Raw genomic sequence first — 71,211 nt, 5'->3', positions numbered from 1 at the left:
TGTGAACATGTAGCTGGTTGGTAGTTGTAGAGGTGGTCTTGCAATCACCTGTCCATCCATAATCTACAATGTACCTACTTATCCTGTGCAAACGAGCAGAGAGGTGCAGTCTATATAGCAGGTGACAGTGGGTGAGAGTAGTGTCTGGGTAAGTCTTAACTTAATCTGCATGTGTTCAGACTGTGGGAGGAAACTAGAGCACTCAGAGGAAGCCACTGCAGACACAGGTGGTGCAAAGCAAGAGAACTAACAACCCTAACCAGTTCTGGATTTCAACCCCAGACCTTCTTGCTGTGAGTGCTAATCCCTTAACCACTGGGCCTCAAGTGTTTCCTCAAATATTGTCCAAATATGTGCACCGCTCTGTCCTGGGTGTCGCCTGTGACGTGTGAGCAGTTTCAGGTTCCTGGGGATCGGCATCACAAAGAACATGTTGATAAAAACTTATCTCGCTCATCATTATTATGGGTTTGTGGGACTTTGTGCTGTTTGTTTATCACCATAGAAACTTTTGTTTGGGGCCCTGAGGTCATTTGCATAACCTCGCAGTGTTCTTGACTTCGTTTGCATCTACAAACGCCTCCAGCATTGTGGCATCTGAGCTTCAGTGAGAAAAGTCACAATCAACAATAGAAATATTTTAATTATCTGATATTTAGTGTAACTTCAGATGTTCTGCTAACTGTACATAAAATCATAGATAAACGTGATTCTTAATTAAGTTTTTTGTACCTTTAGCTGAGGGGCAACAAATGTTAAATGTTGCAGACTGGCTGCAGTAACGTATCTGAACTGGCTCTACTGAAGTGACCTCACAGACATGCAGCACCACCAGCAGACTGACATTTCGTTTTTTGTTGAAATATTAGTGATATATATTAGTGAGTCTGGTGATTGTCTGGTTGCCAGATGAGGAAGCTTAATGACACTGGTGACTTTTGATGATGATAAGGTTCACGTTTACGGTTTTGAGAGAAGTATCTCAAAAACGATTGGATGGTTTGCCATGACATTTGCTGCAAACATTCAGAAAAAAAAATTGGACTAATTTTGGTGGTCTGGTCCCCTGACTTTTCAGCTACCCCTGACTTTTGCTATGTTTCATTTTTTGCAGTTTTTATTCTTATTCAGTTCATTTCATTGCCTTTACTTCCTCTTTGCTCATGTATGGTCTTTTTTTCATTTTATTTGCTTTTATTTTTTCCTTTTGTAAAGTATTTTGTAACATTGTTAAGAAACGTAATATATACATAAAGTTTTTGATATTATTGTTGTTATTATTATTATGATTATTATCATCATCATCTAGTGCCACCAAAAGTCAGTAATGTAGCTGAGTAACTAATTAGCAAATGTTAGCATGCTAGCATCGTCAACTAAGCTGGTGTGCATGGTATAAACATCGTACCTGCATATAAGCGTTGCCATTGTAAGCATGTTAGCATGCTAATGAAATAGGCTCAAAGCACAGGTTCACAGTCCTGCTGGCATGGCTGCAGCCTCAGACTGATGTCTTATTCTCAGCATAGTCACAGTGAAGTTGCCTCTGACCCAAGATTTTGGGAAAAGCATGACTTCCTAAAGAGGAAACACCTGTGGATCCTGTGACTTCATGAGCAGCAGCTTTTCTTCAGTACTGGGGAAACAATGGCTGCACCAACATAGATTTCAAAGATAAGGCGGTTGGTGGTGAAAACGTGTGTTTTTAGAGAAGTCTTTGTTTCAACTTTAAACGCTCCTGTCATGTTTTTTCTGCATGAGCGTTTGCCACATCATAAACACAGCCTCTAAAATAACCATGAAGTGGCAAATCAACACCTAACCAAACAGTTATATCTCAAGTGTACACACACACAGCTGAATGAATGATATCTCCTCTCTGAGAGTGAATGAAGGGGTCTGTGTCAGCGCTTTCACGTGTGCGTGTGTGTGTGTGTGTGTGTGTGTGTGTGTGTGCACAAACTTCTCTTGCCTTGACGAGACACGTGTTTGGATCCATGGGTGGCCCCTGGATGATGAGCGGGTCCTGGGACTCTTTGAGGGAGAAGCTCTGCTCAGTGAGAGACCTGGCCGGCCTGAACTCCTCTCTCCACCACCACAGAGCCATTCCCACCAGCAGCACACTGAGAAACACTGGGAAACACACACACACACACACATCAAACTGAATCACCAGAGCCTCTGCAGACATGACGAAGAAGTTGACGTCAACTTTGTTCCACCTCTTCACCTCCTCTGAGCGGGCAAACAAACAGGTGGCTGTGTGACTGAATAAAGCTGCAAAACCAAAAGCAAAGCACATAAATATATATATATAATAACAATAATATACTTTATTTTTAGAGCGCTTCTCTAGATACTCCCTTTACATGATGAACAAGGTAAGCAAAGAGTATATATGCGTAGCTCAAAACCAAAGAAGTGTTGATATGCTAAAAAAGTGGTGTGGGCAGGCTTGTGAAAATATTAACATTTCATTTCTTATTTAGCAAACTGTTAAATTTAGCAATATAGAAAGCAATTCTTCATAGTGCCTCTCTTCTTTTTAGCCTTCAGGAGTCTGTACAAGCATGAACATGCCTGAATTCTTTAGAAATCCACATCTGGAACCAATTGCTGTAAAGCTCTGTAGCAGTGTGAGCACACAGTGACAGATGCTGCCTGGTGCGTGTTTATGACTCAGCGGGGAGTGACCATGACGACCTCAGTGACATCACATTATATCATCAATCTTGCAGTGGGCAGTTTAAGGCTTGAATTGGGAAGCAGCTCTAACTGCAAATGAAGGGAGTTTGAGGGACAACTTAAATCAGAATTGATCTTTTATAGTCAATATTTGATCAGGAGTCAGTTATACAGCAGAATTGTGTCAGTAACAAACTCAACTGCCAAAGCGTGCTTACATTTCTCTTTGACCATGTAACTTTTGTGCCAGACTTGTGTTGTATTTTTTATTGGTGCTGTGTTCTGGTGCCAACACTGAAGACAGATAAGCACAGGTTATCCGTGGTTTTTCAGTCATGTGGTGAGGATTTGGTTTGCATATTTTTTTAAAAGAGGAGCTCCTTACTGATGAGAGAGAGGATTCCAGCAAACGTGGGATCAGACAGACTTGATGCAGGTACTGTGCGAGAAATGGTCGGAATTTCTTGTGATTTATTTTGTCCCGTTTCTGGAGGAGTGCAGCTGAACTCTGGACTCTCAGACAGCAGGCCAACAACGCACTCGTGCCGGCACACCGTCCTGGTATGTCCGCACACAGGTGGCCCTAAGAACCAGGAAAATGTACAATCATTTGAAAGGAATCACTGATTGTGAGGTGAAATTACTGTGAGTCAAACGACATGGCATGACATAAAACAGAACATGATCATTCTCTAATCCTTTATGACATAAACTCAATTGTACAAAGACAATATATTTAAAGGTTTCACCTCATCAGCTTCATTGACTTTCTGTGTGTGTAAAAATAATTTGAGGATGGAGCGAGGTTCACCACTTTGAGAACACATGATTGTATAAAGGAGATTGCTACATGGGCTCAGGAACACTTTGTAAGGCTGTTATCGGTAAACACAGTTCTGTTAGTTATGTTTTACACACCAGCCAAACTTTCTGGAATCAGGGTTGTGCAAAAGGAAAACTTTTCTTTTTCATTAGCAAAATCACAATAAGACCTGAGACATACGGTACATGTTTGATCTCTCTGGCTGGTCGTACCGTTTGGCTGAAGAACAGGCTGAACGATGACCACGCCACCCGCAGAGGTGGCGTTTGACAGCAGTACCTGGAGGTTCATGCCGTTGTGTTTGTTGGCTCGGCAGATGGAGCGCGTCACTTCTTCGCTCCAATATACAAAACCCTGAGGCAGAAAATACAGTCTTAGCAGAACTGTTTCATTACTTTTATTATCAGCTGAATATGAGTAAATTGTGCTGCATGGTAAACAGTTTTCAATATTCTAAATTATAGAGGAGCAAAACCTTTGCACGCCTATAGATGGACAGGCGCGTGGGTGAAGACCATGTATCACCATGTAAGGTGAAAAAAACCCCATTTTTTTTTTTATCCATCATTAACAATGATAGGGGAAGCATCTATTAAAATAAAGGATCCAAGTTGAATGTAGGGAAATAACGATGAGCACAATACCTTCAACAAACTTTTGTTTTTTTACTTCCCCTACATACATACATCATATTCATTCAGCTTAGTTTCACTCCATATTTTCCCCTGGTCGTCCATGTGCCCCTCTGCAGAGGCTCTAGTGGTCCCCAAGTTTGAAAACCAGTGATCTAGTGGCACATGATGTTGTCAATAGTGAAAGACTTTCCATTCTGATAGTTGAGGTATTTCCTTTTTTACGTTAATTCTACAGTCTGTCCCAAGATGCACTGGGGGAAAGACATCACAGGTCTGTAATGTGCTTGTTTTACCTCAAACACAGCCAGTCCAAAGGGCCGGTCCAGGTAACCGTTAGACTCCACCACTGTTTTGCGGTGACGGCCCTCTAGGTTTACTCTGGAGATACTTTTCATTCCCTGGTCAACCCAGTACAGCAGCTGGCGAGGCATATCTAGAAACACATGACCCGCACCATGACCTGAAACACTGAGGGACTTGTAGACATATTCAACTGAACTGTGTTGGCAATCAGGCCTTGGACGTCAGTGGAAGTGCACACAGACATAAACACATATATGGTTCCTGTATCAATGGGGACGCTATACAATTTGCATAGATTTGACTATGAAAATACCAATAGAAGACTCAATGAACAATTACCTCAGTAAAATTTCAGAACATACCCAGAGAGAGAGCGACAGGTTGGCGGATTAAGTGAGTGACCAGAGCCATCCTGTCCCGACCGTCCAAGCCAGCCCTCTCAATGTTCGCGGAGCTGCCGCACTGAGCCCAGAAGAGCAGCCTGACAGAACAGGAGCAGCTGGTGAAAACCGTATCCGAGTTTAATCCTGTTTTTAAAAGGTCCAATTTCTTGCCTCTGTCTTTTTGTGTGCAAGTTTCATTTTTGTGAAGCACAATGCATTGCAGATGCTCTATGCTTTAAAAAACGGATAGGAAAATAATTCACACTGTGCTCTTTTCTTTAAGTTGGCAAACAAGTAGTGTTTTAAGACTGAAAAGACAGACGTAAAAAAAAGGTGTACCCAAGCTAACCAAAATCCATGTGACTGAACAAAAAGGCTGGAACTCAACACAGCTCTCTTTATCTTGCAGCTGCCATCTGTTCATGTACCTATGTATTGCTATGTACTATATTGTCCCTCCCTGGGTAAATATATGATTAAAAGTTTTGCGTTTAACCACCTCTCACTGTACAGAAAGAGGCATTGTGCAGAAAGACTTCTAAAACAAACATTATCTGTAATTTGAAGATCCTGATGCAACAATGTGTCATCACAGATAAAGCTTTTAATAGGTAATAAACATCCTTGATGAGGCTTTTAACTACTAACTTAAATGAATAGTAAATGCCAGGGCCCTCCTACCCTCGGAGAGGATCCACAGCCACTGCAGAAGGTTTGTCCAGTCCTGTGATGAGCGGACGCTGAGCCGAACCGTCCAGCAGGCCAACATTAACAGACCGGCTCTCCATACTGGTCCAGTAGAGGAGCTGGTGGATCCAGTCCACAGCCAGGCCTGACACAGAACCTTGACCTTTCAGCACCAACACCGAATCCTGCAGCTTTCCATCCATGGAGACCCTGAAGAACATGTGGTGTCAGCTACTGACAAGGAAGAATGCAAGTAATAAAAATGCTGATTTCTCCAGTTCTGTGGCATCGATTTTTACCCTTTTTTTTAGCATCTCAAGTCTGACCCTTTTATAAGAGTGAAACTCTAAATAAGCAAAGTGCTACTTTAAAATGCTGATATACAGCCAAACAGACACCAACATGGACAGGACACACACACACAGTTCTGTTTATACTACACTGGGTATCTGCACATACATTATCATACATTTTAGGCTGCATGTGGGTGACTGCATGGACCCTCGGGATAGTGGGCAGCTGACAAAATGTACTTTTCTTACTTGTTCAGTATGGATTGTGTGGCCCTGTCAAATAAACTCAAAAAAGAAATAAAAACAAAGTTAATAAATATCCCCTGTGGAGGTATTCTAGTCATGTCCAGCTATGAAAAGACTGGGAAGACCTTTGAAGGGGGGGTTACAAACCCAACCGCCTGAGGAAAGTCTTGGGATGCCCCAGTAGGAGCTGTGTGAAAGCAGGAGAGAGGATGTCTGGGCTGTCCTGCTTATTCCTGCCGCCACAGAGGCAGATAAGGTGGAAAATGGATGGATGGGGGTTATGCCTTTGTTTACAGGAGTTGTCACTGTCACATCCCACAAGCATTGCCTCAGCTTTGGAAGCTAACAGAGCAGTGTGTGGTGGCTCCAGCTCTACTCCGTTACCTGTATATGGAGCCTCGTCCTTGCCGGGCCCAGTACACTGTTCGGTTAGAGGCCAAGGCCGCCACTGGCCCCGGTCCGGGTAAATGTGGAGTCGGCTCCCTGTATTCAGTGCCAGTGATGTTTATCCACCCCATTCCTTTGGAAGAGGTGAAAACCAGCTTAGCCTCTTCTCCTAGAAACACACACACAGCAAAACCTGTCAGCCACATCAGAAACACATCAAGAACTTGAATACACAGCACCACTCTCAAGTCAAACTGATAAGGTCAGTGGAAGTGTGCAAAACTTCCAAGTCATGTTTTGGCATCTGTACCAAATGGTAGATATCATATCAGCACTGAATCAGGGAAAGAAAAAAACTAAAAAAACCTGACCAACACCTGTTACTCCCTAATACAACACAAAGGACATCAAACAAAAATAGTTTGTGCTACTTTGTTTGTACAGGCACACTCCTTTACAGTGCCAATAAGTCAAAGTTGACTAAGGTGAGACCAGTTCTTGCGTCATACATTTCATTACTGAGAATACAAAACTGCCACTTCCCACCAATACTGTACAAATATCGTTAGCTGACGCACATTCCAGTGAGTTCTTATGCAAATGTGGTGACTGCATTAACTTCTAGTAGAGCCAGCAGCACCAGCAGGAAACCAACCTTCACCATGCACTCTACTCATTAGGCTATGAGGGATATTAGAGACAGATACAGTAAAAAACGCTTCAAAAATGTAAAACTTATGTGTTATTAAACCAGAGGCACAGTGTACATATCTTTAACTGAATTAGGTGCTGTGACTTTAGGCAGCAGTGAGCTAAAATACTAAACACTGAAGCTAAAATCCTCCACAGAGTTGAGGCGGAAGCGCAGAGTCGGATGACTGGGTGATCCTTTTAACATGATATACAGTCATTTGATGCAATGTTGATATAAAAGACTGGTTAGCACAGCTTTAAAGAAATTGGAGGCTTTATATATATATCATGCCGGTATAAAAAAGTGTAAGTTTAAAGCTTTTGTTTATAATCTTTAAAAATGTATTTATTTGTCTAACTTTTCTCCAGTTTTGAGATTCATGTCTAGAGTTTGATATTCATATATATAAGAAAAAGACCCAGGATCTCTGTGGAGCACAAAACCGTCTTAAACATTTATGTTGTCAGTGGCTGGTTAGCAGGAGCTCAGATCATTGTCTCTCACCTTTGGCCTTGCACTCTCTGGTTGCTGGATTCATCTGGTAGCCCTCGTGGCAGTCGCAGGTGAGGCTGCCGTTCATGTTGACACAGAGCTGATCGCACACATCGCTCTCCAGACACGTGTCCACCTCTAGATGAAAGAACAGCTATTTGAAAAGGAGTTTCGAGGAAACGGCACAGGAATGTGTTAAGAATAGTGTACGTGGTCAAGTCCAGCTCGTGTTACTCAAGAGCAAAGATGGTGTAAGTTTGATCATTTTCTCAGCAGTAAGCTGCTCCATCAGGGTGCTGCTCACCCTCGCACTGGCTGTCCCTGACCAGCCTCATGTCGTCGGGGCAAGCACAGAAGAAACCCATCTGCTGGTCCACACACCGGTGAGAGCAGCCTCCATTATTCACCTTACACTCGTCCTGATCTGCAAAAGACACAAACACCGCATCATCAGGGGTTGTCAGTTTACTCAGTGATAGAAAAAAGGTCTCTCAAGGGAAAAGGCTGGGAACCGCTGCCCTATACGAGTGCTTTCTGTTGGAAGTTTTCAAATTTAGGGACTGTGGGACAAGGTTGGTTTTTCCACACAGGGTCCGATTCCCCCTCTCCTCTCCGTTTCCTCAGTGAGGCTAAATTCTGATCCACTCTGGTTCCTTCCATTCAGATGGCAAACCGCAGCTTCCAAACGAACAGACTGAACACGTGGTGTCTGAAATTGCTGTGCTTAACCACAAGCTAATTCATAGTTTGAATTTTACACACTGTGAATTTGTTTAATTGACACGAATGAACAATAAATTAGACAAATGCTGGACGACAACCAAACCAGACACACTGACGGGGACAATGCACAGGACTTTGATCGGCCTCCTGCCACTGAGTTGCTACAGTACACACTGTTTGCAAGGATGTCATACAGTTACAGGTACAGAAACCGTGAAAAGCAAAGCTGGATGACACTTGTACAGTTAGCAACGAATGATGGTTTTCATTATTGATTAATCTGATGGCTGTTATGGAGTCCATGGTGAATTTGGCAAATGTCTTGTTTTGTCCAATTAACAATCAAAACCTCAAAATAATCATTTTATAATGACATAAAACTAAGAAAAAAAACAGCAAATCATCCCCTTGGAGAAGCTGCAACAAGAGCTGACTTTTTCTTCATTATTTTGCTTGATAAAAGATTCAATTATCAGAATAGTTGGCGATTATTTTCTGCTGATCCACAAAGTTTTGAATCGACTAATCGTTTTAGCTGGATTTTACTTGCATTAATAAGACTGCTGTGTTACCCTATCACTATTTTAAAAACCCACAGATCTATTCTGCCTGTGGCGATCTTAACGCACACCTGAACAAACACCAGTCGTCTCTGAATGAGTAATGCTGGATCCAATACATTTTTTTTTGTTTTTTTTTTAATTTATTTAGGACAGTGCACATTGATGAAAATTGCTGTAAATGTGCCAGTTTATAGCTGATTAGCTAATTTGCAACTGTAGTCCTTGGGCAGAATGTTAGTTGCCTAATAAAGCAACATGGAAGTACACATTAAAAACATGGAAGTACACATTACATAAAAATACAATTACAAAATACACATTTCAAAATTACACTCACAAGCACACAATTTAATACAGTCCAACTTAACCAGATCCAGTGGTCTCAGTCTACTTAATGGACACACTTCTGGGCATCCTTTAACCAGTCTTTAAGCTTTGCTTTAAAAGAGGAATATGTAAGACATTCCCTTCGGTGGAGGGAAGACTGTTCCAGATGCCCCCCCCCCCAAGACAGACAACACATTTCTACCAAAGGTGGTACGTCTGGAAGGGATCTCTACGTCTCCTCTGTCGCAGGCCCTGGTGTTCATACCCCTGACAGTCCTGTTTTTTATAAATTCATTCAGAGGTGGGGAGGCAAGCCCATGAAGACTTTTGTATATAGCGCACGCAAATTTATAGACCTTGAAACTATGAAAACTTAGAAAGCTATACTTTTTAAGGATATTACAGATGTGATAAGAGTAAGGTTTTTTTGTCCAGTGTCTTTAAAGCTTTTTTATAAAGGGATTCTATTGGTTGGAGGGCTGATGAACATGCCAGTGCCCAGCTAGTGAAACAATAGTCAATGTGTGAGAAGATCATGGAATGTAAAAACATCATAGCAGCAGTATTAGTTAATGAGTTCCTTATTTGTCTGAAGTTTGCCAGGTTGTGTTTAACCGAATTAGATACCTTTTTAATGTGTTTCCTGAATGAGAGTGTATAGATATTTGAACTCGTGTACCAACGTGAGTTCCTCTCCTCCCAGAAACACACCAGAATGAACAATTTTTGGTGGCTGTTTTGCAAAAAACATACAGACACTTTTTATCTGTAATCTGATGCGGCCACCAGGCGAGTCCTGCAGTATGGAGCAGTCCTGTACTGCCCTCTGCTGGCTGGCTAGTAGAACATCAGCAACGTAGCACTAAATGTGGGCACTCATAAAGCAGTGGCTGTTTTACATCTCATTCCACAACAACAGGCATTATTTTGCTGCAATAACTTCAGCAGATTTGATCTCAGTCAGCCACAGCGCTGAAGGTATCACGATGCTTCAATGGCAGAAGTCACTGTCGGATGGTCAGACAGCATCTGACACCATCGGGCCCCCTCCACAGCGTCACAACTGGGCTACAGGGGCAGTGTCCAATAATTTGTCCAACTTTTATAAACCGACTGACTTTCACACCCAGTTCACACAGGGCCTTCAGAGGTGAGACAGTAAGAAGGCTTTTTTCATTCTTCACTAACTACTTTTCATGCAGACAACCGAGTACAATGTTTCATAAATTGTTTCAAGGAGAGACAGTTGGTCAAACGCTGATGTTGCCTCTTTGAACTTTATGTAATTTGTGTCCTTTTGTCCAGTTTTCTTTCTTGTCTTTCATTGTGAAGTTATATTGTCATGTCATTATATTGTCAGGTGTGTTGTGTGTATTATTGCTTTGTGCACAGCAACATTGTCAAAATTAATGAAATGACGGGCATTCCCCAAACTGTTGCCACAAAGTTGAAAGCACACTGTTGTCTAGAATATCTGTATGATTTCCCTGACTGGAACCAATAGGCTAAACCATGAAAAGACCCAGACCAAAAGTACACAGAAGTATGTGGACAGGGTCATCTACTTTTGTGCATTGTGTACAGCTGATTTTCTTCAGCTTCTGAGGCGGTTATCACTCACCACAGTTGTCCTCGTCGCTGCCATCGGAGCAGTCTGCGGAGTGGTCACACCTCCAGGTCTGGCGGATGCACTGCCCGTCTCCGCACTGAAACTCTGACGGCGCACACGTGGGAGAAGTCTGCGGACGAGTCCGAGACGAACCGCAAAGCTCCCGAGATTCGTCCCGCCCGTCTTTGCAGTCGGGTTGCCCATCGCACACCTTGTTCGCGGGCAGGCAGGTGTCAGACGGCCCGCAGGAGAAGGTGGTGCAGTTCTGGCATGCGGCCTCGTCACTCCCGTCACCACAGTTGTCCACGCCGTCGCAAAGAAAATGACGAGATATGCAGCGTCTGCTGCGGCAGGGAAATTCATCTTTCTTACACCACAGGTGACCTGTGAAGAGCGAGAGTCACAGTTACAGGTTACACAAACAGCAATCGATGCAGCCTTGATCGACAGAGTGTGTTTCCGGTGTAGAATTAGTGGCACATCGGCTGTTTTCACACCACCAAAATTAACAATAGACTTTGCCAAATCTGAGGATAACCTCATTTTAGCAGTCTGCTTTCTGTGTTTCAGTTTATAATACAGCTCTAAATGCATTTTCAGAGCAACTCAAGAGAGCAACAAAATGAAATATTATGGGATGCATCTCAAGAAAGGATTACAAAATGAGCCTGTTTGCTGCGGGAGAATCTATGTGGGCAGGTTACACAAATAAATTCTGTCAACACATTGGACCAGGATTGGCTTCCAAACTTTTTGTGATGTTACAAATAATGCTCATAGGCCCGCATCTTAAAATCAGATTTCCAGTTAGCCACTTTCAGCAATGAATGTGAAAAAATTGGTCCAGTGTCAAACTTTGCACATTCATCATTCTGCACAGTGAAGCTCAAACATTTAACTGTAGGAACAAGAAGAAAAGCACATTTAATATATGCTGATTGTTTTGCATAATTGCATATAACACCCAGAACTGCGGAAGCCAGAACTACCACAGTATCACGATATGGCAGGACTCTAATGTCCATCAGGGGGATACGTCTGTGTAGCACATTGTGCAACTGCACACATGAACATTACTAACCTGTCTAACCTGACTGAAATTGCATTGGCATGTCTCCTGAGTTGGAGGAAGAAAATCTTGCCTCGCTCTCCACATTTTTCTGGCCGGCATTCAAACCAGCGACTCTAAGGTCTTAGTCTCTCTACCTCGAGGCAACACTGCCAATATTCATCCTGCTGGCATTCCTCACAACAATGTTTATGTTTAACGCCTGCAGTCACATTAACGCCTTTCAGGGACTTTCTCCCGCAGGGCTTTTCTTTGCAAACATTGTGGAGCATTTGGTTCACGCTGAACGCCAAATCCGACACCAATCCCACTGGAATTCAATATCGACGTCTCTAATGAATTCAACGGGATTATAAGTCAAAAATCTGCAACGGTATTTTCCCCACATAGAGCACAAAAATTAAATATCTCTGCAGCGCAGAAACTAAAACTAAACAAAAGTAGATCAACATGCTGTATGCACAAGGTCAGTGAGTTCAGATGAAAATGAGCATTACTGTGCATCAAGATTAGTGTAACATCAAGGCTTTGTGAGGACTTTTGGGACAAAATGTATTATTTTCTGGGATGAAACAGTCCAAAAACAGACCAGCAGGAGCAAACACAACTCAGCTTTAAAGCCATTATAATCAGCTAATGCTCCATTATACAATACCGATGGCTGAAGAGGACAACTAGTGCAGGTAACGGCACAGCACAATAATTAGACTTAACCCATTACACTTTCATAGCATTTGTATTGGCGGCGCCACTGATAAAACAGAAACAAAACCCCAGATAATCACCTTTGAGCTCGGCTTTGTGTGTGTTTTAGGGGCAGTGCGGCCCTCATGATCAGACATCTTGGTGCCACTCTTTTTGGTTCCGGCCTCACTTGTGCACCATGAATAGATGGTGTCAGCAGTGCATTTGCCTTTATTGTTGTCAAAACAGTCCAACCATCAGTCTGTCCATCTGTCTCTCCACTAAAGAGGGAGGTGCCACGGAAAAAATCCCTTTTGTTAATGGATCAGTCACATGTTTACATGCTTGGCAGCATTCGGTTTTTATGCCTCACAAATCTCACAAATCACAAGTCCAAGAAAAAGGCTGCTGCTGCTCCAACTCTCAGCTCTCCTAAAGGGATGCTTAAACCTTTCTGACTGCTGTTACCTTTTGTTCACTTAAATATGGGACTACTCATTCATATCTTGCACTGCCCTGAAACTGCAGTGTCATTTTTATTCTCCTGTTTAATGCTTTATTCCACGAATTTGCAGCTTGTGTTTTATTTTACTCCTTTTAAATCCTGTTTACATACTCTTGTCTTGGCCTTATTAGTACTTCACTTTCCTTGTCAAGAAACGCCAGGTTTGCTTTTATTGCTGAAGAGCTGGCGTTCATGTGCGTGGTCATGGTTTGGGACGGGACCATGTCGTGGACTTTACACTCACCACAGTGGTGTTCATCTGACCCGTCCTCACAGTCCGTGCGTCCGTCACACACACTCACCCTCGGGATGCACGAGCCGTCGCTGCACCTGAACTGCAGCTGCTGGTGGCAGGCAGGCAGGGAGTGACCTGCAGCACCTGAAGCACATGCAAACAGTTCACTGTTAGTACCCAGCACGTCAGTCAGCAAGGGTCAAAGGTACCCTGAAGGACAGTAAAGTAATTACATAACAGTAGCAACAATCACCACAGCTTGCACTTTCCAACAGAAATACTACATCTTTAATAAACAAACTAAAAAATTTGCATATGCTAAACAAAAGTAAATTATCGTCAAAATGCTGATATGAACTGCAGAACTTTCAGATTTATTTTGAGAACTGCACACTAATGCCATGCAGTGGCATAAAGCCTACACGGTTAAGTCTGAAGTTAATCTATACATGGACAAAATAAACCTTTTCTCTGCAGTTTTGCATTCATCACTCGCCTTCCATCACATTTTAGTTCATAAAACCACCCAAATCGCAGAAAACTGAACGTGTTGCAAACCTTACATGCATTTTCGTCCAACTATGAAAATCTTGTCCGGGGTTTAGACTGTAAACAGCTTGGCTATTTCTACCGCTGATCCAAAACTAGGAGAACATTACAGCATCGACTTCACTGTAAACAGAGCTCATTCAAAGCGACCGGCGAGCTGCTCGACTGGAGACGGTCAGCCCGTCGCACCATGACAATAAAAAACAAACAAACACAAACAAGCAGTTCTTTCATGTCGCACACGTGCACAGGTAATTCAAGCGCGTTACCCCAGATATGACTGCAGGTTAGAGGGACGACCAGAAGAAAGAAACCTCCAAGGTGTCCCATGCTCGTTGTCCTCCACGGCTCTCTCGCGCGCGGCGCGGAAATATGACGCACGAGCCGCTTCTGTCAGAAAGGTGTGTGAATGAGGACGCCGCTTTCACTTCCCACCGCCAGCGTAGTTTAACACAACGATGGCGACACGCAACGTGCTGGTCGTTTGTGACGTAGTTTAAATACCTGATATGAGTCTTTAAAACGTTTCATAAACGTCGGTGTTTGTTTTGTATTGCACGAATAAACAACAAATTTGACCTTGAAATATGAGTTGTTTTCTAATCTGGCACTATTTGTCACACACTGTAATGCACAAGTAACTTCTTGGACAGAAAACTATTGTCCCTGAAACTGCTCACCTGTCAGTAACTTCGGTCATCGAATGTGTGTTTAAATGTGTGAACAGTGACACAGGTGTTTCCAGTCACGTGGGCTGATTAGACCTCCTCTCAAGGTTCGACTAGCGGCAGTTTGCTGATGTCACGGCCCCCCATGAAATGTAAGTTTATTTACTCAAGTACTGCACTAAAGACTATTCACTGGACAAAACAAACATCTGAGAAGTGTCACTTTTTCCTGAGATTTCAAAAAAACATCAATCGAATCCGTTACTTGAGAAAATAATCTGCAGATTAATTATTATAAACAGCAACAATAAATGATTGTCCAAAAAAGAGCTTTAATTTTTTTTCTGAATTTTCGGATATTTTGAGAATTACATACTAACATGTCACGTGGTGGCATAAAGCCTATAGGGTTAAGTCTGACGTTATTCTATAAATGGACAATTTTCCAAATTTCAAACTTTATATCATAACACCACCAAAACTGCATAAAACTGGATCATTTCATTCCTATTGAAGTGCTTGTTTTAACGTTTGTTTTTTTAAATGGTGAAATGGCTATTTTTCACATAGCAGCAAGTCTAAACCCATTTCCCATTTGATCAGTTCATAATATAACCAGAATAACCAGTCAGACAAAAAAAAAATTAAATACAACACATTTTATTCACACTTTCTATTGTACAGGATGAAGCCAACACACACAATGGTCAGACCTCTCCACCAGGTTTGGCTGGAGAATTCGGGTTGTTGGTGCTGAGGGGGTTAATCCTGCTGCTCAGAGGTACGGCTGGTCTGTGGAGAGTGTTGGCTCCTTATATACAGCACCTGGGGTCACTGGAAGCTTTGGGGCCTCAGCAACTTGACTAGTAGCAATCAAAAGAGTAAACAAAATACCAAGGGTGCTTAAATATTCATTGCAAACAGAATATTTCAGTTATCAATGGTAATCTAGTTGTTTGATTAACTTTACACTTCAGCAGCAACAGGTTACTGCTCACATTAGAAGACATCAAATCACCACATCAAAGCACTGGAGCATCCCTGACAGGTGTAATCAAACAGCTGGTTTACTGTGTGTGTAGCAAAATGCGAAGAAATCTCTGACGCACATCCTTGAATGGCCTTAAAAATCTAATATTGGAGTTTTACTACAGCCACACTAATTCCAACTATAAACATAACCTCATTAACATAATCTGATCCTGGTTGTTTACATGGGTCCCATCTCACTCACATAACTGCCTTCATTGTGTTGTCCAATTACAGTCTTACAATATTTTTCTGTCATCAGTCTGCTGTGACTGCAATCTTAACACTTAATGTTCTGGTTTTTCAGCGTATGACTTATGTCTTTCAACACAAGTAACCGGAGGAAGTGAGCCACTCAAAATAGGTCAGAAGATCTACATCCACATTTGTACATTTTTCATCACTTCCCAATAGCTGAGAGTAAGTGGTTTGCTTTCTAGTCATAAAAAGCAATCAGGTCATTGTTAAAAAATGGTAATCTAGGCCCAATTATCAGGTTTGATTGCTCTGCTTTTTACCTTAATCCATTTACGGGGAGGGGTAAATGGCTGCATTTCTTTAGCCCTTTTAACATGTGCACACAGACCCTTTGGGGTTCACTGTCTTGCATTTACCTGCCAGCGGTCAGAGCCTTCTGTGATGACATGACAACTGTTGGGGGTACAGACTCTCTGCGTCCATCTCTGGTGTAGTAGTAGTTGCTGGCATACTTATGGCTCGGACCTACGGGCAGCTTGGGTGGTGGCTGTGTCCTATAGAAAAAAAAACATTGTAAACAGATTGTAATTGCATTCCTGCTGTGAATAAAAGGTCTACTTAAAAGCCAGACAGTTGTCATGAACGGCGATATTAGCTATGGAGACCAAAACTGGTTTTGTACCAGGCTGTAAACATGTTTATTTCTGCTGTAAATTTGGACATTTTAATAAGGGGGTCTGATTGTCTCAAGGGGCCATTGAGAAAACTGCAGTTTTGGCACTGGTTATTCTGGTCTGGTAGCAGGTGCTGCCTGAGAGGCAAATTTCGGGCCACAGTATGGTATGACTAGTCTACTTCTGGGTAGTAAAAATTAAATGAACTTAAGTTTCAGGCCACAAAACTCTTGCATGACCTAACATAAGTAATGGCAACCCTGCTGTAGCCCAGTGTTTTAAGTACAAGGCCTGATAAGCTGCAATCATTCAAATGCGAGCCAACTACCTGTGCTAACTGGATAATGTTCCAAACTGGGACATCAAAGCAGTTATGTCAGTTCCTGCTCAGTCCCGGCGACTGAGCAACCTTCCGGGCACTGTGGGGAAGCGGAGTTAACCTCGCTAACAGTATCTAGTGCATTAAGTCTTATCATTTACCTCTTTGCAACCTCCTCATATCTCAGCTGCAGTTTGGCTTGCAGGTCGTGCTGAAAAAGAAGCATAATTGGATTAACAACTCTTAGTATTACTGATATCTGCTGAAAAACACACTGTCAAAACAGACTAGCTAATTATTACAAGCCTTTATTCAAATCTGACTTAGCTAACTATCATCCAACTAGCTAGACTGGCTAACGTTAGATCTTAAAGCCGGCTAGAATCGTCAATTTATTTGTTAATTTAGCAACTTTATTGCAACAAATCATCCGGGTGTTTTGTTCACAGTACGTCCAGGCTCGGATATAAACTTGTGTTTCTTACCCCGGATAAAAAATTTCTGAGCCGCTGAATGATTTTAGTTGCAGTCGCCATGTTTGCTGTTGTGAAGGACACGAGACTTCTTCTATGAAATGACGCTTCATGGCACGTTACTGACACCTGGCGGCCTGGAAAGAAAATTGCTGCATTACAACATGTACAGCATGACTTAAAGCAAAGCGGCTTCAAAATGGCTAATTATAAAATGTAACTGGAAGGATTAGCAGGAAGATTATACTGTTTGTTCTAGATCAAATAATAGCTCTTATTTTCAGGATAAATATGCTGATAACAGCTGTATGTACTTGTGTTTCAGACACAAAAACCTTTATATAATGCAAGTGTTTAAAAGTTTTGCAAATTGATGCTTTTCGTTTTCAAACCTCAATGCCTTTGAACATGTACATGTACACATGTACTGTTTTCTTAATTACATATGTTTAGTTCATTATATTTCTAATCAGATGATTGCATATGGAGAAAAAATGTGAGAGATAAAAGAAGTCTAGCAGTGTGTTGCTGAGTATCATGTTTGAATAACCTCTCAAATTTGTTACAGCCTGCAAATTACCTAATTATTTTGCTGTGTGAGAACACTATAAGTGACTAAACAAAATGCTCTGTGGTTAACAATGATAAAGCACATAAAAAGCAAACATCACTGGAGTCAGACTAAGGATGAGTCAAGGAGAAATACAAATTTTATTTGTTGCACAAGAAAACACAGTACAGGGGCGACGACGCCAGTATACCATGCAATCAAGTATTACAGATGTGTGCTTGTCTCATGCAGCATGCACTGAACAGAAGAGTCCACAGGAGAACACATGCACATGTACAACAGTTTGTCTGCCCGTTTGTTTTATAAGAGTAAGTTTAACACCAGCTGAGAGTCTTGTCTTTGCTGACCTCCAGTGGCTGAAGTTTTTTAACCACACAGCTGTCATGTCACAATCAGGTGCGATTACGTCAATCAAGCATCGACTACATTTACATTCACATAAGAAACCAAGTTATTTGGAGAAATACGGCACATGCATCTCCCAGACCTGTCAAATCATTTTGGAATTAAGTAAATCATACTTCATGTGTTAATGATTTATTCTTTAACTATGAAGCCTGTTTACAGTACAGTTTAGAGTACAGGTTGTCTCTTAATGCACAAATCTGAGTGTGTAAGCTTAAAGTATATAATTGTCTGTGTTGGTTTGACTTTTATTTTTATTGACATTAATGCAATTCCAGAGTAATACTGTTTTTCTGATCCCTCTGCAGCATTACTTTTCCTGTATGACATCATTTTCATGCAAATGTGCACTTGTAAAAAAGAAACATTACAAATTACAGGTAAAGTGTCTGCATGTGAACCTTGTTTCCTTTCATCCCTAAAACTGGGACGCCCCTTTACATGACATCTATGAAAACAGGTATTTTCAAAAAGCTGATGATAAACCAGTGACTCAAGATCATGTAAAACACTAAAATGCTTCTCAGCTTGGTGCTAAATTACTCATTATGAACAGTTTCAAAAGAACAAACAGATATGTCTATGAGTGTTGTTCTTTTTCATTGTATCAAAGAGGCTAGTTTCATCCTACACAGCCACAGGATATAAAATGTCTGTACAGTACATAGCATGTTTGTTCAATGTAAACAATTCTGTCAGACTGCAAATATAACTCAGTGTGCTGACATGACAGCAGCATCCTTTAAAGGTCATCATGAGATTAGTTCTTAAGGAGGAAGAAGGACTTCACACATTAACAACTCCCATCTTATAAAGTTAAGAGAAGGTTGGTACAAAATACAGGAACGGCCACTGACAAATAGGACAATAAATGTCAAAACTGTAGTGGAAAAAAAAAAAGTGAAATACTGTTATGAATCCCAACAAGGTATTTTTGTAAAAGCCCTCCAAAAAACCTATTCCCTCAAGCCAGACCTCTCAAAATCCTGGTGCCTTAAATTGTCATTGTGCATATCATGTCCTTCAACGCATTTGGAGTTGTACATCATTATCAAAATATACATCAATATTTGTACAATACAACGACATGAAACATTTGTTCAAAGAAGCCCTGGGTTTGGATTCCATGTACGGTTTTCCCTCTGTTACCTTTAACATTCAAAATTCATGTCAAAATACATTAGTGCACTTTTCCCCTTGATGTAAACATCACGACACAGTAAATTAAGTAGGATCAGGTCTTGTAGGCATGGTGTCTCTTACATGCTCATATAGGGGTGGGAAGAAAGATGAAAGCTACCGTTTCAGGAAAGAAATACCCCAAAAAGACATGAGGATCCAACACATTCCCAGGTACAAAATGTCTTGTTACAACAAGGAGAGACCAAAATAAAAAAAAAATACCATAACGTTTTCCACAAAAAGATATTCCCTCCAGGCTCCGAAGAAGAAGACAATGCAGACTTCGACTTGGCTGCTCATTGTATTTCCTGCAAACTGCATGCTTTGAGTACAACAAGTTATTACAGCGAGACGTGGAGCCATGCTGAACCAGTGTTTACAGCTGTGAGCAGGAAAAACAAATCAAAACTAATTTGAGATACCTCTGATGTAGAATCACAGCAAGTTCATATCAAGTAGCCACAAAGCAGTGTCATGTTCTGCAACATCCATTTTTCATGAGAGGCTGCCAAGATAACAGTGCATTAAAAAAAAGCACACACACACACACACACACATACGGTGGAAAGTATGAGTTGAGATACTATAAACTATACAAATGATTTTAACTGACATCTGCCTTCAGAGATATGGCTTAGAGGACATTGCACTGATATCATGGCACATAACACCCTTTCTAAAATCAGCTTTATGATTGTACTTTAAAGTCATACTCATACAGCGTTAGTGTGCATTACCTGCAGGGACTGGTTCCACGTTTAAGAAGAACGATGCCATGACTGTGAATTCACACTGCGAGGAACATGATCAACAAGTCAGTGGAAGTACTTTCATTAGAAATGTGAGGAACATGGGCCACACAACTAATCCAGCACCTCTTCTTTTCATACTCATTTCATGAACACTAGTTTTACAAAATGGAAGAATTATTACTGTGCAACGCTTCAAAGTTACGAGAAACTTTCAAACTTAAGCAGTTTTTTTTTCCTGCAAGCCAATTAGTGCTCAATGGCTTTGCCATTTTCTTCTAGGATGCAGTGCTATTGAAGGCTGAAGCAAAGCAGCATAAACACCAGTACTGTAGTTGTATACTTTAAACACAACTGAAGAGTCTGGCTGACAACTGATCATACAATGACACATCAGCCATGTTGCTCACAGTGTGAACCAGAGATCATTCTTAGGTTTATGGAGATCAACATAATCGCATTATTACACTATTGGAAGCTGCATTGTTCAGATCTAACCTGACACCAAGAAGGAGGAAAAAAAAGAACTACAACTTCAGCTTCTAAAATGACTTCTCATACCTTTTGGTCCTTCAACAATTATAACCAGCATTATCAAACTACTCTGTACTGTGGCTATTTAAAAATAGACATTTAATAAGAAACAGACAATCCAGTCAAAAGACATAAAACCACATTTTATGGATACAAAAATGTCGAGCCTTGGCTATTCAGCTAATGAGAACTTTCCTCTTTCCCTGTTGCTAACTCATCATAGTTTACAAATGTAATAAATAAGACCAAACATCTGCAATGCATTGAGACAAATATTTACAATTATAAAATTCAAGTAAAATCCTCTCCACTTGCTCTCAGCCAGACAAGTTTGTAAACGAGCTCACAACTTTTGAAAGAAAAAATATGAGCAGCTGAAATGAGTGCAGTTGCGAGTTGTCACTTTTTCAGATGTCCTTTTTGTGGAGTCTCCTCTGCGTTCCTCCCTGCTGAAGGACCTACCTGAGGACCGGCAGAGGTGGGTTCTGCTGCCTGACTGCAGTCAGCGAGAGGACGTCCTGCCTGTTGTGGCTGAGATGAGGTAACGCTGACCTCCAGCTCAGGTTTCTCGTTGGTTTCCTCTCCATCTGAACACGGTTCCCACTCATCCTGCTCACTCTCCGTTGAGCCCTGCACTGCGATCTGGGGCACCAGTGTGAACCTCCTCACAGCCGACACCTCCACCTCCTCGCTGGTTTGGGGTTGAGTGAGCACCCAGGCCATCCTGTGCTGCTGCTTCTCGTGTTGTGTTTGGGCTCCTGGAGCTGTGGTTGTCACTGTGACCGTGGTGTTGGTTTTCTCTTCTGGCTCATCAAAGCTCACCTCCTGCACTGCCTCCTGTTTCTTAAAAGAGTCCCGCCGCTCTGATAGGTTGAGCTTTCGCATCACGACCAGCTGCTCCGATCGTTCGATCCCAGAGTCCCTCATCCTCTGGCTGCCGATGTATCCCCCCAGCCTGCTGTGATCGGCACCAATGTAGGAGCCTCCGCAGGCACCCTCTGCCTCCGAGTCCCCCAGCAAGTCCCCCTCACCATAAAACGGCACCTCTAGGGTGTGCCTTCGGGGGGCATATGACTTCTTGTCAGCATGATACATACCAGACAGCTTCTCAGCTGACTGTACCCTCTTCAGCAGAGGAGATCGAGGTGGCTCGGCGCTGCGCGGGCGGACAATGTGTCTAACGATGGTGGGTGGGGACAGGGTTTTGCCGTGGTAGGTGTGAAGGGTTTTGGCGAAGCCCGAGAGTGGAGAGGGAGAGCGCTGTGGAGAAAGAGGCTGGGTGGAGGCTGAGGAGGAGTTGCAGGCCAGGGGCGAGGGGGGAATGTTGCTGGTCGACTTCCGGCGGCCCACCTTGGTGTAGCGCTGCGTGCTGAGTTTGGAGCCCAGGCCGTGGAGAGAGCTGGGCCGGATGTGTGCAGCGGGGGAACTGGGAGAACTGGAGCAAGGAGATGTGCTCTGAGGGGAGTTATTGTCTGGGAAGCAGAGGAAAAACTGTCAAAACCTCAACCATATTTACACACAGCCAGTTCTTTAAAAGAAGCTCCCAACAAAAGTCAATAACCACAAAAAACATTTAATGTCATCATGAATAACTCTGAAGTCACACTGAGCTCACCAAAGGCCTGATGGTCGGGCGCGGGGCTCCGGCAGGGTGTGGAGGGGCCGGGGGAGAGGCTGTGTGTCGGGGAGCCTGGGAGACTTTCGCTGGAGGAAACTGAATGGTGGAGACCTGAGGAGAAGCTGCGACTGCTGTGCATCACTGTGCTCTGCTTGGACAGCTTCTTTAAGATGCTTCGTCGTCTGAAGGAAGAAGAACAAGGGTCAGATATGTCATATCGTGTTCAGTGAGTTGAGGAAAGGCGCTGACACCAGGTTTTCAGTAAGTACAATAGACTATACCATGCAGTGAATGTAATCAAAGTAGTGCTACGTTGCAACTAAACTTCACTTAGCAGTGTCTACCACTAGAGGGAGACATAGCACTAACATTTGCAGGTTAGTTTTTCAATCAAAGTAAACAAACGATGAGTAACACTGCAGAGCTGCAGAGATGGACAGAAAACCAAACCTCAGATTTTCACCTGTCGTAATTATCTCTCCTCTTGCTCTTCTTACTGCGACGAGCCATCTTGCCTTTGTGTTTGGTCTTTCGAGCTGGACCCACTTTGATTGACGTGTTCTCAAGTGCTATGGTCTGAAGCGCCACCTTGCTGCCACTCTGCACATTTCATAAGAAGCAAAGAATGACTCATTTGTGTTAAGGGCAAAACAATGCAACGTGAAGTGAATCTCAGACTAAACAGATGATGATGAGTGAGTTAGTTGTACCTTCAGTAGCAGTTCTATCATCTCAGGATGGGCCAGGCCTTGGACAGACTCTCCGTTCATGTGAGTGATGAGGTCTCCAGCGCGGAGACCTGCCTGGTGAGCTGGGCTACCCTCCTCCACACTCTTTTAAAACAGCAACACAGTGAGTGAGTTTTGTTTGAGCATTACATAACCATTATTATGTCTTTCTTCCTGCTTAATGTAATCAGAGTAAAGCACAATAGTTGGCATGGACACAACACCTAAGGCCTGATTAAAACAGTGTGTCTTGTTAGGCAAGCGGCAGTCGTAAATCTTGTGGTGACACCTACCGACACCATGTGATGCACCGTGTAGACATCGCTGTCGCCCATGTAGACGCGGATGGCCTGCAGGGTGAAGCCGTACTTTTTCCCTGAGGTGTGAATGACAATGGGAGGCCTCAGGCAGCTGGGGCTGAGCGACAGGTCACGGTTGGGGGAGGAGTCACGGGACGAAGGGTTGGAGGACAGGGAGCGTGGGGAGATGGGACTGGGCTGGAGGCCACCAGGCGAGTCATCTGAAAGAAATACAAGACCATTTTCCTCTGAATATGTCAACAGAACAATCCACAGATTCCTGGCTAAGAAAGGGCTTTTTACTAAAGTTCTATGATTAAAATGTAAATCGTAAACTCAGCTTTTAATATCTGTCTGTGGAAAATGTGATGTGTTTGTAAATATTCCTGACCATACAAATATGATGTATATTCACACACACAACTAAAGAGTTTCAGGTCAGTTACTTTAATTATTTTGAGGTTGTACTTCATAATTACGAATACTAGAAGATATCACAATCTTATATTTTCCTAGTCCATCTATTCAGACACCTGCCAATTAATATAAGAGTGACACTAGGTTCTGGAACTGCATCGAATCACAAATTAACAGTAAAGGTGATATCTCTATGTGTAGTACTTAACACCAGTGGCACACTGTCTCGTTAATTCTGTCTTCTGCTTGACTTTGAGGTGCCGATGACATCTTTCCGCACCTGTAGTGATGATGAGAGACAGGGCTGACACAGAGGCTGACTTGGGAACCTTCCCACCGCAGGGAAGCCTCTGTCGGTCCGGAGTCTCCAGCTGGTTACCGAAGCGTCGGGGGCCGGCCGGCTCCTTGGGAGAAGAGTGTTTGGCCCCGGTGCTATTGCTGCGAATCCTGATCCTCCGAAGATTTGACACCACCACCTCAGCTGCAGGAAACATGGGTTAAAAGGTAAACAGCATGTAAATATGTTCAGTGTTCACTAGAAGCACTGATATACGTTGCGAACAGAAATGTCAAAAACATCAATGTCAGTCTGGATTTACCTTCATCATCCGTGGAGAGGGCAAAGCGGGGCATTGTCTCCAGGCTGTGGGTGCTGCTCATCACCAGAGGACTGGTGCTCCTCTCAGACTGGGAGGAGCTGGAGGAGGCCCTAGGGCGAAGGCTACAAACAGCCAAAGACACATTGCATGAGTAAATCAACTGGTACAAGAGTCCAAGTAATCACACAACAATGCACCTACAACGTGTTCTGATTGCTTGCTGCATTTACACAAACACAAGAGAAGTCTTATTGGACAGGTTAACAGTTCATTTTGTAAGGTTTTTGGCAGCAATTCTATATGTAACCTAGCAACGAAGTTGTAAACAACTCAACAAAAAGACCTCAAAGCACTCTAAAAAGCTATGATAGGAACAAAAGCTTATGATGTACAATATGACACTTGCATTACACCTGTGCATACCTGGCCATGCGTCCGGCATGTCTGCGGTCCACGCTGCCCTCTGCTGGGCTCGGGGAGGGACTGAGTCCTCCCATGTCCCCGCGGTCCTCTTTGTCCTCACTGTGGCTGCGGTCAGAGGAGAAACTCAGGTTGGATGGTGTCGCCAGATGTTCTGTGCTGCTGTAAACCTGAAAATAGAGAGGGTGTGAAGTACAGAGCTGAGCTGGGTACTGAAGAGTTTCCAGATGTAGTAATTCATCATCTAGCAGCCATACTAGAGGCCCTCCACCCTTTGGCAAACATGTGGCCTTGTTATCTCAACATTATTGATCAGACACAAGTCATTTGAAAAACATCCATAGAAGTCATGTTGCAAGCTTCTTTTGTGCCAATTCTTCAAAAGGCTGACCACTTCTTGACCCTCTAAAGCTCATCTTCCAACACATGTAGCCCTTACCTTGCTGAAACGATGCGACCAGGAAGCAAACTGTCTAATTTCCAAGGAAGACTCTTCATCATTGGTTTCCTCATCCTCATCAGAAGCCAAATGATGGTAACGTTCTGAACGAGCTGAGAACAGGAAGAGAAGACACTCAAATTCAGCCACCCTAAATGCTGTTCTTGGTTCTCACACTAGCAGATAAGGCATTTTGGTCTAATGTGTTTTAAATGTGGGAGAAAACACACTCTTTAAGCCTGAATTCAGCACTAATTAGAATTTATATAATCTCAACAGTAACCTACTGTCAAAGTAGCTGGTGTCATCCTCTGCCTCCAGCTGAGGGATGAATTCAGCCTTCTGCCTCAGGAGTCCATTCCAGTCAAAGCCCAGGAAGAAGGGGTGTTGTTTGACCTCTGAGGCTCCGCCTACAGCCACACAGTTTTCACAAGTTTTGAAACTCTGTGACTTTAAGAGTTCAATAAAACCCAAGAAGCAACATGCATTTAATAGAAGGCTTTAATTGACTTGATTACTTTTGAAAAAATATGTTTCTTAATTGTATCTCCAACTTTATCTTCTAAATTCATTGTTTTGTCATGCCATTTTTTAAATTCTGGATTCACAATTGCAATTAAGCTTATCAGTTGTTCAGGAGAATGTCACCATTTTCGCTTCCGTGGTGCTGCCACAAAATCTTGTACAGACTGTTAGGATTGTGAGTAAAACACCCTCATTTTTCAGTAACAGCCTGTATCAAATGCCATCTGCAGCTTTTCTCGTGTGTTAATCAGCAGTAAACTGAGCAGTACCGGTTCCAAGTCGGTCTAACGGACTCTGTCTGAGCAAGCGGGTGATCAGGTCCTGGGCATCAGTGGGTAAGGTATCATCTCCTTCTGGCCAAATTATATCATCTGAAAAAACACGAAAAACAAGATAGATAGATGATCACAAGTGAAAGCATAAAATAATGATAATATAGCTTCTGAAAGTGTTGCAGTGTTGTTGCTGAGTTAAAAACTCTGTGTCAACACAGCAAAGCTCAATTTTTGTACAAATACAATCTCTGCTGGCAAATTATTCCCATATCTTGGCATTGCCATACAACACAACATTGTTTTTGTAGAAAAGAAGATCTCTGTGATGCTGTTGTAAGCAAAATTTTAGCAAAGCAATAGATTGTATATTTATATTCACACCATTTGAAAATACAGCAACTACTCGACCTCTAAAGCTTAAATTCATTTTGGAGCTCACCACTGACAACTTGTCCGAAAAGCTCTTCAGGTGTGTCTCCAAAGAACGGAACACATCCAACCAGGAATTCATAGAGGATGATCCCCATCGCCCACCAGTCCACTGGCTTCCCATAGCCCTGCCTGAGGATCACCTCTGGGGCAATGTACTCTGGAGTGCCACACACCTGCACAAGCAGACCAACACAGGTGAGTTTTGGGCAACAGAAAGAGCTGCTTCCATAATCACTGCTGTCCCAAAGCAGTGTTATTCCACTCACATGCAAAAAGATGTTCTCAAGCAGTCTCACCTGTTTGTCGACAAACTCTCTTGTGTCTTTCTCTATGTGACCCTCGTACAGGTTGGTGGTCATGTTCATCAAGCCAATTTTAGACAGGCCAAAGTCTGTCAGCTTGATGTGGCCCATGGATGTAATCAATAAGCTGTTGGGTGAAGAACAAAAGTACAACAAAATAAATAAATAAATCCATGATCAACTTAAGCTGTTCACCCCACACCCTCCCAAGGGTATTTTAATTTTGAATGATCAATACTTTCAAATTCAGCAAGGAAATCCAAGAACCCAGATTGTACAGGGTATAATCAGATGACTGAACACAAGAAATGTACACTTTCTATATGCCTAATCACAGACCGGACCATGTCTGTTTAGTAATTTAATGCTGTATAGTTGTTAATGCTGTAATAAATACTCAAGAAAAGCAAGAGTGCTGGGCCATACTCCAAACATTTCGTTCAGATAGTGCTGTTCTCATGCAAAAATCTTTGAATAGGAGTAAAGTGGGAGTTGGTTTGTGTTCTCACTTGTCAGGTTTGAGATCCCGATGCACAATACCATAGTTGTGAAGGTACTCCAAGGCCAGGACTGTTTCAGCGAAGTACATCCTTGTCATTTCCACTGGTAGTGGGCCCATGTTCTTAAGCAGGTTGGCACAATCTCCACCTTAATGAAAGAGAAAACCATAAGCATTGTGTTTATTTTCATCTCTGCTGCCTGGGCTAATTTCTAATTATTTCTTATTGATAGTTCTACATTACTACTTACCGTAAACCACTCTGGATTACATAGATCCAAATGTCCAAATTGCAAACATAAACATTTACAGCAGACTCTCTACTTTACCTTCCACATATTCCATGACCATGCAGAGATGTCTTCGCGTCTCAAACGAACAGAACATGGAGACAACAAAGGGGTTCTCCGCAAAAGTCAGGATGTCTCGCTCCACAAAAGCCTGCTGGATCTGGTTCCTCAGGACCAGGTTCTGACGATTTATCTTTTTCATGGCAAACCGTTGGCGGGTGTCCTTGTGGCGGACTAGATACACTGCCCTGTCAAAAGCCACATGAGCCAAATTAGACCCACTATTCCACACTAAGCAGTCAAAAGGGTCCAAGAAAGCTATTCTCACAGGAAACATGGGCAAAGATAAAGGGCTAAAGTTTTTTTTACTGGCTACTTGCAACAACTTTTAAGTACAAGTGTAACTTTTACTTCTGTAATTTAAAATTCCCTTCACCTTATTCTAATTCAACCCATAGCTGCATTAGTAGGATAACTGCGTAAAGTTGCCTTTGCTTTGTCTCGATCAAACCACCCCCTCCCTTACAGCCAAAGCGGATGAAATTTAATTTAAACTCTTCTCTTTGAACTTGTTGCCTTTCTTACATGGGGTAATGAGGGTAACTCCAGTGCTCACAGATTAAGGTAATATGCTGCTGCATAATTATCTGAAAACCACCTTGTCGATATTCTTTGTTTGATAAAAAGAAGGAAATTTATTTCTGACAAGGTAATTATAGATAATCATACGGAACGATTTACTGTGATGAATAAACACTCTGAGCCCACAATACAGTAGATTTTCAGGGAACATCAGTAAGATATTTCCAGCGAGAAACTAAACGGTGCCTTCTTTTCAATCTTGGAAGTCTTGGAGCTCTTAAGCCAGTTAGTTTAAAAGAAAAAAGTCTCCAACAAATCTATTGGAAAACTAATACACAAAGTCAAGAAAGAAAAACAAAGAAAGCTGAAACAATGGCCCTTTCTTACCCATAGGCTCCATTACTGATAAGTTTGATCGTTTCAAAGTCACTCTCAAGAGGTTTCCTTCGAGTTGGCGTCAGCGTTTGTGGGGCCTTATTCTAGAGAGAGGAAGCAGAAACATTTTGCTAGTGGCTGTTGCCAGAGAGAAAACAAAATGAAAAGAAAAGGAAAAATCAAATGTCCTGGTCCTCGGGAAACACAATTAGCACAGCACTCAGAGGTGGCTGAAAACAATTCAAAACAAGGGACGGAGAAGAAAGCACATGTTTAGAGTGCATCTATTCCTAATACTTAATCGTAACCATGTCCTCTTTGATTGTCAAATACCCTGCACATTTCCTGGCAGTTAGCAAAAATAAAAGTTTACCTCCACATGAGCATCTGGTTCCACTGACGCTGAAGTACTGGCATCATACTGTTCAAGCTGTACCATGTCTAGAAATAACAGTGCAAGAGAGACAGTGTTTAACGCTACTGTAAAGAATCTTCAACTGCCACCATTAACCTTTCCTCCTCCAACGACGGTACTCTCTTCACACATTGTTAGCGACTTTTCAGTGAACTTGATGTGCTGTTAGACCACCTGAGGGTTGTCGTGTGTTGTAAATGTTATTTAGCTGCACAGAAACTGGCTCTACGACAGCATGGTTAGGTCGTAAAACAGTAGTAGGCAGTAAAACCTTTATGAAATCTTTAAACTGACTCAACCTGAATTTCAGGTTCCATTTACACTGCAGGACTACTTTCCCCAGTTAGAGCTGCTGCGGTTATTTACATTTTCTGTATGATTGTTCATAAAGGTTTCATTGTAGGATGTAAGTTGAATCCTATACCAACACAAAGTGACATCAAAAGGACAACAATAAAATAACAAAAAAGACAAACACATTTGTGTTACAGTTTGTGCTGCCAGGTGTGCCTTCAACTCTGAGCCACAGGGAAGGGAACAAGGGTTCCCTCCGCTGCAGTGTGAACTGACTGTAAGGCTTCACTTTATGACAGAGCTTTACCTTCTAATGGGTCCCGTGTCAGACCCAGCTGGCTGATGATGTACCGCGGGATGTCCGTCTTGATTCCCTGGCCAACTTTGGCATGGCCCTCTGCTGCCTCAAGTAAGTGATAAAACTCTTCTGGGTCAAACTCCTGTGAACAGCATACAGGTCTCATTAATGTCCTTCCTATCCAAGCAGTTTCAATTCCAATTCATTTGCTAACATCATTATGAAAGGGCACTAGATGGGCACTCCATTAGCACAGACCCCAGCCAAGGCCAATAGTCCACTCTTCTATAATATGAAAATCTGCAGGTGCAACCACTATACATGTCTGGATAGATTTCTAAAACTATTAGAATTATATCAAAATATGGTTGTGCCTATCTGAAGCCTCATTACAATTGCACCGGCTCTCCCATGCAACCAAATCACGGTCCCTTAGCGCTCTAAAACGAATGTTTTCAGTATGAAGTTTGAGCAGCTACATGTGTCGGCTACCACAGAGGAATGCCGGTAACTGTGAATGTGGATTGTGATGTGGAGTCATGGCATTTCTACAATTTACCATTTTTTGTCACTTCTGAACTTTACTAAAATCTACTGGACTTTAAGATGTATGGCTTTTATTCCGCCAAGGCCAAGTGCTCTATCTCACAATGTTAACAGAAGTGAAAATTAATTTGTGTATCTGCTTCAAAATTTTGTAGACTCTTCCTTGGCCCATGTTTAACCCTTCCACCAGGTTTCATGCCTTTATCTACTGAAGGGAAAACAGTGAAAGTTAAGGATTATTGTTTTCCTGGAAAGATCATCAGCTTCATGTTCTGGTGACACACATCCGCTTTCTAACAGAATGAATGTCACAATCTCATTTCAATCCTTCTTTCACTGAACTGACTTCTACTCGTTTCAATCAAAGTAATCTCATCTTCAAATAAGAAGAGATTTTCTCCTCCTCATCTTACCAGGCACTCCAGGAGGCGAGCAGGTCGAGAGATTATGATGAGGATCTTCCTGACCAACTGGATGATGATGGTTACCTCCTCGCTTTCAGAGCGCTCATAGGCCTGGAAAACCGAATGGGAGCAGGGGCAACAAAATGTCAAAATGTATTTAGGCACTACTCTTAACCAACTGACAAAAACACACATCAACACAGATTAGAAATCATACTTTAAAATCAGGGAAAAAAAACAAATGGGTGATTTTAATATTTAATTAAAATTAGTATGATACTTCTGACAAAATATGGTGCTACAGAATCTAAACTTTGCATACCCTTCAGCTTTAGCACAATTTGTTGTGCTGTGAATGTATTTTACAAAGACATTCTTATAATTAAGATATAAAAAAGTAAAAGGGAAAACGGTTATTTTCATGTTGCCATATTGTGAGACATGGTGTAAAAGATGGCATTTATGCATTTTGGATAATTAGAATAATAAAATGCTGAAATTCTCTGATGTCTACACTATGGTTTCCCACTTTTCCACGCCCCATCGCCACCTCCTCCACCCCTGAAAAAAAAAAGATTCTAGCAGAATCACTGTTTAGTACTGAAACAGGAAATATAAATATATAAAACTGTCTGTTCAAAGCAGATGGGGACGGCTTTAATAGAAATATTAAAACAGACACTGCCTTACAGTTGCATCAGAGAAGACATCCCTTTAAACCAAGGGGAATTATTAGAATAATGACTGGGTGGGTGGAGTCTTAATGACTCATCCACAGCCTCTTTTAGACCACTGGACAGTCTGTACTAATGAAACAGTGCCTTCATGGTACCCTACGCATTTGTGTCATATGTACAGACACGATCATGACAAGACTGATGCTACTCTTGTCTGTCTGTTAGATATAAAAGGCTACAATGAGCAGCGGGTTATCTCAGCTTAGCATAAAGACTGGAGACAGGGGGAAAAACACAATCCCAGTTCTGTCCGTAGTCAATAAAATCTGTCAACTAGCACCTATAAAATATCTGACTTTTCATTTAACTTTCTGCAAAGTTCCTGGTGGTTGGGAGAACCATGGTCAACACGTGAGTTTTCTATATGTTACCCTCTGGTCACGCCGGACCAATGTCCAATGTTGATGAAGTCTAATGAAGTCTCTATAGGTGGCACTCTTGAACATCCACTGTTCATAGTAAGAAGATAAAAGCTCTTCTGTTTAGTCCAAACTATCTGATTTAAAGGTCAAACAGCAGAGCTGTTGCACACTTGAGAAAAACACCTGAGGTAACAGGCATGTAGACCATGACTGGAGGTTGACAAACACATACAAAGCTTATACACACTGTCAAAATGTTGTTTTTTGTTGCAAAGGTCAGGACACTGTGCACAAGAGTTTTTTTTTCTTTTGGTGCCAAAAGAAAGGAAATCAGAGATCTACCAGACAAAAGGGTTTCAAATAAAAATGTCACAGCTTTCATAAAGTAATCTGTATCAATACATACATGAATGTATGTCATTTAATCTGAAACTTTTAAACAAAGTGATCTTGGCACACAAAGTGAGTCTTCAGGTTTGCGTGTGTGTGTGACAGCATTTGTTCCACTGTATGGGAACAGACTTATCAGTTCAGCTGGAGGTACAGCGAGTCAGCCGTGCCTTCTGTCTGACAGCATGCAGAAGAACAGGGGGAGAGGTTGCTATAGAAACCAACATTTTACCACAACACAGATAAGATCTGTGATTAAAAAAAAGTACCTCTCACCGGCACTGACAATTTCCACAACCAGATCTATTGTGTGTGCCTTTGGCTATCAGACAGTTATTGAGTGGCGTGCCTGATTACACCGTAGCTCGATCAATCACCTTTCATAACTTCCTCACATCCAAGTGTCCAGATGAAGAGTTCACATGTAGTAGGTCATCAGCTGATGCTTAAAGCTGTAGTATACATTTGAATAAAGTTCATATTCAAACCTTTTTTTTTTTTTTTTTGCAACTACAAAAGCCATTTTGACCTACATGATTTCTACATCACTCATCAGCTGGCTGTTTCCTCACCTCGTGAAGCAGCTTGTCCAGTTTCTCCTGCAGCTCAGCAAAGTAGCGGGAAGTAACCAGGCCTTTCTGGGACTTGTCCAGACAGTCTCTGACCAGCTCAACTAACTGGTGCTGGATGAAGCCCAGCACCCCGTCAGCCAAAGGGAGGGAGCTGTCTGGAGAGCAGTGGGTGATTATCTCAAACAAGCGCTCCTCCATCTGGGCTGTGGCCTGCAGGGAGGACAAGCACACAAACACATAGACAAGGTATTTAAAGGGACCAGTAACTCTGATTTTTACTCTCCATAGCAACAAATGTTGATAATATTTCTGTGGGTGGATTCATATGTTGTTGACCGAGTGATCATTTAGCCACTTGCTGAAGTTTGTGACCTTCCAAGCTTACTTTCCATCCAAAATAAACAATAATACCCCTACATATTGAGTGTCAAGACATGTCACATTTCACTATGTCTATAGTATGTCTTTCATGTGGATTAACAATACAACTTTGTTTTGTTATGGGTGGGTTTAAGAAACTGGAAAACAAGCATATACAGTGTCTTTACTGCAATTTTCTAGTGCGTACCTTTGGAAAACGCTCTCTGTAAACATGGTTCATCATGACAATCTCATTATCAAAGGAGACAGTCGATCGCCCAGGGCTGCAACAGAAACAAAAAAATAGATTAGTATACTTTAATTGAACAACACACGCATTTTGATTTTTACCAAATAATCAAATCCAACTCTCCTCTGGCTTACTAAGATAGGATGCGTGTGAAAGTGGTTATGTCATCGAGGCCATCAGTCAATTCAGTTCAGCCTACCCAAACATACACACATCAGCTCGAATATCACAGTTTGGGGTGAGCCAACGTTGGATTTCAGTAGTTCTTAAGCTGGTAAGGCTACAATCAGAGCGGATTCACTGTCAGGTTTTGATGTTTCCCTTTTGGATGTTTTTACACTGACAGCAGAGGTTTCTTCTGGCCAAACCGTGCAAATAAGAAGCATTGCTTGATTAGTCATTTACTGCAAGACCACTTCCTGATTTAGGCAGTTATAGGTGTGTATTTTTTTACAGAAAACCTTGCTTGATGAAGCTTCAAACAGAACAGATGGAGGGAAAACCTATCACATGCAAACAGGCTCCCTAAGCCATTTTTTGTCATGAAAGACGCCTCTGTTAGACTGGCTGGCTGCTGCCCAACACACACTGCTGCAGTTCAGCGCAGCTCTCTGCATCAGGCCCCTCACCCCCCTAAACCACCCCCACCCTCGACTACAGTTCATCAGCTAGATCCCTGAGGCGCTCTGCTTGCTAGCATGCCCACGCACGGCACACCATGGTGCCAGAACACAGAGCATTCAGGCATCGCACAAACAGCTCAGAGCAGCACCAATAGACATAAGTCACCAACACCACACAGCTCTGCAACCAGATCTCCACCTGCCTGCCCGCCAACAGGCATGTGCAATCGATCTGAGGCACTTGAGATGTTAAATGTTGTGTTTGCTTGTGAATCTGTCTTGGTCATACCAATGCACAGGCATCATGACATCTGAGAGTCTACCAGTACATAATGACACCAAGGTCCTCATGAGCAGTACAAAATATGATTGTTGTCCAAAGTTAATCTAAAATGTTGTTTTCCGCAACAAAGAGGTTGTTAATCCCATGCAAAGGATTACTGCATTTAATTTGTATAAAATATTACTTTCATTAGTTTAATGACAGGCAGAGAAACAATGTGAAACAGATGTTTAGACTTGGTTCATTCTGGACTGTAAAACAACAAGTGATTAACACAAGCATAACGCATTATCACTTTTCCCATCTGGATCTATGGCATGAGAATCGAGACTTGAAAGGGTGAGATTGAGTGTCACATTTGTTTTACAACCCCGACTCCAAAACCGTTGGAACGCTGCGTGAGATGTAAATAAAAACAGAATGCAATCATTTGCAAACAAACTGTGTTTCCTGACAACAAACAACAAGACTTATTCCAATGCAAGGTGAAATCAGGATTAGCTACCTGAGGCTCCGAGACCGAGGTCGTATGACTGTTGAGGGCCGGCCATCCTCGTCGGTCATACTGTCTGTGCTGCGGAAGTGTTTGAAGAGGAAGTGCAGCTCATCTTGTGTCGGCTGGTAGGGGAGCTGGTGAAGGCGCTCCTGTGAGGACGAGGAGGACTGCACATACAAATAATCCGTCAGAAAATTTTAGCAGATTTCTACATTTAAATGGTGGATTAAGTTTGCACATCTTTTTTTAAAGAAGCTATTTATACAGTCCCTAAAAAAAGAGACTCAAAAGGCCTAAAAAAGACAGAAAAACATATTGCAATTTTCAAAAAACCAACGACTTCCAAACTGAACTAATCCAGCCACGGTTGCTATAGTGGATGATTAACCAGACCAAGTTAAGACAAAACGTAGTACTAAATGTAGCATTTCATGTTTGTCAAACTCAAGATCACTGTTCCAGTAAACCCTGTAACTTCCTTCTACAAACAGGACGTTGCTACTTTTCAGTCATGCAACAGCAATGAAGTTGCGTTTGACTTATGAGTTTGTCTCAAATCAAGAAGCTGACAGTTTTCTGATGGTCTCATTTAATGAATGAGGTTAAGAATTTATAGATGTTTAATAACTCTATAAAGCAGCTTTAAACCGGCATTTGGTTGTAGGAAACATTCCACTCACTTCATGCTACTTTCTAGCAACATAGTGGCCGACAAGAGGCCAGCAGAGGCACGATGAACTCATAATACGCTGTGGAGGATTTAAATGAGGCACACACACTTAGCAGGTGTCTGAATCTAGAATAGTACCAGTAGTCAAAGAAAAAAATGATCTTAACACCTCTCCAGCCAATAATTAAAGTATATCTTCAAGTAATGGCATAAACAATAATGAAGCTCACAGACGCATCATTATCTACACAAATAAGTTTCATGTCTACAGAGGCACCGAGTAAACTCTTTTCAAACTGAATGGGATGTGGTGGATGTTGCCGACAATCTGTTGAATTTCTAAGCCAATGTGTCCCAGACAGAAGACGGTCAGCGAGACAGCATCTGTGAAGTCTCTTTCTAATGCCTCCGTATAAAGAGGGCAATAAGGGCAACTGAAGAGCCCTATTGTCCCCACTGACCTCTGAGCCCGTGCCTTGGTCTACCCAATAAACGTCCTTATAATAGCTCCACATGGCAGACTTTCACCACAGACACCGCACACTCTCCCCCCACTGCAAACTGTTCATTTAAATGCAGTTTCATTACATCATTCTACAAACTAATTTAATTACAGCTTTGTTCTGCGTAAGATATTTGATATATTATGTATATCACATTTATCCTCCCAAAAAGCTTCACTTGTAATTCTGGAACATGTTTCAAATACTACAAAATAAACAGCAGATGAGGCCAACTTAACATAATTACCACAGCTGACAGCAAATTGTCAATATGACCAATATGTGATGTGATGTTTTATTGAAAAGCTGTCATAAAATAATGTCATTTGAAGTATTTGATCTAATAACTAAAACAGCGAGAGCACACACACGCATGCACACACACACGTACTTAATTCCTATCTCCTCATTAACATGCAGAGACTGTGTGTATTACTTCTCACACTGAGACTTCCACAGACTGGAAGAATGACTAATTCAAGCAGATGATGGAGGAAAACAATTAACAGTTTGTCATCTCGGGCTTGGCATTCGCAAGCATTAGCATGAATGTGCTATTTGGGCTGAGTGAGGTGTGAGAATTGCCTGGCCGCCATATATCGACCAGGGAGGACGGTGCCATGTTTTGGGATGACTTACAGAGACAGTGGAGCTTGGCGGGTTTGTTCCATAGCCAGACGAGGGGAGGGATGCCAGGGACCATCTCCGGCCCTCAGCTCTGAGAGAAACAGACATGCATGTTACATAAGCCTCAGCAGCATTGGCATTAGTTAGCATTTCATATGTGAAACTCCTTACATAACAGACGACGGAGGAGTCCTGTGACTACGAGAGCATGAAATTAATATCCTTTTTCCAAATTATATATAATAGGCTTCTCTGTCTCCTGTGTCCTCATTTGATTCACAACAGCTCTTCAGGTTTTTGCTTTATGCAAATCAAGCTACATCTTCACATAACAAAACAAAACAAATTCAAGCTTTAAAAGCCAACAGACATGATGCAAAAATTTTAAAAGAAGCTACCTGTCGGCACGGGCCAGGTGACTGACATCAGCAGCAGAGAGAAAGAGAGAAGCAAAGAAAGCGGTTTCAGTGAGTTTAGGGAGTTTTGCACAAGTGATCCCGTGACCCCTGGCATTTAGCTGAGGGATTACTTCTGACAATGTTGCCTTCCTTGCCAGTTTGCATTTTGTCCAGATACAAGGAGCAGCTAGCAAAATAGATTAATTTGAAGATATAATTTATATAACAGAAACACTTGAAAGCACAACCAGGATCAAACAAAAGGATCTTGTCTCCAGTTTGGATTTTGCAACAGCAAACACACACCAAAACTGAAGAAAAAAAATAAATAAACAAAATAAAGGTTATGTGTGGTAATATTTGGCGGGTTGCTTGCAAGGAAACAATGAAACTTTGAAACAAAGAAAAAAATATTTTCTTTGAAATCAAGGCCCCAGTAAGGGCTTAAAAAACTATAACTGTATTCCAACAATTATTTACCAATAATGATCTACTCTGATTACTTCAATGGGTTAATTCCATTCACTGATCATGCATTTCAACTGAAGAACCTCAGCAAAAACTGACAAATAAAATCAATCAAGAACACCAACGTTTCAAGCAGCAATCAACAGTGTCACTGTCCTGTAAGGCTTCAAGTCTTGATTACTACAGCACAACAGATGATACCTGAGGAAGTCTGTGACCAAAACAGTGCTTTTTCTATAAACAACTGACAGTGTGAGAATTCATTACTTTCCTCAGACAACAGATGATTATATGGTAATATGCTTGCCTGTCGAATTCAGTCTTATGACAGGACCATAGCTGAGCTGATGGATGATTGCTGACTGTCAACAACCACTGAACCCTCTACCATCATGACTGCACAATCCACATCATCACCCGGGCACACCCTGCCCCCCACATACTCACGCATACACGTGCGCGCACACACACGCACACGCGCGCGCACACACACACACACACACACACAGAGAGAGAGGGTTCAAAATGAACACCCATCGAGCTCCTAATGCAGGCAGATTTTCCATTGGTGAGTAAAATCTCTCCACTGAAAGTGTAATAGAAGCTTTGTGAATAAAAAGCTAGTATTTGGAGTAATTTGTCAAAAACATTTAGTGCCTTAGAACTGATGAACATGTACTCTGAATGTCAGCCACAGAGCACAAAAATGAAGGATTTACTGTAATTATTATAATACTGTAGCCCCTTGTGCATGGAAAACAGCTAATTTAAACACACTGTTTATTTTACATTCACATAAAAACATTAGTTAGTTTTAAATCTACCTGTTTGCACCTGCTTTACTAAATCAGAGGATGAGTGTTCATTTGTCTTGCACAACTGAGGATTTATCCTTGCCTACAGAGCAAATTCTCCCATTCTCTGCAAGGAACCTAAATTTCAAAAAGGTAGGAGGTCAGACTATTATGCCTACCAAACATGAAGCAAAGCGCTACCACTCTTAACTCTTAAACCAATAAATCACTGTATTGTTATTTATGTCTCGCCCTGCAATTTTCACTGAGATTATGTCATGTTTCAATTTGGACATCATCATATGACAATTCCGTAGACGTCGCTCAACCAGATAACAACCACAAATGTTTCTTCTCTAAAAACAGACAAAAAACGTATTAAAATGTTTACGGATTCAAGGTTTATTCATACTGATTCCTGTGATTTTGATAGAAAGCTTCTGCATGTGCGTTACACTGATGCCAGCATTATTTTTCTCAAAGTAGGTGTCATTTTTCTGTCTCGTTTTCATTGTATTTCAGGATGAAGCACCTGAACTGCTCATTAGTTTTTAACGGCTGTTCTTGGGTGTCTTCAAGGTGCTGCCTCACTTGCAAGCTACACATGCCTGGAGCCAGACAAGCATGTTGCCATAGGAACCGGGTTGAATGATGTGCGAGTGGGCTTCGGGGGTACCCTCTATCTAACTGCACTCATCCTGCTGAGGATGTAAGGAGACCTGGCAGAGGTGTGAATACTCCAGGCTGAGTCAGCCTCAGTCACCTTGCTGCTGTTTCTGTTCGGCTTCCAGATCGTCTCCCTCTGTCCCAGCACACACACAGAATCTCACAGGAAACCCTTACAGTGTGATCACGCATTAGATTTATCTAATTACTGAGTTTGTAAATTTGTATTTGGTTAATTTGGGTCTACATTACAATTACCAAATCCAAACATTTTGTACAGTTTTCTGAAATTTTAGTATAAGGGCCACCAGTAAATCCAGTTTGTGTACTTACTCACTTCAAGAGGAGTTTTGGGTATGAAAACAAACTAAATGCAGGCTAAGTGTTGGCTGAAAACTGTATCTGAACTTCACTATTGTGTTCATGCACAAAACAGCAAAAAGAAAATCTTCGATTAAAATCTCTTTATGTGACTCAATGTAAAACTTTATTTGATGTAATACCCAAAAAGCTTATTCATTTATTGGAGATAAACCTAGACGTAACCTACAGGTCTTTTTGTCAGTACACAGCACAGCAGTGGAATTAGTCCACAGGCAAGCACACAATTCAAAATATATGGTCAATAAAGTTTCCTATAATATATGAATAATGCATGAATAATGAATCCTAACTTGCTCTTCAACAGAGCTTTTCTTAAAGGAAATTTCAATTCACCCTATAGTTAGTACCAAATTATATTACAGTCTTTCTCAAAGAAATATTTATGAGAAAATGACCTGATCTGTACAATTAGTGTTACCTGTTTTATTAATAATTTAAATGGAATACAATCATCATGATCTGCAGTCCTTCAGATGTGACAAAGCAAATATATCCCTCCAGGGGGGAAAGGTTTCAACAGCAATGCTGACATACCTTCGAGCAAATGGAAAGTTGAGGCAGGCACTGGTCGACACATTTCGAGGGCTGTCTAGAGGGCTGCTCGCAGCTGAAAGAGGAATGGCAAAGTTAGTATGGGTACTTTTCACAACTGTAATAATAAACCCATGAAAATAGAACAGGGTTAGCCACATGGCTGCATTTACCCATGGAAGTGTTCCAAAAACGATGACATCATGTCTACACAGGAACCCTCAATCACTGTAAAACCCTCCGGCACTAACCAGCACCTCAGAGTGGTCCAATATATTATCTTGGTATTACTTTTCCAAACATTACTGCACCTATCTACAAACATTCTTAATTCAGGGGGAAGCCTCTTTCAGTTTGGGCCCACTAGAGTCCATGGTTTGTTTACATGCAAGTGGTTGAGCACCAATTAGGACACAAGAGAGAGACCCAATTAGAGCCTGACTGCACTCAGTGATTAGATAATCCTCGGCATGATTGAGTTCAAAAGGGAGCACATCCGCATACTGCTGGTATGAGGAGCTCTTGAGCAAAACTCTTTTCATAGAGTGCAGCTGCTTCATGGAATTAAGGGGTTATACACTGTCTTACTATTGTTGATTCACAAAGCACAAGGACATCAGCCATTTAGAAATTATTTGCTTCGAATTAAACAAATTACAAAATCAGCAGATACATCGTTGGTTAACTCCCAGATATCAATATCAGTATAAGCCTCAAAATTCCAGTATCAGTCAGGCTATAATCGCAATAATTAACTTCAGTCATCTAAAAAATCTTCTAAATAATTAAAAAAATAACCCTTCTATGAAAAAAGTTTTTAACCTTGTTAACATGTCCATATGGTCATTTCTATATGCTAAAAGAGATATGAGCAAAATAAGTAGTCAGCGCCATGGCTGAGCATTTCCACTTTGGAACTGCAGTGGACCCATGACAGTCTCACAATCACCGATTCAGACAGCCAGGGATTCATACGTCACACACCTTAGGAATTAATCCTGTCACCTTGCAGAGTGGGGCTATGACATGAGGGTTGTCAGAGGAGAAGCCGGCTGTAGCTACATATCGGTATGTTGCAAGATAGGTTTCACTATTTTAAAAACAATGGCAGGTGTGAACCTTCATGTATAACCAAAGGATCTGCCAATCCGAGAGCCAAACTGTAGCTTGCAGTAACCTTTTTCCAGAGCACTGTTTTGCCACAAAATTTATATTAAGCCTGACACTGTTACATCCATTTTGTTGTTCCATCCACAGATACAGCAAGGAGAAGCCAACATGTTGGTCAACCGGTAAGTTTACTTTATCGTGCTTTATCCGTTGTCCCAACAAATCTGCAGTGTGCCAACATGGCAAACTGCCAAGTTACATGATGATTCATGTCAAATACTGACAGGGCTTTTTATATGGCTTGGAATTGTCGACAAAGAAAATAAGAAAATGTGTCAGATAGCTAAGCTGTTGATGAGGTTTGCGTGTTTGATGATACAAACGGTGGAGGGGTGGGTGGAGACAGAGGTGGGGACTACTTAGATCTGCACAGACTACATGAAGGCAAAGGTGTAGAGTTATATGTATTATGTTGAGGCATGAAGGGATTTTTTTTTTTTTTTTTTTTTTTTTTTTTTTAGAATGAAAACATTTATAAAATATGTGATGAACAGAGTGCCCGGAAAGGAACTTTAATTACAATTTGTTGTATTTTATTTTATAGCACCATCAACCATCACAGTGTTTGCCACAAGAATTTAGGATCCATTTGGGACTGAACACTGTTTGGTGTAAACAGATAAAGTGAAAAAGTGTTTGTCTTGTTGAATTATAAAAATAAAGTGTTTTATTTCATCATTCAGTCTTACCTCTTAATTTCTGCATTAACAATAATCTCCTATTTGCAGTTCTTCCCTCAATCAATTAAGCGTGCTGCAGGTCATCCGCATACTGCTGGTATGAGGAGCTCTTGAGCAAAACTCTTTTCATAGAGTGCAGCTGCTTCATGGAATTGAGGGGTTATACACTGTCTTACTATTGTTGATTCACAAAGCACAAGGACATCAGCCATTTAGAAATTATTTGCTTCAAATTAAACAAATAACAAAATTAGCGGATACATCGTTAGTCAACTCCCAGATATAAATATCAGTTTAAGCCTCAAAATTCCAGTATCAGTCGGGCTATAATCGCAATAATTAACTTCAGTCATCTAAATAATTTCAAAATAATAAAAAAAACCCTTCTATGAAAAAAGTTTTTAACCTTATTAACATGTCCATATGGTCATCTGAATATTCTGCAGTGTCAACCAGATACTGGCTATGGTGCAGCTTACAAGTTAGTTGAACAAGCTTAATCTTGTATTAGTGTGGCAAGGCAAGGTGCCCTCCAGCTTATAAACAGTAACATGAGTGGAGCTGATACCTATGTGGCACGCTAAACTGTGATCTGTTCATTTGCAGATTCATTAGATGTCATTAATCAGTGAAATGTAATATTTCCATACTGCCAATTAATTCTAGCGAATTTAAATAACTGTGAAAATGTGATTTCTGAGAAGGTCTGGTACTGAGTCAAGTGAGACTCATACCATTTAAACTTTGAAGTCATCTGGACTAATATTTAGCAATACTGTCCTGCAATGTCCTTACACTGTATAAACAATCAGAAGAGCACAGATGAGTTTAAATTACAAGAGCAGGAATCAGAAACCAATGCAATGGGCTGCATCAGTGTGGGAATGTTTCTACAGGGCGGAGCTGAAATACAAACCAGGAAGTCAATTTTAAAGGTTAATTAAATGCCAAGAAGCCATACTGCAGTTTATACTTTTTGGAGGCAACTCTGGTTATCAGCACAGCAATCATTTTCTCTTATGTCTCAATGCTTGAGGGATGAAATGTAAATGAGCACAATGCTACAAGGTATTTGAGCTGCTTTGAGCATTGCATCTATTTAATTGGTCTGTGCAGTGAGTTGCTTGATGACACAGCATTAAACAGCAGAGTCAACGTCAATGCTAACATATTTTCCGCTGCAGTGTTCCTGTCGGGACTTGTTGGGATTAAAGGTTGCTAAATGTCACAATACATCTTACCAGTGTGGAGTGAAAGCGGGGAGAGAGGCCGGGACAGCGTGGGTGATGGCGTCCCGACACCGAGGCTCTTCCTGTTGCTGCTGCGACAGCTGGAGCACAAAGAGAGAAAGTCAACAGACGGCCAACCTCAACACTTATCACTCATCTGCATCTCTTATCATTATTTCTATGAAAATGTCACTGTGGTAGTTTGCATATATTCAGTGACCATCATTGTCTGTGGGCCAGTTAAATCTGTTTTACTCGACCCCTCCTGGTAATTAAAGGTTGCAGGTGGTATTTATTAAGTAGTGTGTGGATTTGATTCTAAATTGATATTAACAACCTAAAACTATGACTTAGAGCACTGTGGCACTGTTAAGACATCACCATCGAGCACTAAGGGAGAGGATTTACTGGGAACACTTGGAAGATTGTGGTGTTTCTTTTAACCACTAATCGGTTAAGCTGAACGATAAGACAATCTAGAAATAAAACAACCTGGTGTATTCCTTTAAGCTGAGTGTAATCATTTTGTCATGCCATCCTTCAACATGTATTTATATATACAGTAAGTGTTTGAGAGTGTATTCAGCAGCAGCTTGAAGACACAAAAGACAATGACAGTGCAACACTGGGCAAACTACGAAGACACTTGACCTCTACAGCAGCAGACTGTGATCCACTGAACTGTAACTATTCTGTCACACACAATAAGCCTGAACAACACCAAAACACGTCTGCTTTTGTGCAAACCGGTAAGATGGGTAAAAACTGGGAGTGGTGGAAATAGGCCGAGATGTCCAGGTTTCCTGAGTAATACTGTTTGCTATCCTCAATAAACGACCCATTGAAAAGAAATTATACAAATGTTCCTATAAAACACTAATTTTAAATTCACTTTTAAATTAGTCTTAAGTGTATATATGATTTCAGAATTTCATTGTATTTTTTAATTTTAGTTGTGAATTTGTTAGAATTGCTCTCAAGAGCCTATTTTGTGTAGGAATACTTATTGCTCAATTTGAAGAAAGGTATTTCACATAGGTAGCCAGCCATGATCGAACAAAAGAAGACTGGAGAAAAGCGATAAGGGCTTAATATTTGTGTTGTTTCAGTTGATCTAAATGTCGTTTTATTTTATAGAATTTTTTAAATCAACAAACAGGATTGTTAGGGGTGCATTCAACAGACTTTTGTTCTGCACTGTTGTAAGCTGGTGACCAGTTTTAAAGAGTAGAAACAGTTTGCTTTCTAATGGGGAGATTCTGCTGGTTTAACAGCACCAACAACTGAAAAAATTTCAAGTAAAATTTTGCAGAGCCCTAGGTGACATCTTCAAATGTGTCATTTTTGTCTGATCAACAGACCAAAACCCACAATTATTTTGTTTACCATTACATATGAAAAAGTAGTAAGAAATACTGCCAGCTCAGACAGTGGAACCTGAGAATGTGTAGCATTTTTCATTATTTTTGCTTGATAAATTCCAAACTGCTAATTGATTATCAAAATAGTTGCAGACTACCTGTTTAAGCTGTACTTGATAGATATTGGAAGGTTTTTCAGACAGTAGCTGAATGCAAGGCTGCATAATATCTGCTTCCTGCATCTCCATCACACACATGCGTAGGAGACAGTCTCTGGTGGGCATCCAAACATCATAAAGCCAAAGTTAGATTTTAACTTTACTATATTCACATTTTGATCTACAAACAGCAATGCATTTGTGTGATGATGTTGTCAACCGCAAGCAGAACTAAAGTAATGAAAATCCTTTGAACACTTATAAAACACAAACTTCATGGTCCGGTACAGATGAAGCTTATGATACTTTGTAAGAAGAACTGAGATTTCTTTGACTCTGCCCACTGAGATTTAACTCAACCGATGAGATTATTTCCGCCTTCAGAGCAACTCTGCCTTGAGAAATGTTTACGTAACTACTACTTCAATCTGCAGGCAGATGCGTGACACACCAGCATGGCCATATCAGCTGAAGAGGGGAAACTCATGACAGGCAAAACATAAAGAGCAGACCTCCTGTCAACAGATTCAAGGCTGAAGGAACTGTGTGCACAGACAGCAACAGCAGGCACATCTTGGGCCACAGATGTCCAAGGCTCTGTGTGTGTGTGTGTGTGTGTGTGTGTGTGGACTGGTGGGAGGAACTGCTAAATAATCCACTGGTTTTGAAAAGAAGGGGCAAACTTGGACCAGTAACATTTTCAGATTCCACTATGAGACATCATGGTTCAAGTCCACAACAGTCCCACGTGATTCGTCAATTAATTGATTATTAGACTGACAGAACATGAACAAACTTTTTTGATGATCAATGAACAGTACACTGTCTGGTTCCACCTTGTCAAATGAGAATATTTGCTGTTTTTTTCTGTTTTATAGCCTGTGAATTGAACATCTTTGAGCATTTCGATTGTTTACAGAATAAAGCAAGGAATTTGAAGGCCTCGGGCTAAGGTAAATTGTGATCGACACTTTATATACCACAAGTAATCTAGAAAGTAATGTGCAGATTAATCAATAAAATAATGTAAGTGGCAGGCCCAAAAGATAGTCAGATATTTGCAGTTTCCCAATTCTCAAATGTGAGGGATTTGCTGATTTTCTGTGTTTTACTAGATTGCAAATCAAATATCCTATGTTTTGGAGCTGCTAGTCAGACAAAACAAGCGATCTGAACACCTGGCCTCTGGGAGATTGTAATGGCCGTTTTTCATTAACTTCAGACATTATATATAGACTACAAATCAAAAGGATAATTCACAGATACATTAATAACCAGTCTTAGTAGTAGAAATCAGTACATTCGGTGGGTGTCATGGCATCATCTGAGGGTGAACAGCTGCAGGTTTTATCTCCGGTCATCAGTAAACACCACAAACAATTAACTTTGACCTCCAGTAGTCACCAATATAAACAGAGAAGTAAAAAATAAAGGCTTTTCTTCATATAAAACACATTTTTTCAGTGACGTCCATCCACGCAGTTGTGTCTGTGTGTCAACTGCACCTATAATTACAGTTTCCCTTTATCCAGTAGGATAAAGACCTGCTCTAACGTTACATTCAATTTCAACATAGAGAACTGTACACTTTGTCTGATATTTGAGTCATTACCTTGGAGAATATTCATTTTAGAGCAAATACTGAGAACAAAGTGTATTAGCTGCTTTCAGTTACGTTGTTTTCTGGACAAAAGCCGTGTATCAGTACAAACTCAGGGGTTACTCTGAACAAACACAGGATTAACGTCAACTAGCGACAAAGCAATCGGCTTTCTAAGAGGAGCTAAGTTAGCTTATGTTGGGAACGTTTTAACAAAACGTCCCCATGAAAGCATTAACGTTAAATAAGACGTGTGAGTTTAACGTTATGCGACGACCAGCCGCGAGTGATAAAATATACGTGACAGCATCTTAACATATCAAAAGCCAAAAATGAACTGTTCAACTAGCTTGAGCGTGAACCTCCATAGCCTAGAACAACTCTTGATAACTACCTTTTTGAGCGTTTCAGCAACGCTCCAGGAACAAAATGGGACTTGTTCTGGTTCGGCACCGCAGACCAGTGACTCGGATCCGACATGCTGGAGGACTTTCTTGTATAATAGCCCCGGTACAAAGTTAATGGTGATTTCACAAAACTGAAGCTGGGGTCGATGAGTAACCCGCTCCCCCTGCTGCTGCTCTCCCCACCATCGTCTCCCCTCCGCGGCGGTTCCTTTTGTATTCACACCGAGGTCGTCTGCCTCGTGCAGCTCTGGTTCTGGAGCTGTCGTTACATCCTCTGGTCGGCTGTGTGACCGCGGTCCTGTCACCGAAACATCACCTCCATGTCGGTTTGTTTAGTGTGTAGTACCGTCCTCACAGCAGCGGCAACACTCGGGCTTGACCACACAAACGCTGCTGGCTGCGTGTGAATCAGTATGAGCAAGCGCGAGCCTGATGCTATGTTCAAGTGCCGCTCGTTACCTCCGGCTCCTCGCCGCTGCAAAAATCTGCTAAATAGACCATTTAGTCCATATAGTGACAGAACATAGCGAGAAAAAATGGCCATTTAAATTTATCAAAGCCGGAAGTGAAAAGCTGCCAGTTGCTTTTTTGCCTTGCCAAGAGTCAAAACCTGATGATAATCAAATTTTAAGGCTTTAAAAACTAAAGGAAAAAGCTAAATTGCTCATAGGAGTGCTGCCTCACCTACAAAGCATAATTTCATTATATATTATTTATATAAATAGGAGGGGGGTGCAAACAGAATAAGTTTCTGTCTCTCCAGGCAGATGTCAAAAAGGCTTTCCAAAAATAGAGTAGAGCAACATTACCATCATTTATACATACAACGAAATAAATATCATGCAAAGACACAATTTTCTGTGCATGCATTCATCAACTGATCAATTCATCAACCATCAACTTACTCTACTCGACTTATTTACTGTTTGTTTTGAAGCAACAATTAGGCAGTTTTCAGTTTACTTTAACAGCAGTTTAAGGCATCAACATGTTTTGTTACAGCTCTGATCACTCTGCAAAGGAGAGCAGACTAAAGAACTGAGGATGCTAAAGACTGTAGGAGGAGTGAAACTAAGCTCAACGCCACAGTGACTCCTACATCGCACAAGTGCTACAAAACAACTAAAAGCTGAATACAGGCAGAAACTTTCTCTACTTAACTTCTTGTCTATTTATAGGCTTCATTCGTTGGACGATACAACACAGCTGCGTGGTGGAGATGATCATAGCTCTGCTCCAACTTATCTGTTTTCTTCAGCAGATTCACACCATTGGTGATAAGCATGGCTACCCCTCTGCACATTTATACAACTGTTAATCTCAGAAATTGAATGAATAACTAAAAACTGGGATGCAGTCCTATGATGAATATGTAAGGAATGGGTTGTGTGAATTTCACCGTCTGAACTGTGTTGATGAATGAACTGGTTGTGAAATTGTCACACAATATGCTACATCAGTCGATGTCACCCATCAGCAACAGCATTAGTCTTTTTCAAGAATATATCAGATGTCACCTGTTTTTGAGACAGGATTTTTTATTTTTTGATGAAAGGAACCCTAAAGAATGTTTTGAGAGCAATTTTGAAAAAAAGCAATATATGGCATATATACATCAATCTGTACTCATTGCATGATATTACCATAGACTTGATCAAAGTTAGTAACAGTCAGAAACACTGTTCAGGTTTACCTTTTTGGTCACTCACGCTGTATTTGCAATTTCCTACAGAACTTAAAAGCAGCATAATATGTTGGTGGGTTATACCATTAGGAGTCTGGTAAAGGGTGAATTCTGGCAAAACTTTAAAAGAGTGGTATATTCCATTGTATATAGTATCCCAAGAGTTTACACTGCATGTAGCCCAGGCCGCAATGAAGCGTTTTAACTGCAATTTCTATCAAAACAAAAAACAACATACAGTGTATATTCTCTGGTGGAGGAGTCTGTAACAGCAAACCCATTAAATACAACAGAGGTCAGTTCCTATAGGTTGCAAGGAGACTATTCTCATAATGAAGTCTCTCACTTTAGGAATTGATGAATACATTAAAAACTTATGAATACTTAAATCAAAAGTATTATACATTTTGCTTTCTATCCGTATACAGATGTATTTGTAATGTGAGAAGTGTATGTGCGCTGTATTTATGATAATTATTATCAGAACGCAGCACATTTTTGGAGTCACTCCCTTTCCTGCTCTTAACATTTCCATGACTGACTCCCCAGCAGGCAGTTACAACTGAGGAAGCCCCTTGGATGACAGGCAAAACGTTTTCAAGTATCTACAACCAAGTCCAGTGGCCCTAGATTAAATCCTCCTTGCATAACCATGACCCGGGAGACTGGGTCTGATCTCACTTTGGTTATTGTACGTCCCTCTTGTGGTTTCCTCCACTGGCTTCCCATCAAATTTAGAACTCAGGTCAAAATATCCTCACATCTGCAATCACATCTGTGTGGTCAGGTAAAATCATGGTAATCGACTACAGCTGTACATCAACGATAAGCCACAGAAGTCATCAGATCATGACTTATTTGTTATACCTTACACAAAGCTTAAACACTTGAAGGTGATTGTGACTTTTTGGTCATGGCTGCTAAACTGTCGAAATGTTTTTAAAATTTATTTATTATTTACTATTTGTTTTTGTTTTTTTCAATTTTGTACTTTGTCTGTAGTTCAGATTTGTTTTTACTGTATTCATGCTTTCATGCTGCTAATATAATACTCTACATATATCAATATATATTGCAATCTCCCTACACCCTTAATATGAATGCTGATGTAGCTGTAAACACATCAACCTTTACATATTCAGTGTATCAGAATCAAAGGTTGATGAAGGGAAGCAATTTACTTGCATGCAAAAATAGAATCTGATGCAAGAGAATGAACATGTTTCTGGATGGTGAAACAAAACAGGGGTGTCTCCAATGCAAAATGCTGTGAAGAATGGCGGCAAAAAATGTGCAATCTGCCATAATGTGGCACCAGATTACTCAGACTGTGTGAAAAGTGCATCGTGTTAAGGAATTCATGATCACCGCATCTGAGAGATTTTTGCAGTCCCATTAACGTTTGCTCATTTTTCAACAGAAGGAATGGGATTCATTACTGTACAGTGTGTGGTGTGACAGCCTAGCGCTGCTCACACATCCAGAAACATGCTGCATGCAGCCGCCTCTGTTTGCTGTGTTGCCTTCCTCCACAGCACCCAGCACCGTTGCCAAGCAACCCACATAGACTGAGAGACAACTAATAAATGATAGGTCTTCACTGGCGAAACAGAAGCACCTTAATGTACGAAAAAACAACTCATATTTGTTGCATATTTCTATTTATATTTCACCCTTTTTAATGGGGTTACACTTTAAAATCTCCACTTGCTAACACATAGGTCAGCTGTAATTTTACTTTTACTGTTCAACTGGGGTTTTAAAATCTGGACAGCTTTCTGCTGTCTGCAGCTGTTATAAAATAACTGTTTGTTGATGTCATACTGACCCTACAAAAGCTTCAATCTACTCTTTCTTTCGTACTTTCAATCTTACCAGTTGACCACACTAAAAATTGTATTCAAAGTCTTATCGCTTCATTATTTGTGACACTACAAATAGTGAGGCATCTTTCTTGCTATTGGCAGTAGGAAATAGCGGATGTTCACCAACACAGACCAGTTCTCCTGAGAACAAACAATGCAAAAGGAAAAGGCTAGTGATATACTTTTGTTATTGGCAATAAGTCCCAAGAAAATAATTGAGCCAAGAAAACATTCTTCATTTTTTAAAGAATTTCCTACAACAGCTGGGCACTGTAGTTTTAAGCCAATGTGACTCAAATGGCAGTAAAAAGCTAGCCGGGGACTATTTTCAGCAGCGGAAGAATACATATTTGGGGCTCTGGTGGGTATTTGCGGTAGCAGGATGGTGTACGTTGGATTGAAATAAAATAAGATACAGTGTCCATCTTTATTCGTGGTAATGATGGAACATGTCATCCAGTGCAACCAGTATGGCTCATTTATGTGTGTTCTATAGATTTTGAACAACAGAGCAGTTCTAAGGCACAGAGGAATTATCTTTTTCAGGCTTTAGCTACAAAGACAAGACTTGTTAAATGGATCAGCTACTTGGTTTTGTGGTGAACATATTCAGTCCATAGAAACAGTCTGAGTGTGACCTGTCTTACCTCCAGGGATGAAGAGTTTGTAAGGGGCTGCAGGGGCTGCAGGGGCTGCATGGGCTCAGGAGGGTGGGGCTCTGGCAAGTGGGCGACAAACTGCAAGGCAAGATATGTTCGCATAGATTAGTGCGCTGACTCAGCACCTCAGCACACTGGCGTCCCTCATCTTTCAGCAGCAGAGCTTCAAGGTCCATGCCTGCATCTCATTGGCTGACAGCAATGGCCAGCAGCGACAGCTGCTCACCAAGTCTCAGCAGGGTGATGATGCTGCCTCTCTGTTAACATTGTTTGTTACAGGTTGGTAGGACGCAACACTGGGTGCTTCCGATTCGCTGACTTCTAACCTCTCCTGAGCTCTTACACCACAGGAAGTTGACAGCTGGGTGTCAACACAGCAGATAGAGGAAGCTTCATTGTGCAGCACTTGTTTACTTAACGTCTAATGCAACCTTTGCAAGCGTCTGACATTTGGCAGCACACTGTATGTTATGATATATAGGCCTGACTTCCGATGAAGGATTCCCAAGAACAATGCACTTTGGGTTCCTCTGCACCCTACAGAAAAAACACCCTCACACTGTGCTTTTTTACCTTTTCTCATCTTAACACACTATTTTTGCATCAAGATATGCATGCTCAGCCATCCTAAGGTCTATATCTCCTTGATGCTGACCCAGCGCCCAAGCTGTTGTCTATTGATTTCCATGCTCAGATGTAAGCTTTGCCTTGTGGGCTCCACAGTGCCGCTATTGTCTCAGTGCTGCAGAGGCTTCTCAGTGCTAAACACAGCACTGGCTACCAAAGCACTAATGAACGTGTTGTCATAGTAATGCAGGGAGGATGGTAGGAAAAACAACTCCTTGCACCAAGACTCCTCACTCTGTAGTGTCGGCTCATAATTACACAACACATGCAACTCATTACGCTGTATCTCGTCTTGACGCATCCTCTCCTACAGACCCCTCCACCAAAGCCCTCAGCGCTGCTTGAGTGAGTAATCATCCTCCATTTCCATTTTGACAGCACTTGGTGGACACTCCAGTCCAGAATGTAAACTGAGCAGAAAATCTCCGACTGACTCATTAGTGGCATTCACACTGAATTTCTGTTCAGATGTTCTGGTCGTTCGGGGTGACTCTGAAATTGCGTGCAGTCACAGCTACAACCTTGCTTTGACAAGACAGCAGAAGGATTATGACAACAATGGCAAGCCAATGTAGAATTCTGTTCAGTAGTATCAGCTTATTCCAACATATTGCTGCACCTCACTTGCAGATTAAATGATGGACATTGTCGCCTAACAAGGATTTAAAACACTTGCTTTAAGACATCTTGTCTAAATATGCTCAAACAAGTTAGAATAGCTTGCAGAAAGTACAATTTAAACAGATTTGTTTCAAGCAAATGTGTGCCTGGTGATGCACCTATCACCTGTCGCCAATAAAACCCTGAACCCCTCCCTGCTCGCCCAGAGTGAAACCTCCTCTGTATCTCTGCGTGGGAGCAGCTAGGTGCCTAAAAATGAAACAAAAACAGCGCATGCTTTGCTGAGATGATCCACGGAGGAGGTAGATGATAGATCAGAGAATGAGCATGTGAGCAGGGAGCTCCTACGCCTTATAGATCAGCATCTAATGGGCAGCAGGTTCTCCCCCAACCCCCCTCCCCACAAAAAAAAGGCTACATTCATTCTGGAGGAAGAGTGGGTGGATATAAGACTGCAGCCATGTCCTTTGATGGAGATGGGATTCACAGGTTAGCAATTACACTGAAATAAAATATCTGTTCTCCCAGAAACTGAAAGCCATTTGTCTGCCTCGGTGCTGTGAGGGGGAGCATGTGATTCATGCAGGAATCGTGGCGTGTGGACTTCATGTGAGGTTTAAAAAAAATAAAAAGGGAGACAACAGAGCTGGAAAAACACAAAACATCATGAAAACAGCATTCACACTGTGGCAGGAGCTGTACCTCTGAAAACCAAGTCTGAAAACATTTGGTCTGATTAGCACACAGATGTGTGAAAACTCAACTCATAACGCAACCGCTTTACAAGTTCCCAAGTTTATCCAGCCATGACTTGAGCAAACACAGTTTCAGTTCAAGGTTGGGAAACTGGATTTTTCTGCAAATGGGGTTAATTGGTTTAAAGATTAATAGGCAGAGATGAAAACTGCCACTGTTGAGCCTCTGTATTACTGATAATACTGATAATACTCAGATTTCCTAAGAAATAGGCAACTGATGAGACACCTGTAACTTCTCTAATCTGCTAAATACAGTCCTGTCTTCAAAATACAAAAAACAAGCATGCGATGAAGCTGTAAACTAGACAATGAAGTCTCAAGCAAATGTCATCACCCTGGGAGACACCAGAAGAGATTATTTGCATTTCCATCCGGCTGTTTTGGTCTCACAGCTTTAGTGATAGTCGTGTGGTGGGTTGGAACAGCCACTCTCTTTGATAAAGTCTGCTGACATTTGAGTAGTCTACACTGGGGTACCATGAATTCTACACAAGCACATGAATATTATTTTACTCACATCACAACTTTAAAATACAGCAGTTTCACGTGACAGCTTGCGGTGTCACACCTGCACCAGAGGATGAAAATAAAAAGCGGAACTTACTCCAGAGTCAATGAGGGGATCTTCAGCTTATCTCGCCTGGACTTCATTCTTGCAGAACAGCGAGCGGGGGCTTCATTTACCACAGCGCAGCACCACGGGGTCTCACAGCCGGCTTCCAGCCACTCATCGCCGCGGTAGGGGACTAAAAATAACCCGTTTAACAGAGTATCGCTTACCAGCGGCTTCAGCGGATTCCGGGGAGATTTTCCGTGGAAATGGATCAATTAAAACGTCTAAAAGCAAACGAGGCGCCGCGGCAGCTTCGCGCGTTTCGCTTCTCGTCTGTCTCCAAGGCGCACCGGAGAGCGACTGCCACAAAACCGAGGGAGAGACGGGTCACCGCGAACCTCCATGTGACTGGCGGGGAGGGAGCAAGAGAGGGAGGGAGGAAAGGGGGAGTCTGATGGAGGGGGGTGGCTAAATCAATTTGGCAGGTTGGGTGAGGACGGAGGAAAAGTTGGCGATGGGGCTGGACTTCTCAAACCCGATGATTCCGGTTCTCATCCTCATAGCAGGGGGACACAGTGGGACTTGGTCAGTTCACACAACACAATGTCTGATCATACTGTCTCTCTTCCGTGTGCGTCTGTCATGAAGCACCTTGTAACAACACAGTGACACGATGCCAACATTGAAAGTTTTCACTATTGTTTGATGAGACGCTTCATCCATTAACACGGTCCGTCTCTGCGCGCTGAGACCAAAAGAAGCGGAGCTGTGAACACCGGCAGGCTGCCGGTCGTGATGAGGCTGGGGAATACCTCCGCTGGAAACCGTGACAGCTGCCACACAGGATGCGTTTCTCACTCTGCCTCGCGCCGTGCGCGCGTGCAGGTGAGTGTGTGGAGGCTCTGCCCTTCAAGCCTTTATTTTCTGACTGTGGTGTAGGAAGCCATTAATTGTATGGACAGAGTGAATTTCCCCAAGGAGGCTGGGAGTGTGTGTGTGTGTGTGTGTGTGTGTGTGTGTGTGAGAGAGAGAGAGAGAGAGAGTGCAGCCACAGTGCATGTGTAACTAAATCACGTTTCTGAGCATCTATAACTTATTCGAGGCTCCTCGAGTCTGTGCGCGCGAGACATGAGGTGCACGTTTTTGCAGCATGCTTGAAAGTAGACTTCCTAAGCATGTGTAGGAGTGTGTTAATGTATAAGTGTGTGTGTGTGTGTGTGTGGATTTGTATGTTTTCAAGTGTATGCCTGAAAGTCAATTCTCCTACTTGTACTGCAGGTGTGTGTGTGTGTGTGTGTGTGGTGAAATCCAGTAATTGCATACTTGAAAGTCAATTTGGGAGCATCCAATCTATAGGGTCTTTCTGTGTGTGTGTGTGTGTGCACGCACATGGCTGCTGTGTGTGTGTGTGCACGCACATGGCTGCTGTACTTGGGTCAAGCTCATAGAAACCAGGCAAACCATCACCAGCTCCCTAGCAACCAGGAAGACACTGGTGTCATCGCCGTCACTGGTTGCCGTTGGAGATGAAGGCATTCTGCAGAAACCAAGCTGAGCTGCAAAAAGTGATAGCAGACACACACACACCAACACACAGAGTCAGTGTGCCAGTGTCGTCCTCCAGCATGATTGACATGATACAGCGTATTTACTTGATTACTGTGGGAATTCTTAAATTCTTAACTGCCTCGAAAGCCATGGTAGTCGTATTATTGTTGGCAGTACTAGCTGTAGCAAATAGTAGTTTGGTTTCAGTGAGGAGTTGACTTTGACTTGCGTGCCACATCCTGGAAAAAGGAAAAAGGAACACATCTTAAATCTACATTAAGTGTTTTTTTGGCCACTTGGAGGCAGTAGAAATCAGAGGCAACACTGACATATTTGAAGTATTTTTTCAAGTATTTTCTATTCTTTTAAGTTGGTATGATGAATTTCTTAGCAGACAGTTACTTATCTACACATCCAATAGTTATGGAGCAACATTAGCATTCATTTTTAGTCATGTTTTGTCTAACTGATTAATGCAAATCCAATACTGACTCGCTTTCAGCTCTGTTTTGGTCTCCACCAAGTCCCCAGGGAAATATCATATCAGAGTTTTTAGCTGTTAAATAAAAATAATAATAAGAAGAATAAACTTTATTTGTATAGCACCTTTCATACAGGAATTGCAGCTCTTGCTTTACAAGAAAGCAATATGCACCAAGTGATTGATTCACACTTAGGTGGTCCATATGTTCACCAGCTATTCACTAACTGTGTCCGACTGATGCTTGGTGCTCAGCAGGTAGTGTGCAGTGGGCTTTTAGAGCTTTTTCAATGAAAACAACACTATGAGAGAAGTGACAGTTAATCAGTGAGTTGAAACTTGCTATAAAGCCCTGTAAAGCAGGGGAGCTACAGATTCAGGTGGCAGTTCTCTGCAGGTTCATCACTACAAGTCACCACTTTGAAATTGTCAAACTCACATTGTCACACCACTACATTATTCCAAAAATACTGATTACAACTGCTTCAAGCTTGTCAGATACATACCAACCAATCAGCAGGCATTTAAACATTTAGTGACTCACCACCTGGTCGTGGTCTCAAACCTTGATTACCACTTATTTCATTTTGGCATTGTACAAATAAAAAAAAAAAGAGGTGCCTCATTTCTTGCCTCAGTCTATCTATTTACACCAATTTTGATGACTTATTTTGAAGGAAACTAACAGTGATAACATAGGGGAGTTTGATGTATTTGTGTATTCTTGAGGCTGTACTGAAGGTGGAAACAATTTTCCTTGCAAAAGGACAAATAATAGATAAAGATTATGAAAGATACCAAAACAGGAAGTGTGCCCATGGATGAAAAATGGACCTGAAACAATTGTCTATAACTCCACCAACATGAAATGGCATCTGTCTGAAGCATAATGTAGCTGGATCACTATGAGGAACTGATGGCTTTGCCTTTGTGTCTGAATCCACCTGTTGAACCTAATGAGCAGAAAAAAGCCTGCTGTGTGTGTGTGTTTGTGTTTGTGTGTGTGTGTGTGTCAATTTGTATGTGCATGCTGTTGGGTGGTTGGCAGTGGCTGCCAGTGGTGTGTACTGTTGGTGGTGTCTGCGGGGAGGGGGGGTTCCATTCCTGATTCCATGGTAATTGTTTTGCCAGAGCAGCATTTCATAGGAGTCGCTTTCTCAGTTACCATGGTGATAAGGGCTTTCCTGCTCTTCCCTTCCCATCAGCCTGTGTGCTTCCTCCCATCTCTGCTGTGTGAGATGAGTCTTAGCTGAACGTTGTTTCAACAAATGTCCCTCGGCAAATGGCAGCCAAGTCAGATTTTGGGTTGAACATGCTTTAATCCGCCTCCAGTGAACTGGACTGTTTTTACCATTACATCATGTTTTATTTTGGCTTCTCGGCTGAACCACCCATGTAAAAATACAGAGCGACTATAGTAGAAACTGCAGAGAACACAGTAAATGTCTGTAAAGTGCAAGTTAGTATCATATATATTAGATCTGTCTGATACAATATAAATAGCTGTGGAGCTAAGCAGCACAATTGTCTGTATGCTACATCATGCCAAAAGGGGTTAAAACATGATTCTGCTAAGACATGTTACTACACCCTCAAATTCTGCTAGAATCCTGAACCCTCCCTTACAGGAGGCGACAGAGAAGTGAGGGAGCAAAGACTGCAGGAGGGAAGCCTTCATGGTTACATAGTGTGTGATATTGGGCTTCAGGGGACACTGACTGACCACCGCTCAGTGTAGCATGCACAGCGATGTAGAGCTGGAGCCGACCTGACATGAAAAGCTACTGTCAGGCTTTGTGAGAGAGCGCTTGGTGTTGCAGCCCATTATCAGGGCAGTTTGTGAGATAGTCTCGAAATTTAATCTACATTTGTGGACTTGAATCTTGCACTTTTTTCACGACATTCTGCGTGAACATAGTATAAAGGGAGAGAAAGTCTACATTGGGAGGAGGCCAGGCTAGCTGGGGTGGACAGAGGGGATGAAATACAGGACTTTCAGTCAGGACACTGGGGCCTGTTCGTCTCCATGTGAAACCAAAATTAGTACTTATTTAACCCAAACCATAATCTTTCCCTACACTTCACCAAATTGCGGCTGTCACCTGAAATGTTTCTCAGGAAGCTTTATTTATTGCTGACTTTACTGCGGAATGAGAATGACAGTGGATATGGTGCAGGCACAAAAGATGCTTCCAACTGAATTACATTATATATGCATGTTTCGTCTCTGAAACATCTTTCTGCAGAAACTCAGAAAAGGGCTTTCTAGGTAACCACAGATTGCATTTTGAGGCTTACACACATCCCACATTTCACCCATGGATACTGAAGGCTTCTATAATAAGCGAGAGGACTCACTGGAATCACTGTGCACCAACACCTGAGAAACGTGAGGTGAGGTATTGTTTCAGTCAGCGCTGCTGCAGGAAAAGAGGAGACTGTCTTACTGGAGATTAATGCTGTGGCTGATAAACCATTCATGCATTCATTCAACCTCTAATTAAATCTTGAAGAATCATTAAGGGCATGTCCTCATTTCCAGTGATGGACACGTCAGAAGATCAACGCAAACTGCATTAGATGCAACAGTATGCAAATAGTTTATGCTAAACAAAGCATAATAACAGCTCAAGTGCACATCATCAGTCAGATAGATCTCTCTCTCTCTCTCTCTCTCTCTCTCTCTCTCTCTCTGCAAATATACTGGAGAGGGAGTTCTATGTTTTCAATTATTTGAAAGTGAATAAATCATACAGGCAAATGGATGCTGCATCAGTATACAATGTCAAGGCGAACAGCTGATGAAAAGGACCCCTACAGGCGCTTATTTAACAACCAAAACCAACAGAAAACAGAAGCGACGACAGCACATAACATGGTGCAAGAGATGTTGCGGAAATCACATCACGAGGGAAGCGAGTGGCATTAAGTGTGAGCATGTGTGTTTGTATGAGTCACGTGTCACAGGGCTTTGCGAGTGATTTGCATCATACTTGTAAGTCCACAAGATGGCGTTGAAAGACAATAATAACAGGTCAGTATCTAAGCGTACAGGATTTGGTATCTCAGACAGAGATCAATTGCTCTTGTTGCTCATGGGCACTCTGATTGGCCCTGAATGACACATGTAAGAATGAAACACAGGAAACAAAACACTTAGACCTCCATTTGAGTCAGAATAAATCAGTGACTGTTTATATCCTCAGAGGAGCATCTGTTTTACTCATTATTATTTAAAAAGCTTAAAGTTTGATACTTCAGATTTAAAAAGGGTTGCACACTCTTTTGTAGCAAATAAAGCAGCAATATAGAGTTTTTGGATGAGTCTTATCCCATGTTACATCCCTCAAAATGAACTAAAGAGACTGGGGACAATAACGCGTTGTCAAAGTTGACATGTCGAGTCAGCAAATGAAGACGCATGTGGTGATTTCTTACAATGCGATGACTAATTAACTGTAGCAAGCAAATGAGGGGAACAGGATGAAACATTAGTGCCAGAGAAGAGAAAAGAAAGAAAATTTACATCAGAAAGTGGGAATCCACCACTAAACTGAGACAAACAGGCACACAACAACATCAAAGTGAGCCGCTTATGAGGGGAACAATGCTGCTGTTCCATGAACCTGGTGTTGCATGTTATAAGTATGTTTGGCTGCCACTGCTTTTATTGTGAAGAAGAAACGGGAAGTGAAGCCATCTTTGTTACAAATGTGATTACCAACAGCTAAATTCTTCATTCGGTAATAATCTCAGCTAAGCAGAAGTAACCTTTTCTCAGTTGTGTGGAAAGTCTGCACAAGAGACGAAAAAACACAGCTATGCTTGTTCATTAAGTTCAAAACATCTTAAGAAGAAGAATTTTTCCTGCCCTTTTTCCTGAAAAACCAACAACTGGTTACGTGAGCCACAGCAGGCGCCCTGAATCACTAAATAATCCCTTTATTTGCCCCCTTTTAGACAGAGAAGCTGTGGACTGAAAACACATTCAGCTGTTTCGAGATTTTTTTTTTTTTTTTTTTTTGATTGACAGAAGCTGAGTTGTAGACAGTAGTTCAAGACACGGGGTCTTACTCCACACAAAGTTACACTGAGCTTGTTGTGGTGATACCGTGGGAAGGCTGAGAGCAGGAGCTGCAAGGAAATGACCAACACCTTCAACCACTGAAACCAAACATCCAACCAACCAAATCCCCCCATGACACATGCTGACAATGTTTTATCTTAAAGATAGCAAATTGAGACTTCAAAGCCCCCAACTTCCTCTCCTGTGGTTGAAGTGTCGCCCATTTGTGTGGCTGACTTACTGATATATCAATTAGCATCGCAATATGTGTAGGTATTACTAACAGTCGAAACGTGGGGCTTATTTGTTTGTGTTTCTGTACTATTTAGCTGAAATGTCATTTCGAGCTGAATTTGCAGGTGTGTTTCTAATTGAAGGTCTAAATCTGTTTGGGAACCACAGCGTGAGTGTGTGAACGAGTGTTTATGCTTTGCACCTTTAAATTTAGTACAACTGTTTCAACATGCAACATTTTATTATTGACTGAAATGCATTGAAATTAAAGGTAGAAGGTATGACTTTGTTTGAATATGTATTTTATTTTGCAGAATTCATTGAATTTGTTTATAGCTGCAGTCGTTTATAGCCGCTTTAATTTACCTTCTGGGGACAGGCCCACATCAACAGCGGTTTCCCACCAGCCCAAGCGCTCTAAGAAGACAAGGTATAAACTCTTACTGTTTTATACCTTGTCCAGAAGTGCATGAAAACAAGCTCTGAAACCAGTTCCACCACCTGGGCCTGCTGTCCCTCTCCACCCACTTTGTCTTCTTCTTTTCCAGGACTCCTTTTAGATCTGGACCTGCCACCCTCTCAGCCTTCTGAGACTTGGTAATCTCTGCCGCCTGGCTCTCCAGCAGAGGCTCGTACTTGCTGGAAGCGTGCTTCATCCACTCCCTCGTGGATTGCATATTTGCCTCTTCCAGCTGGCGATCCATATTGATGATGTATTTCGGAGCCAAACAAAAAGCTTTGGGCCTCCTTCAGCTGACGGTTGTGGTCTTGGGTCTTCCTCTCTGCTATTGTTGTGTCATTGACCTTCATATACCAGCTTTTAAGTCTCGGATCTATCTTTATTAGGGCAGGACAGCACTCAACAGTCTCTTTCCTCTTGGTGTTGGTCTCCTCCAGCCCCATATTGAGAGCTTTGGTTTCTCCCCTCAGCCCTGTTGCATTGTAAGTGTTCTCTGTTTGATTATCATGGAGCTAATCAAGGACTGCAAACAGGGTGGTGATTTTAATTTGTTTTTACTTGAGTCATACATTCGGTGAAGATCGAAACAGGATGAAAAAAATAATTCCCACTGCAACACGAATGAAAGCTAGCAGTCCACAGCTTTCAGTGTGACCATTTCTTTGCTTTCAGTTCACAGCATGTCTGTGAATTATCCAAAATGTATAAGTAATCTACAGTCTATTGGTTAGACAACACTTACAACTCTCGCTTCACTAAAAAACAAATATGAGGGCTTTCGGTTTCATTCCCAAGTCCACTGTTTTGTAAGCTTGGAAACTGTTTTCTTCAAAATTTCCCTTAAAATAGAATAGAAACCATCTACTCTTCCTGAATTTACACACGTTGTGTGAGTGACAGCTTCCTCAGCTGAGCTCCTCAGTCTGCATCACATGTCCATGAACGTCTTTGAAGTCTTCCGTTACAGGAGGTGCTTGTGATGCTGTAAGTAGATAAATCGGTGTTCTTACGAGTTCCTGTCTGCAGTTTCCTCCTCTCAGGCGCACAAACTGCCACTTCAGTGGAAATATCAAAACAGAGCATTCAGCACATAGAAGCGACTTATACGAATCAGAAAATTCGAAGACTTAAGGGCCATCTCGCCGGGCCTGCAAGCAACACAGCTCCTCTATCATGGTTGACAACATCGTCACAAAGCCTCTCAGGTTAATTTTGATCGTTGTAGCTCACATGGTATTCAACGGTAAGATGTCTTCTCTTGGCTGTCAATGTTTTTCACTCTGTCATCTGAGGTTTTGTGGGTTTTCACCTGCTAGTGGTTCATTTTGACTGGTTTGTTTAATTTGTTATTGTCCTTTTCGGTCCTTATCGGGTACTATGCCGCTAACGATACCTCACATTTCCACACTGCCATTAATGAATGACCTGTACTGAACAGTATTGAGGAGTTCCACGCAGTTAATTTTTTTTACACCAGTAACTGTGTTTCTGAGTGATGTGTTCTCAGTTTGACTTAGGTGTTGTTGTTTTGCTACTACAAAAGGAAATTAAACTGGGGAAAAGTGCTTAATACATGTTTAGGTGGCTAATTTGTAGCTTTTTGAAACTTTTTTTTTTTGTTTGAAAGTTTGAAACGCTGTGCTAAAAAAGTACAAGTTTAAATTATTGGCTTTACTCCTTCATTTTTAAATACAACTAATTCTGGCTCATAATAGGTATGACAGAATACTGTACATGGTTAGTGTGACTGGTACTTTAATACAGCTTAAGCAACCTTTGTGATATACAGGAATCATCCTGTGTTATTCAGAGTCAGGACTTTGTTTGGTAGACATAATAACAAAGCATTTTAACAGCACATATTTGACATTTGCCACGACACATGTCCTCACATGCAGGGGGAAACAGCCAAAAATATCATTGCTATAGAAACTACTTAGTACCTAAAAATGCAGATACTGCACTTTTCTTCACTGGAAGCAAGGGGGAAATCCAACATCAAACTGCATTCTGTCAACTTTGTTGCCCATTTTAAATTTGGAAAGAGAATACAGTTCACGCTTCAGTTCCGTTCAGTTCATGATTACGATGTTTAATATGCCATTTAAAGGTGGTTTTATCCCAACAAATCACATTAATTCTACTCAAGTCAAAAGCTGAGATGGCAGTTAAACTGCTGAGCTAATGTCAGCTGCAATGTTTGCTTAAGCAGGAGTTTAGGTAGGTTTTCAGTCTTTGTTATTGAATTTAGCTACTTGCTCCTTTAGATATAATGGCTAACTGATTTACCAAGATGTTGAACAGCAGCTTGAAAGCATTCATTAAGTTTTATCATTTAGCATGTTTTTTTAGCCCTGTTTAGTATTTACTAGATGTTGCTTTTGCACGCTCTTCCTCATACACTTACTGTTGTTTTGTCTCCATACAGTTCCCGGCCGTCTGGCGGTCACTGGGATCGTGGGCACCAACATCAGCCTTCAGTTCACATTTAACGTCAGCCTCACAAAAAGCTCTTATTTTGGAGTTTACGTAACAGACCAGAAAAAGATTGCTGAGTATATACTGGGCAAATACACAGATGTATTTGACATTTACCCTGAAAATAGTTCTGTAGTTTGGCACATTAAAAACCTCAAACTAAATGACAGTGGAAGTTACTGGGCCACCATCATAGAGTCAGGACTCGCCCAAGAAAGCAACAAGGTGCAGCTGATGGTTCAAGAGGGGAACAAAAGCAGCACAGGTACTGATGGGCTACGCTTCGAGAAAATACACCGATACAAATCAATATTAAAGGAGGACACTGTGTCAGTCTGTGAAGTGTGCAGCATAAGAACATTAACCTTTCAGTATCGTAAAGACATCCAGCTTTTATTATAGTGGCTGGATTTCTCCATGTTAATGATGAAATGCTATTAACTAAATTTAGCTGACATTTACTCATTGACACAATTACCCCTTGCCCACCTCCTTTACTTCATAAATGTAATGTAAACATGTCTGTTTGTTTCCATTTTTTAAAGGAGAAGGCAAGTACTATTCTCTTTTTTCTTATTGTCAACAAATCCAACAAAAAGACCAGAACCATCGATGTAGTGAACAAGTACTTCCCGAATAACACATGCTGATATAGCTTCAGTATTCCTCTGTTGCATAGACCTCCATCGTTTCACTGGATGGCATGCCTTCATCATGATAAACATGCTCTATGGATATAATCCTCTATCATGATATATGTATAGGTATTTAAATGCAGTGCTGATATATATCACGTTGTAGTAAATACACTGCACTTGTAGTGCTTTTCCGCCTTAGCAGGACAAAATGGTTATGTTGTCTCTCATTCACACACACACAGAGAGAGAGAGAGAGAGAGAGAGAGAGAGAGAGAGAGAGATCAGACCACCAACCCTGTGTTTAATGGACGACCTGTTCTACCTCCTGACCACCCAGTAGAGAGCCTATTGAGAAACTGTTTATGGATAACATAATCGGGCCGTTTGGTTGCAGCAAATTAAATACCTGAAAAAGGTATTTCGTCACACTGATGCAAAATTAATACAATAAATTAAAAAAATATATATTAGCATAAAGTAGTCCTTGGCATGGATTTGCAATACTGACCACAAAGGTCTAATACAACCAGAAATAGAAAAATTATATTGTCTCATATCATTTTGCCTAATCGTAGTGGTAACTTAAATTTGTATTATGTCTGCTGAATACAACATCCTCTCATGTTCACCGTCTTAGTTTAGCGTATCAGTATGCTATCATGTACTACATAGTAGTAAATACAAAGTACAGCTGTGGCCGTGGGGATGTCATTAGGTTTGCAGGTTTATGACATTTCACTCAAAACCTCAAACATCAACCTCATAGTGGTGCAACAGGAAAGGTCAGGGGATCACCAGTCGGATGGATTCGTCCTCCTGGCGCCACGGATGCTTCTGCCAAATTTCATGGCAATGCATCCAACAGCTGTGGAAATATTTCTGTGTAGGTCCAACCAACAGACCAATATTGTCATCCATGCAGCCTGTTGTCATGGCGAGGGAATGGGCGTCCAAAGGGAAGTCAGAAAGTCGCATTGTTGGTTTTTGTCCATTCATGGAAATTGTTGACAATAAGAAAACTGTACAATTAGTTAAAGCTGCTGCTCTTTCTCTTTGGCTCATATCAGAGATGCTTTTTGGCACGCTGCAGTGAGTTAGTGTCTGTGTTGGTTATAGACTCATGCGCCTGCTGCTAAGACGGTCAGTTAACGTATGTCTTTGTCTACTTTATATCAGAAAAATAGTATTACATAGTATTAGTCTAACTGTACTGGGAAGATATATACACAAACAGAAGTTTCCTTTGAGATAAATTCTGTGTCTTTTAGCAACGGCAACACTGAGTATATTTTTTCATATTTTCCTTTTGACTCCCACAGTCCCTCCCATGCCGAATAACATCCCAGTAACTAACTACAATGGAATTTCCTCTCACATCGTCACTGTCCTTGTGGTTTCACCCTTGGTGCTGCTGACTGCATTACTTCCATGTTTGATCTGGTGTCTCGTGAGAAGCAAAGGTAAGGAGTCACGGTCCAAATATACTCTGCCACAACTGATAATTCAGGGCTCTTAGGGGCACTGTGCTGTGTCAAAGCATTGAGCCAACTGAGCCCTGGCTGCTTGTAATGTAGCTAGAACAGGAAATTAATTTTATGTCCCTGCTGTCCTCTGCTGAATGCTGAATTATTGAAGAAGAAGAGATAGACCAATGATCCAATATCTGACATAAATTATCACTGGGATCAATTTAAACCCAGAGGCAGGCCAGTGTTATATTCTGTTTTGGGTTTTTAGTCGCTAGTTGTTGTTTTTTTTTTTTTTTTTTGTTACATTTTCTTCAAGCCAACAAAGTGAAGGTGAGAAGAATAATTGTTATTCTATGGAAAAAGTGTGCTGTTGTGTGGTTAGATGCTCAAAAATGCAAACTAGATTGCAGTTTCACATCCTTTTGATACATGTGATGATTCATAGCTTCTCAAAAGAAGTTCTCCTTCAATGCATGCAAATGTAGGTGTGCCTACTATCATAGAGGGGTGGGTGGAAAAAAATAGCATTATTTGTTCACTATAACCAATGCGCTTTCACTTCAGAGACAACTTTCTGGCCTACTTTGAGTAGGAACATTGCCACTTTGAAATATTTTTGACATCCCCTGTGACCTCAGATACCACACTCGATGATTTCCCGTACGTGTATACAAATGCAGGCTTTTGCTGACTGTGCGCTACTGTATCATGTCATGCTAACCTGGTCCAACCGTTATCCACAGATAGCACTCCTCAAACAGGTCTATGAACAACTCAGCACACTGACAGATGGCGTACTGTACTCGTCTGCACGTTGTCTAGCTTATTTCCCTTTTATCTGATTCTTCTTGTTAGTTTGTACCTGTGTTGCAGAGTAGAGCTAAGAGTCAGACTTAATCAAACTATAACAGAGTGCACAGGTTTCACTTCAATAAAATACATTTCAACCACTATTTGTTTTTTTAAAAATAGGCTGTATCCAGCCTATCTCACCACAGCAGTTAGTGAGATAGTCGTGAAATTTCATCTACAGGATTCATGTACGTGTTCATGGACACAAATTATCCATTTTCTTGTGACACTCAACATTTGAACCAGCATATTTTAGTTGGAAGTATCTTTGGTGCTTGCACCACGTCCATCTTTGTTCTCAATCCACGGTCAAATCAGCAATGATAAATATGCAATTTTAGACTTTCAAAATAAAACTTGCTGAGTAAACAATTTGTTAGTTAGGTTTAGGCACCAGAACTATTTGGTTAGGTTTTGGAAAAGATGATGGTTTGGGTTAAAATAACTGCTCAAAACAATCAAAGATGCCTTTTGTTTTCACACAGGGATCAAACCCCAGTCTTTCCTGTGTGTAAGCCCTGTGTTTGACCCATGCATTCACCCAGGCCAACTCCCTACATAGACTTTCTTGCTACGTACTATTTCAAAAACTGCCCTGACACTCAGCTGCTTCATTTAACAAACCTGTGTAAGGCTGTGATCAGATACACCACATTTTGGAGGAGGTTCTGCATCTTTTTTTCAGTGGTTGTCAGTGTTTTGGATTCGTCAGGTGTACCTCTGTACCAAGCAACACTCTGACACACTCTGATGTGCCCTACAATGCCAGAGTGTGGCGCACCAAGATAAAACTGGGGCTGCTTTTCACGCAGCGCAGCGCAGCGCAGCGCAGCGCATGTCAACTGTGGCTCCATGGTCAACAAATAAGCAAATCGTTGGAGAGGAGGGCTAAATTGTGTGCGGTAGAAAGCAGAGAAGAAGCGAGCTTTCTAAATCTGGGCAAGATGAAGATACAACTAATTTATCTTGTGTTCGAAAGTCTGTGACTCAATCATCAATTTCACAAGCTCTGCAAGCTGGTCAAACTGCTCCACTGTAAAGATGATGGAGCTGCGGGACAAGGTGATAAAACTGTCCATGGTCAGGTCTCCAAAAGAGAACATCATGTACCCACGTGCTCCATTTTGGAAGGGGTGGGAAGGAGAATAAACGTAAACTTTCTCTAGTCCATCTGTGTTAACAGCCTTCTTTGATTGGTGTGGGCTGGAAGGATGATGAATCCCATAATTACGCAAACACACAAGAACTCACAGACGTGCAAAAACTGTGTTTTATCTGATCACAGCCGAATTCAACACAGAAGTGTATTCTGCTCATTGTTTAGTATTTCACTGCGATGGCCGTTAATCCATTAACCTGATCACCAGTTAATGCATTAATATCCTTACTAGCGTTACCCTAGTAAGAAGATCGTTACCCCATGTCTGTGAATTAAGTCAGGAAACAATTAGCCTGGCGTAAAGACTGGAAGCATAGGGAAACAGCTTGTCTGGCTGTGTCAAAAATAGAAAAATCTACCTACCATCACCTCCAAATCTTACTGATTACACTCTGTAACACTTTGTTTTTTAAATGTGTAGTATAAAAACAATCATTTCTGGTTTATGTGAAGTAATGTGCTGGAACTATTACTGTAGACAAACTACAGTTTGTCTGTTTGTTCCAGTACTTCTGTGCAGCATCTCCAGCTGTATCATGCATTGCTAGGAATGGTCACTCAGCAGAGGCTTTAGCAAAGATCTTTATAGATGCATGATGATACCAAACCTGGCAAACGCACTTTGAATCCAGGAATTACTATAAATTTGATCTTCCTTCCCTTCGACTAACTTCAAATTTTACTAGCTTCAAATGTTGATCAGTGGTAAAAATGAAAATCCACATGTCTTGCAGTACTTAAGCTGATTATTTGCCTGACTGATCTAATATTTCACCTGTATTGCTTCTGATACAGACAGACAACACCAACCGCCACCACAACAAAGCTCTAATCCCACAGTTAAAGTAAGAATGCACTTATCCTTTCGAATTCTTTAAAGATGTAAACGTCAAAGCAAATATTTAAAACATCTCCAGAAATTCTTCAGCCTGACTCTGAGTGTCTCTGCAGGAAACGGTTGAGGCATCTGAGAATGTGCCGGCAACCTCGCTGGTCTACAGCGTCCTGGACTTTCCCAAGCGACCTCTGGAAGTTCTGGAGATGAATCCAAGTGACACAGAGTACGCTACTGTCAGTTATCTCCCAAAAAGATAAATGTGCACAGCCAAATGTCAAGCAGCTGGTCTTTCTTTGTTTGAGTAAAGGTATGCAAGATGGCTCATGTTGTCTAAAAATACTTTTTCTACAGCAACGCTGAATCCTCCCAGCCTGTGTGCTCCTTGCAATAAAAAGCACAAGAGTTTGGAGGGGAAGTGTCACTCTGCTGCATGGGTTGTAAATATGTATAGATGTCACTTTGTTGTCAGTGGTGTCAAGGTTTGAAATGCTGAGACTTGCTGCAGCACGCCAGAACCTTTTTATCACTTTTGGTTTTTGTTTTCTCTTTATTCGTTTCAGCACATAATGGTGAAATTATGTGCTGTTGTTATAACAAATGGCATAAAAAGACTAAATGAATGGATCCTACTAGCAAGTGTTTCCTGCTTATCCAAAGTCGGACATATCTTATTCCTCTGTGCCATAGACCTCCATTGCACACCAATGAGCCACACTGTTACACTGGAGGACATGCTCCCTCATAATGATGGACATGGGCTCTGCAGTTTAATTTGAGTTGCATATTCGCCGTCCTGCTGCAGGCAAACAGACACCATTAGTCTTTAAAGCTCACTGTCATTTATTTCCAAAATGAAACTCAGTCCGTTTCTGCTTTGATGTTCCTTTCTAGATTAAATCTGGACTCCACTGCTGAACCCTCCTGACATGTCTGACTTTCTTAATAATATTTTTATCTTCAGTGAGTAGGTGTGATGTCTTTACACGCTCCTGTTGAGTTTCAAGTTTAGTCATTATCATCTTTTTTCTGTGTTTTTCATCATTGCACAGTTTTGACTCATTGCCTTTCCTATGATAAAGTAAACAAAACTAAGAATCATTAGTGAAATGAAACCGTCTCAGGAAATGGTGAAATTTTATTTATAGAGATCCGTTACAGCTCAACAGTACTGTATATTCACAGATCGCAGGCATGACTTTCCACTTACTGTAGGGTGATAGTTTGACACTGTTGCACCAGTTTGACACAAACAACAACTATCTGACACTATCTCACTGCCATTTTCCTCTGCAAGGCCTCTGAAGTTCTCTTCTGGCAGGTGCTTACTGACGATTTGATAGAGTTATTAGACAGAGTATTGATTTATGTTCTCAATACCACATCCTGATGTTACTAATGTGTATTATTCATGTATTAGACAGAGTTAAACTCACCAGCATATCAGCAGGTTGGTTATTCAGCCAGTTATATATTGGTTGTTAATCAGGAAGAAAAATAACAAGCCATGATAGTACGTGATGTGTGTGTGTTTTTTCAATAGGCAGCCACGATGGAACACGATCATTAACAGGGTGTGTGTTTCTTCTCTGTTCTGAAAACCTCATTGGTAAAATAGCAAAAGTCAATTTTGAAATCTACCAACTTACCAGTTGTCATTTCAAATACTACTGAACTGTTTTTTGAAATGCATGTATTATTTTGAAATGAATGTCAAAATACTGCAATAAACTTCATGTTTTGTGAGTGATTAATTTCTTTTGTTCATCAGTGTTGGTTCTATGAGCCTCATGTAAGAAACACATGCGAACAAATATGTTCCTTTCGATGGCAGACGAAGACAAGACATCTTTTGATGATGAGACAAAGTGAGATAAAGACCAACACGCATGCCACTGGCATCTGAAACTCGTCACTTTTAAGTAATCACTCATTTGTGACCTTTACGAAAGACCATCAATGATAATGAAGACGCAAATCTAGCATCGCTATGGGATACGCTCAAAGCTTACAGGAAGGGAGTCATAATTTCTTATAATATGGCCAGGAAACAGGAAGCTCTAAAAAAAACAGGGGAAGGTTTCATTAACTTCATTACGCTAACATATTATCTACATAGACTGACTCTCCAGGGGCACCCTATATCCCCACTTATTTTTGTACTGGCCATTGAAAGGACCAGAGGCCATCAAAAGTCACAGCAGTTTAGCATTATATGCTGATAATGTTTTGCTGTTCATTACCCGAAGGAATCCATACAAACCATTTTCAAACCTTTGGGTCCCTGTTGGGATATAAGATGACCTTGATAAATCAATGGCTATGCCAGTTGCAAACCTGCATTACTTTCCGTGTTCCTGGTCTACTTCAGGATTTTTGTGCTTTGGGATTACCATAACCCTAAATATTAGGACTTTATTGAGACTACATTTTCACAGACTACACCAAGGCATCAGCAGTGTTGGCAGAAGATGGATGGATTTGCTGATTTCATGATTGGTAGAATACATTAAATAAAAATGACTGCGTCACCCCGGCTGCTCTATCCTATGCAGATGTGACTTATTGATATTCCTTAGAAGCTAGCAAAAGAGATTGAAAGAGACTTCAAAACGCGCTTCAAAACGCTATTCTGGTGAGATATGAATACATTTACAGGGAGAAAGGATGCCTTTTCATGCCTGACCCCCACTCATAATAGGGACTGAGAGTGATTTGAGGCTTGTTTGATGATAATGTTGTTCTTATGTCCTTTGCACAAGTCGGAAACATCTCTGAATTTCCACAAAAATACTACCACTGCCACATTACTAGCACAAGTTAACACAAGATGCAACCCTGCTGGGACCAGTCGGGAAGTTTGTGATTAATTTCACATTAAACAAAGCTTTTCTCTCATCTATGACAGCTTGCAGAGTTGTAAAGAGCATAATACTGATAGGCTTGTTAAATGATGGGACGAGGGCCTTCAAAGTGTCTATGATGAGGATGCTTGGTATGGTATATATATATATATACATATATATGTGTATATATATATATGTATATATATATATATGTGTGTGTATGTGTGTGTGTGTATATATATATATACATATGTGTATATATGTATATATATATATATTTATATATATATACGCGTGTGTATATATATGTGTGTATATATATATATACATACATATATATATACATATGTATATATATATATATGTATATATGACCCCTGTCATTGTCAAAATAAAAACTAAACAGTATAACAGTAGATTTGTAATGAAGATACACAGATACACTGGAGCTCTCACAGTGCAAATTAAAGCTGAAAATCCCTCAGAAGGTAAGTGGCCTCTCCTTGTCAGTGCACACATTATTGCAGTGGGTAGGAATGACTCTCTGTAACGGCCCTGACGACAGCTAAAGAAGCCTCTAACTGAAAACACTCTGCTGTCTGATTAGTAGGTCATGCAGGGGATGTGAAGTGTCCATTATGTAGAGCAGTTTGTGCCACATCCTCCTCTCAACAGCCAGCTCCAGGGTCTCCGCAGCAGCACAGTCAGCTTTCTTTATCAGCTTACTCAGTAACTCTTGCTGTTTCACAGTTCTCCAAGGTGAAGCTGGACTTCATTGTTTTTATTGTTTTGTTTGTGTGTGTGTGTGTGTGTGTGTGTGTGTGTCGTGTGTGCAGGTTTTGCTGCTACCTGCTGCACTGTCACAAGCAAATAATCTCTCTGCACTTTGCACAACATAACACCCACCTCTACTGTACTGAGGTTTCTCATAAACAAACCTCACTTTCCATCACTGCCATGAGCAGTCTCGCATCTTCTGCAGACAATGACAAACAGAGGTCAGATAAAGATTGAATCTTCCTGCTCCAGTTGTCTCAGAGTTTTCAGAGGCCTGTAGTTGTGACACCAAAGAATATTTCACTGGAAAAAGCAGCTATGTAAAAATGAACATGTGTGCAACAAAAATAAAAATCTTTTTTTACATTTAACATTTATAATCAATGTATACCTGTAGTCATCTATTGACCACTAACATTTCTTTCTGGAGC

At 41.4% G+C, this 71,211-nt stretch overlaps 4 protein-coding genes across 6 annotated transcripts in view; 1 reads left to right on the top strand and 3 right to left on the bottom strand.

Moving 5' to 3' along the window:
• Positions 1-14,271, bottom strand: part of LOC121605676 (very low-density lipoprotein receptor-like) — a 17,533-nt gene extending 3,262 nt beyond the window's left edge. Inside the window, exons 1-12 of the mRNA XM_041935704.1 lie at positions 14,162-14,271; positions 13,353-13,487; positions 10,863-11,234; positions 7,933-8,052; positions 7,641-7,766; positions 6,440-6,611; positions 5,511-5,726; positions 4,809-4,927; positions 4,437-4,576; positions 3,721-3,862; positions 3,071-3,268; positions 1,973-2,133 (exon numbers count right to left, since the gene is read on the bottom strand). Coding sequence (XP_041791638.1) covers positions 1,973-2,133; positions 3,071-3,268; positions 3,721-3,862; positions 4,437-4,576; positions 4,809-4,927; positions 5,511-5,726; positions 6,440-6,611; positions 7,641-7,766; positions 7,933-8,052; positions 10,863-11,234; positions 13,353-13,487; positions 14,162-14,222 — 1,962 coding nt within the window. The 5' untranslated portion in view covers positions 14,223-14,271. The remainder of the gene's footprint in view (positions 1-1,972; positions 2,134-3,070; positions 3,269-3,720; positions 3,863-4,436; positions 4,577-4,808; positions 4,928-5,510; positions 5,727-6,439; positions 6,612-7,640; positions 7,767-7,932; positions 8,053-10,862; positions 11,235-13,352; positions 13,488-14,161) is intronic.
• Positions 14,272-15,199: 928 nt separating this feature from the next.
• ndufa7 (NADH:ubiquinone oxidoreductase subunit A7) lies at positions 15,200-17,337 on the bottom strand. The gene is made up of 4 exons (XM_041935996.1): positions 17,266-17,337; positions 16,942-16,991; positions 16,204-16,341; positions 15,200-15,423 (listed from the first exon to the last, which is right to left on the bottom strand). Exons 1-4 carry the CDS (start codon positions 17,314-17,316, stop codon positions 15,336-15,338), a joined length of 327 nt encoding a protein of 108 aa, XP_041791930.1. The 5' UTR covers positions 17,317-17,337; the 3' UTR covers positions 15,200-15,335.
• A 618-nt stretch (positions 17,338-17,955) lies between these two features.
• Positions 17,956-53,267, bottom strand: mast3b (microtubule associated serine/threonine kinase 3b). Of its 2 annotated transcripts, XM_041934560.1 has the most exons (27): positions 52,989-53,267; positions 50,367-50,456; positions 42,657-42,745; positions 39,569-39,641; positions 36,337-36,415; positions 34,534-34,691; positions 33,081-33,156; positions 32,513-32,722; positions 30,461-30,562; positions 29,511-29,643; positions 28,868-28,935; positions 28,507-28,598; positions 27,577-27,785; positions 27,258-27,396; positions 26,743-26,875; positions 26,454-26,619; positions 26,009-26,110; positions 25,502-25,624; positions 25,215-25,327; positions 24,779-24,945; positions 24,356-24,477; positions 24,037-24,237; positions 23,334-23,560; positions 23,023-23,145; positions 22,776-22,912; positions 22,310-22,494; positions 17,956-22,166 (listed from the first exon to the last, which is right to left on the bottom strand). In XM_041934560.1, the coding sequence occupies exons 1-27, from the start codon at positions 53,033-53,035 to the stop codon at positions 21,094-21,096; spliced, it is 4,437 nt and encodes a 1,478-aa protein (XP_041790494.1). In that variant the 5' UTR covers positions 53,036-53,267; the 3' UTR covers positions 17,956-21,093. The 2 variants fall into 2 exon arrangements, with proteins under 2 accessions (XP_041790494.1, XP_041790495.1); XM_041934561.1 differs by lacking the exons at positions 50,367-50,456; positions 52,989-53,267 and adding an exon at positions 46,158-46,526.
• A 445-nt stretch (positions 53,268-53,712) lies between these two features.
• LOC121605544 lies at positions 53,713-68,873 on the top strand. 2 transcript variants are annotated; one of them, XM_041935496.1, is made up of 6 exons: positions 53,713-53,822; positions 62,155-62,469; positions 64,162-64,302; positions 67,118-67,167; positions 67,274-67,383; positions 67,512-68,873. In XM_041935496.1, the coding sequence occupies exons 1-6, from the start codon at positions 53,783-53,785 to the stop codon at positions 67,549-67,551; spliced, it is 696 nt and encodes a 231-aa protein (XP_041791430.1). In that variant the 5' UTR covers positions 53,713-53,782; the 3' UTR covers positions 67,552-68,873. The 2 variants fall into 2 exon arrangements, with proteins under 2 accessions (XP_041791430.1, XP_041791429.1); XM_041935495.1 differs by lacking the exon at positions 53,713-53,822 and adding an exon at positions 60,754-60,969.
• Positions 68,874-71,211: the final 2,338 nt, after the last annotated feature.

This window comes from Chelmon rostratus, chromosome 4, assembly GCF_017976325.1.
Source record: "Chelmon rostratus isolate fCheRos1 chromosome 4, fCheRos1.pri, whole genome shotgun sequence".
NCBI classification, from domain to species: Eukaryota; Metazoa; Chordata; class Actinopteri; order Chaetodontiformes; family Chaetodontidae; genus Chelmon; species Chelmon rostratus.
Note: the sequence above shows the minus strand (reverse complement) of the source record. Positions and strands in the feature narration are given on the sequence as shown.

What these genes read in the sequence shown, in the direction of transcription:
- ndufa7 (XM_041935996.1), bottom strand. Translation starts at nt 17,316, where the DNA reads ATGGCGACTGCAACTAAAATCATTCAGCGGCTCAGAAATTTTTTATCC. An exon ending in TATGAGGAGGTTGCAAAGAG is followed by an intron (nt 16,342 to 16,941) that starts GTAAATGATAAG and finishes TTTTTTCTATAG; the next exon opens with GACACAGCCACCACCCAAGC. An exon ending in AAGGCTCTGACCGCTGGCAG is followed by an intron (nt 15,424 to 16,203) that starts GTAAATGCAAGA and finishes GATTGCTACTAG; the next exon opens with TCAAGTTGCTGAGGCCCCAA.
- mast3b (XM_041934560.1), bottom strand. Translation starts at nt 53,035, where the DNA reads ATGAAGTCCAGGCGAGATAAGCTGAAGATCCCCTCATTGACTCTGGA. An exon ending in CATGCCGGACGCATGGCCAG is followed by an intron (nt 24,478 to 24,778) that starts GTATGCACAGGT and finishes GGCTGTTTGTAG; the next exon opens with CCTTCGCCCTAGGGCCTCCT. An exon ending in GTCTCTCATCATCACTACAG is followed by an intron (nt 23,561 to 24,036) that starts GTGCGGAAAGAT and finishes TATTTCTTTCAG; the next exon opens with ATGACTCGCCTGGTGGCCTC.
- LOC121605544 (XM_041935495.1), top strand. Translation starts at nt 60,900, where the DNA reads ATGGTTGACAACATCGTCACAAAGCCTCTCAGGTTAATTTTGATCGTT. An exon ending in GTGTCTCGTGAGAAGCAAAG is followed by an intron (nt 64,303 to 67,117) that starts GTAAGGAGTCAC and finishes CTTCTGATACAG; the next exon opens with ACAGACAACACCAACCGCCA. An exon ending in GCTCTAATCCCACAGTTAAA is followed by an intron (nt 67,168 to 67,273) that starts GTAAGAATGCAC and finishes GTGTCTCTGCAG; the next exon opens with GAAACGGTTGAGGCATCTGA.